Genomic DNA, 72089 nt, shown 5'->3' with positions numbered 1-72089 from the left:
TTCCTTCAGAGAGAAACTTCACTGGATTTAATAGAAATCCTATCCAGAATAGCTGAGGGAGCTGATCCTATATACAGTACAAACCCAATTTTCAATTCTAATGAATGACAAGATTTTTTGACTTCAGTTGAAATGACAGTTGATCTATAAAGACTTGTCATTCAGGGAGTGACAAGCACTGCATGGAGTTTAACCCTGAGTGTTGTAATCACAGGACCACTGAGGATGAAGAAGAAAATAAAATGACTATATTTACAGCCACCAGCACCACCATTTCCCTACACACATCCTCCCCATACACTTTACTCCCGATCTACTCTGACCAAAGACCTAAGGGGACAAAAATAAACAAAGTAGCATAATGTTGGTTATGGTACTTTTAGAGATGTTAAGGACAAAGACACAGCCCACACTCACAGGGAATTTACCTAGTAATAATTAGATCAATGATCAATCCATCAACTTGCAGTTATTAAGCATCTACTGTGTATCTGACACTGTGTTAAGCACCAGGGAAACAAAGTCCAAAGTGAGACAGTCTCTGCCTTCAAGGATTTTACAGTCGAACAGGAGAGACAGCATGCACATTTATAGTCAAAATACATACCAAAAAAAAATCCAAGGTAATCTTGAGAAGGAAGATAGTAGCATCCAGGGGAGACGTCCAAACAAAGGATGAAATGAGGAAAAATGACGATTTGTGACACAGCGACCTTAGGTCATTTTTATTCAATGCTCAGAACATGCCACAACACATATGCAATTCAAACAAGAGCTTGTTGACTCTCCCAAGACCAGTGACTGGCATGTACAATTTTGGAACGATGGGTATTGCATTGGGTTATACTCAGCAGTCAAATATAATGATGATGACAGTGATGATAAATAACAGAAATTCAGGAAGTGAGGTTAAGCAGCCCTTGGATACCTTTGAATACACAGATAATAAGGAAAGAAGATAAGGATGGATTCCTAGATTGTTATATTTCCTTTTGTTTATAAATTCATCAGTCATCTTGGGTTTTTCTGGGTATTCTTTCCTTCACCCTTTGTGGAAAAGGACACAATTGGAACAGACTTCCTCAGGAGTTTAATCATAAGTTGCTGCTTACCAACCTCATAACTATATTTTTTCATCATTCTAAGTCCATTAAGTGTTAGATATGGGAAGGAGACCAAATTTAAAATCTAACTTCCAGAAAATTTAAAACTCAGAAAGTAAGAGGGACCTTATGTGTATATGTGGTGACTTCACATATGGGCATATCCTGCTTCTCCCCCATGCCAATGGTAAAATATGATAGGAAATATCTTTTCATGACATTTCTATACTTTGTCCACCACAGAGTTCACAGCAAAATACTAAAGGTGGATCTGACCCTACTTCAGCCCCAGGATTGAAATGATCAAATCTTCATGGAACCTCTTCCCCCAATATTCCTAGTCCAACATCACCACTACCATCCATAGCCCACCATCAAGTGGGATGACCAATACTAAGCTGGTCAGATCCACTTAGGACCCTCTCCCAACATCTCCATTCCTATCCTCCCCCCCACCCCCGCAACCTGGCACCAGGTACTAGTGGGTAGAGCCAACTGGACCAGTACAGGAATCATACTCCACTAACCTCAGCCCATCTCCATGTCCCATTTGCCTAGATCCCAAAAGGATCTCTCATTCCCAACAGGCCCCCTGGATGGATATGGTTGCCCATACCCCTTCAGTGAACAGGGAGTCACTATAATCCTTCTGCCCACTATTATACCCTAAGGATATGTGCTTTCCATATATGAGATATTGGCATCTGCTTTGCTATTATACCTTAGGGATCCCTGGGACTTCATATAAACCAAGGAACACTGAGACATTCAATATGCCCTGTATCTGGACTCTTCTATAAGTGTTGCCTTCCCCAATTATAGTGTGAACTCTGATAATAAAGACCAAATCCATTTCCTTTGTATATATTCCTACACCTTGGCACAAACTGTTTAATTGGTTTTTTGTTTGTCTTTACTTTTCCATTCCATGTAGTCAGTAGTGACTAAAGGTAAGCATATTGGACAACCCTTATCCAAGACAGAGCCTCCTAGAGAAAGGAAGAAGCCTGGAAAAGAGAGAGAGCATGATCTATAGAAAATGAAAATCACAATTATCCCCTGATGACTATAGTTAACTGGTTTTGCTAAATCTTGACATTGACCAAAATAGCATTGAATCAGGTATATATTGAATCAGCTGATTCCATAAGAATGATCTTTATACCATGCAGTAAGTAAATAACAGAGTGTGGTTTACCTATGCTTATGAAACTCAAATCCTAGCTTGGTTGTTACCAAGCAGCCAATGTGAATCTCTATGACCGGCTGAATGATTTACAGGATTATCTTGTGAGTGAATGGTAGGGCTTGCTTATACTATCTCAGTAATATTGTTGTCTAGAACTGTTGTGAGAATAACACTTGGCAAAAATGGAAAGTGGTATGTACATAGAAGTTACAACAACTTAGTAATTGTGTGACACTGGGCAAGTTGCAATCTCTCAGAGTCTCAGTTCCTGTTTCAGTAAAATGGTGATAAATAATAATCTGATTCCTACCTTATAGGATTATTGTGGGGCTCAAAGAAGATAATATATGCAAATGACTTTGCTAGATTTAAAACATTATACACATAGCTGTTTTTGTTACTGTTCATATTTACATAGGATTTTACATTTTGTAAAGTCTATTCAACTTACTAGGTATAAATGTGAAAGGTGGGATTTGAACCCAGGTTTTCCTGAGTCCTAGTCCAAATCAGCATTTTATCTTCTACCTCTCAATAATATTGTTCTTAAGGCAGTTTTTAGAAGACATCAAAGTTACCGATAGTAGCATAAAATGCTCCAAATCACTACTAAGCAGAGAAATGTAGATTAAAACAACTCTGAGATACCTCAAACCTGTCAGATTGTCTAACATGATAGACATTTTAGCCAGAATTTTCTTTTCCTAATAATTCCCCTGTGTTTCCTTTCCTTATTTGGTGTTTACACATTTTAGGAATCAGCAGCTTTTATCATTTCCCCCCACACAGCTATTGCTTAGCCAGCCAGGTTTCCTGATTTGGTCCCTTTAATCTTCTCAGTCAGTCATTTCCAATCCTTCCATTCCTTTAATCATTTGACTTGCTCTTCTTTGAACTATCTCCAAATATCCAAGTACCAAGGTCCCCAAGAATAAATGCAGAAGTACAGGTGTGGTCTCACTATAGTAACACAGACAGGAAAATGAAAGGGCATGGGCATTTATAGACTATTTCCTAACCTGTCTTAATTTTCTTTCAAATATCTGGGCATGGCCTGCTTAATTCACAACCAATTTTTTTCCCCTTAAGAACAATCTTTAAAAAAAAAATTACATGTGAAGTTGTTGCATAAGAAAACAAAAGCAAAATAAAACAATAAAAATAAAGTTTTAAAATATGCTTTACTCTGGCTAAAAAGTCAAAATAACTTCTAAGAGAAAGTGTTCAAGTAGCAAACTGATTACTGACTAATGAAAGTGAAAGTTCTGTGAGATGGGACATTTCAAAACTGGCAGAATAAAAGTCAAGAAGGCATATGGTAATGAGTGATCAGTGTTTATTAAGACATCATGAGCTGGACAGCCTATTAAAACAACATCCCAATAATAGGGGTTAATAAAATTACATTTCTTTAATGAGGGAGAAAGCCCAGCTGGTTGTAATAGAAGAAAAAAGAAAAGGAAAGAGGGGAGGGGGAGAGGAGAGGAGAGGAGAGGAGAGGAGAGGAGAGGAGAGGAGAGGAGAGGAGAGGAGAGGAGAGGAGAGGAGAGGAGAGGAGAGGAGAGGAGAGGAGAGGAGAGGAGAGGAGAGGAGAGGAGAGGAGAGGAGAGGAGAGGAGAGGAGAGGAGAGGAGAGGAGAGGAGAGGAGAGGAGAGGAGAGGAGAGGAGAGGAGAGGAGAGGAGAGGAGAGGAGAGGAGAGGAGAGGAGAGGAGAGGAGAGGAGAGGAGAGGAGAGGAAATTCTCTTCAGTGATGATACACCTAAGAAAGTCACATAAAATGATAAACATCAACACAAATTATAACATTGAGGCCAAATGCATCTTGGTTATAGCATCTCAGCAGAGCTTAATGAAGTGAAGAACAACTGCAATGACTACTAATGAAAAATGAAAATATTTGAAAAAAGCATCTTCTAGCAAAAATTGGCTCCTGTAACAAGAACCCAGAGAGCTTTGAAGCTTTCAAGCCATTCTGACCATCCGAAAAATGATCACTTTGGCTTGAGGAAGTAATTTTTTATTTGTCCACCCCAAATTCTTGAGCTGACCTTGCTGATAAAATTGTGCTAAGTTTTCAGATAAATTCCCTCCTCATTTCAGATCTTAAGGACAGAGGTCGTTCCACACATTGAATAGAGAGAGATGGTTGAGATCTGACATAGACCGGCTGTCTGACCCTCGGAAAATCATTTAATCTCTCAGTGTTTTAGGCAAGTCTCTAAGGCCATGAGCTGCAGAGGTGTTAACCTTAATTGGTAGAGGGACTTTCCTCACTTGGGAGTTCCTGATGTGAAAGAAATAATAGGTACAGACCTCAGGGCAAATGTTCCAAGAAGCCTGAGTTTTAGAAAATCTCAGAAACAAAGACCAGAATATTTGGCCATTTCTAACTTTCTCTGACTTTAATTTTGAATTTTTTTTTTGTTTGGGAGAAATATTTCCTCTCTTGAGAAAGGGAAAGTTCATGAATAAAGTTCATCTCAGGAACTAGGAATGCATGTTACAGACCAGATTTGGATTCCAAACTCCAACTGTTTAAATCAAAGGAAGTGTACCTGGTCCCCGCCCCCCCCCCACTTCATCTGGACAACTGCAAACCATCCTTTCCTTCTCCATGGAGGCAAGAGGAGACAAGGGATGTTTTCAAATATACTACAATTCCTTATTTCTTGCTTTTAGACTCTTAAAGCTGATGAACCAAGATAACTTCTTACCCCCCTTCCTTAGAGCTGAGCAATTCTCCCAGTGAGTTGTTTCTCACTTTGGGGGAACTTTCTTTTTTCCTGTTCAAGCACAGCCAAGTTAGCTAAGTGGCAAGTTTTTTACAAGGGATCTCTGCCAGGTGCTGAAATGTTGTGCCTGATTTTATCTGGAGCTGCAAAGTCACATACTACAATAAATGCCCAGGAGATTTTCCTCAGTAGAATTCCATAATCTTTTTTTTTATTCATAAACACATGTATGGCTAATTTGGAGAGGGGATATCACCTTGGGCTCCCCCTAAAATAATTGGTTGCAAAAAGTTTCTGCACAAAAATAGAAACTACCTTCTAAAAATGTGATTAGGTTATCCATTTTTTAAAAACTTCCTAATTATCATTTTAAAAAATATATTTTAGGGGCAGCTAGGTGGGACACTGGATAAAGCACCAGCCCTGGATTCATGAGGACCTGAGCTCAAATCCAGCCTCAGACACTTGACACTTACTAGCTGTGTGACCCTGGGCAAGTCACTTAACCCTCATTGCCCCGAAACAAATAAACAAACAAAAACAAACAAACAAACAAACAAAAAACTATAAATAAATGTTTAGGAGCAGCTAGATGGCACAGTGGATAGAGCACTGGCCCTAGAGTCAGGAGTACCTGAGTTCAAATCTGACCTCAGACACTTACTAGCAGTGTGTCCCTGGGTAAGTCACTCAACCCCAATTGCCTCACTTTAGATAGATAGATAGATAGATAGATAGATAGATAGATAGATAGATAGATAGATAGATAGATAGATAGATAGATAGATAGATAGATAGATGAATAAATAAAATTTAAATAAATAAATATCCTATCTGCATAAAGTAGATTCTTTTTTTTTCCTTTCTTCCTCTCAATTAAATGACACAAGTTAATCACACAAATCCAAGCAATTAACTAGAAAGAAAAGTGTCTTTAGTGTCAAAAGACCTAGGTTTAAATTTTACCTCTTCTACTTACTAGCCCTGCCTCTTAACTAGAGAGAAGAAACCAGGACTTTGCTGTGCCCAAGGCACTGAAATTTAGAGGGTGTTAAATTCTCTTTCACTCCAGCAGCAAAGAAACAAAGGCGCTTAGCACCTAGTTAGCAAGGATAATCAGTTAAAATAACAAGCTAACAGATGGTGAGCTAAGGTGAGTTTTACCCCCACCTCAACTTTCTCTCCTCCCCAAAATCATGTAGCAGCTTCCCCTTCAGCAACCAGCACACCAGGCTTCTGTTTCCCCACTAATAAATAGCATCCCACCCCTCCCCTCATTTGAGGATATGTTTCACATGTATACATTATCTCACATGATTTTCCTGGGGAAAGTTTGTGGTATTTGCTTAGATAGAGAAATCCCTAGTTCCAGCTCTGTTCTGCTTGTTACTATGCACAGAGTATTCTCTGAACCTCAGTGTCTCTAGAGGTGAAATGGGAATAATAATACATGTGCTACCTAATGCAGGGTAATTGTGAGGAAATGCTTTAATAGTTAAGTACCCTAGAAATGTTATTTATTAAGATCAGTCCAGTTCTCTTCCTCTATTCCAGTCTATCTCTTGCAGGTTATAGCTTCATCTTTAAGTAAATAGCTGGTGTAGGAGACAAAAGAAATCTAAGACAAAGGGAAGCTTGAGAATCTGACTTGAGGTCGCTGTCTTTTAGAACTACAAATGGAAAGATGCCCAAAGATGAGTGTGATCAGATGTATTAGTGAGTAGTTTCAAAGATCATGCTCTCAGAATGGCCATCACTCATCACATAAAGAGGCACAGCAAGTGCTCATATATTCACATATGTCTTCTAAAGGGTCTTAGGTTACTCAGAAACATTTCCTTACCCTCCCCCTCCTTTTTTTTTGATGCTTCCCAAGGGAATATGTTTTTCATACATCATCCTTTTCCTGAAACACAGAGATTCGGGAATTTATCAATACATTAAATGCAACCTCTAACTTGCCTGAAAGTGCTTGTAGTCTGCTCAAGGTATTAAGTTGTGTATGTATGTCTGTGTGTGTGTGTGTTTTAAATCAGGTTTATGATATGCAGTATACCTTAACTTGTTTTTATTACCCTTAATTAGCTTAATAATCTTAACATTTCCTTGTTTGGGTAACTGCTAACTTAATGTGTTGCTATAATGCACTTTTAAATTACTGCCTTAAAAAATTCAGTGCTGATTTCCAGTTTCCGCACACTGTATTAATTATCTATAAATATGAGCAAGATTTCCTTCAGCAGATTTCCACAATCACCTTATTATCCTTATATAGACACTTTAAAGGGCTTCAGCTATTCCAGGTTCAACATCCCTGTAATTTACTCAGACCTTGTAATTGATATTTATAAGCTCAGCAAATCTAGAAGGGAAGAGAAATATTAGTGAGCCCCAATTTCAGTTCACAGACCTTTAATTTGGATATAAGTGCCAGGATCTTGTTTTCCTGAGACAAACAGGCCCGCCCTGCTTTGTTCTCCAGTATGCTTCTCTTAAGACATACAGTTTCTTTCTTTCTTTCTTTTTTAACAAGAACAGATTAGTTCTTGAAGCTCATTCATTCCTCAGCAAGACTTAATCTGTGCTTAATTTTTAAAGAGGGAAGTAGGCAAACCGGTTTGCAAACTTTAACTCAAAAGCATGGGAAGTTTCAATCTCTTCAAACTAAGAAAAAGTTGGGCAAATATGTGTGGGCTATCAGAATATCCCCCAGCTTATATCAGGAGTCCCATCAAACAATCTTGGCCTGTGTTCCCCCTCAGGAACCTAGAAAGAGAAAGTCAGGGCACAACAAAAGGGAAAATGTAAAGCTTTTCTTCTTTCAAGTGCTTTTTTAAGCTGAGGAATAAGTCACTCTTCTCAGGGAATGGATCAACCAGTAGAAGCAACATCACATGGTGGGGAAAGCATGGGCCCTATGATGGTCAAAAGGACTTAGGCTAAAGGCTGTATGACTCAGGACAAGTCACCCGACTCTTAGACTCAGTTTCCTCCTATATAAAATGTAGCAATCATGTCACCTACCTCACAGGATTTTGAGAAACAGATGAGATAAACCATGTACAATGTTCTGGAAATCTTAAATCATGTTATAAAGTTAACCGTTATTTAAAACATAGATGGATAGACAGACAGACAGACAGACAGACAGACAGACAGACAGACAGACAGACAGACAGATAGATAGATAGATAGATAGATAGATAGATAGATAGATAGATAGATAGATAGACAGATAGATAGACAGATAGATAGATAGAAAGACATACAACAGGCCCAAAGGAAGCCAAAAGTGACCATCCAAAGAGCCATCCCAAAAGAACTCTCTTTTTGATATGCCCTAGTCCCTGAGTGCTAGCACTTTCTCAGCCTGTGTAAAGGTGAGTCAGTCCTGCCATTGTACTGTTCTCTAGATGAGAAGCCATTTGTCCATCCTTTCTTGGTGGACCAAGGGGACAGCAAAGATGACAGCTGAGAGGAGGGTGGTTGAGCTGCCGGCTTTGTGAAAATTTTCCTTGCAATTTCCAGGAGTGGGACACTGTTACAGTGAAAATGATCCCTATGAATGCCATGTTTAATGGGAAGAGGCTAGTCATTAATTTAATAAAACATACAACAAGTGTCCATTAATCCATCTGGGAAGCGCTAAAGATTCTCTAGGCTCATTGCTCATTACTGGCATTGAATGCAGCAAAAAATGCCAGAAGCACATAATGAAATTATACTAATAAATCCACTTGCATTGAAAAAAAAAGCCTTGGGAAACCTTTGAGATGTTAAAATAAAAGCAAAGGAAACTGTGGCTCTTCTGAAAGGAGAGAATAAGAGGAGTAAGGAGCTTTCAGACATAACTTCATGAAGGATTACTCACAGATCTAAGGGAGAAAAGAGAAACCCTGTAGGGGGAATGGGAAGTAGAGACAGGAGCCAAGAAATTATACAGAGGCAGAAGGAATGATAAAGACAAAAAAAAAAAAAAAGGAAAATTGGGATTAGTTCATACCACAGGAAGGTTTGAGGGAACTAGGTTAAAAAAATGCCTTTTTTCTAAAGACATAAAAAGCATTAGTAGAGAGACTTTACAAATTCCTTATTAAGGCAAGCAGTCTCCAATTGTGTGGCAAAAGTAAGTTGGCTGAACTTAAAACCCATTTTCCCTTACAAACAATGTTCTAAGTGGTGTACTTAGCTCCCCTACCAATTGCAAAAGTCTATCTATTTAACCCCTAACATAACTGAAGTGAAATGCTCATTTTCCTATTGAAACACCAATGATCATACTGATTTTATAAAAGAATTTGATTCCAAGTTCTAATTTAGGAGAGCAGGGACAATGTTCTCCATCCCTGAGCAATAGAATAAGGAATTTGTTTTTCTCCCAAAGTGAGAATAGGAGCACCCAGTGTTGGGGTTAGGAGGGTGAAAGGCATGGTGAAATATTCCTCAGCACAAATATTTTATTTAGGTTGTCCATTTACATGGGAAAAAGTAACTCTTGGTTGGTCAATCTCTAGGTGTTCTGAATTGGAGAACAGAGTTGTTGTCTCTGGCTGAGAAGAAAAGGAAAGCAAATTAAAGAATTCTAGTGGTAGTACTTACCTGCTTCCCATTATACCTGTGGATCATGGAAACTTCCTGACCCTCAGTTTCCTCATCTGTAAAATGAGGGAGTTGGGCTAGATAGATTCCAAATTTTCTTCTAGTTCTAAATCTATGATGCTACAAATTTAACTTATACTATATCCATATGATCACAAAGATTTGGGGGGAGTGGAAAATTTCATGCATTCAGGGAATGAGTGACAGTGAGTTGATCGAAGAACTTAACCTAACTAAACTTTTCCTTTGTCCCCTGTATGTAAGTTCTTGGGTGCTCCCACAGCAGAAAGAGTTCTCTTGGAAAAATGGTTCATTGGTGTCTTGTGAAAACAGCTGGAATGGTGTGTTGGCCCAGGATTTTGCCCCCACTTGGGCACATAAACATACATGCTGAGGCAAGACTTGCCTGTCAGGTTAAACCTGTCAAGCAGAGCCCAGTATAATTGGGGCTAAAGAAAGCCGTTGGCAGGTCTCTCTGCTTCAGACAGTTTTGCCTAATAAGGCTGGGGTATATTTGTCTGCTGACTATCTAGGACTGAGCCCATCCAGAGGTAAGAGGGGCAGAAGGCCCTGCTTGGGTTTCAGAGTGTGAAGACCAGCCACCTGCCCCAAGTTCCCCAACGACAAAGGCGATTGATACCCATAAGAACAGAATGATCAAAGTAATCAGAGCCATGTGGGATAGAAGCTTTGGAGGCAGTTGTGAAGTGAAAAAGGAGTGTTTAACACAGACCAATGGAGGCTTACCTAGACTCAAAAATGATCAGTTCTATTCTTATCTATCCCCTTCTAAGTGATGAAGTTGTGCTGCTGTCTTTCAGAGCTGTTTGTTACCTATCATCATAACACCTTAAGTGATGGGATTTCAGGAACAAAACATATTTCTTGATAAAGTGTGAAAGTCTTCCATTTAGGGATAAGGCCCTCCATTCTACAATGAGAGTTAAAGCATAATTTTAAGGCCTCCAAAACAGGTAGTCCATTGACAAAAATTCATTCTGAAGTATAATTATTAACTCATTTCATGATAGCGTGTAAATTGAGGGGTAGCATGAGGTTATAGGTAGAGAGAGGGGGAGGGATGACTTGGAAAGGGAAAGAAATAAGCTTACATTGACAATCTATTTTACATATTTGGCATTCATTGATTCATTGCATTCTCACATTACTGTAAGATAAATAATTCAATTCAATGGATATCTATTAAGGTGCTACTGTGCCCTAGGCATTCTACTAGAAGTGGGGGCACAAAGATAGAAAGTAAACAGTCTTTCAAAAAGCTTACATTCTACTAAAAAAAACAGCCTATATTCAGATAAGAAAAGACAAGGTATTTATAAAATGATACAAAGTCATCTCAAGTGAGAGGAAGCTTTAAGAATCAGAGGGATCAGAGGGCAGAGCCAAGATGGTGGAATAAAGGCTGGAACTTGCCCGAACTCTCTCTCCCCTCCAAGAAACATGAAAATAATGCCTCAAAATAATTTCTGAAGCTGCAGAATGAAAAAAAGGACAAGGTGAAAAAAAATTTTCCAGCCCAAGACAACTTCAAAGGTTGACAGGAAAAATCTGCCTCATTGGAGTGAGAGTAGAAGGAAGTCCAGCACAGGAAATACCCTGGCATGCCATGGGGACAAGTGAGTCTATGGAGGTGGCTTCTAGAGCTCTTAGCACACAGATGGTGAGAGTCAGACACCTGGGCAGAAGGAGATTGCAGGGTTCGCTGCTGGTACTGGGAGTAGGATTCTGTTGCGCTACCCATACACTGTTCCAGGTTTCAGTCCCAGGGTGAGGAGGAGCAATAACACATCAGAGCTTGAAGTGGCAGGGAAGTGAGGATCATGGTCATAGTTCCAGGACAGAGAAGAATGCTTGTTGGCGCTCAAAGAGCAGAACATACGCCAGGAAAGTAGTAAACACACCTCTCCTTAGATCATACCACATTGAAAGAAGTGAAAACATACAGACATTCAGAACTAGTTCTAAGAACAGCTGCACAAAAATACCCTGAAGCTTGGGACAGTGTCCCCTTTACTCTAGGAACATAACCCAACTTTAACATAATGTTTCATGGGTTGAAAAATGAGGAAACAACAACAACAAAAGAACCTGAACATAGAAAGTAACCATGGTGACAGCGAAGATCAAAACATAAACTCAGAAAAAGGCAACAAAATAAAAACTGATACATCCAAAGTCTCAAAGAAAAATGTGAATTGGACTCAAATCTAAAAAGTTTTCCTAGAAAAGTTCCTAAAAAAGGAGCTTAGAAAATCCTAAAAAAGGATTTTAAAAGGCAAAGAACTAAGGTAGAGGAAAAACTGGGAAAAGAAAGTGTACTGATGCAAGAAGAACATTTAAAAAGAGTCAACGGCTTGGTAAAGGAGACAAACACACACACACACACACACACACACACACACCAGCAGCAGCACCACCACCAAAGTAAATAATACCTTAAAAAGCAGAATAAGCCAAATGGTAAAAGAGGTACAAAAATACAATCAAATGAAGAGCTTCTTAAAAAGCAGAAATGGCCAAATAGAAAAGGAAAAAGAAAAGCTCACTGAAGAAAATAATTTCTTAAAAAGTAGAACTGGGGCATCGAGATGGTGCAGTGGATAGAGCACAGGCTCTGGATTCAGGAGGACCTGAGTTCAAATCCAGCCTCAGACACAACACTTACTAGCTGTGTGACCCTGGGCAAGTCACTTAAGCCCAATTGCCCAGCAAACACACACACAAAATAGTAGAACTGGGCAAGTGGAAGCTAATGACTCCATCAGACATCTAGAAATAAAAAGGCAAAATCAAAAGAATGAGAAAATAGAATAAAATGGGCGATATCTCTTTGAAAAACAACTCTCCTGGAAAATAGATCAAGGAGAAATAATTTAAGAATTATTGGACTACCTAAAATTCATATAAAGTAAAAAAGCCTAGATATCATCTTTTAAGAAATTATCAAGTAAAACTGCCATGATATTCTAGTTTCAGAGAGCAAAATAGAAATTGAAAAATATCCACCAATCACCCCCTGAAAGAGATCTCAAAATTAAAAGTCCCAGGAGTGCTATAGCCAAATTCCAGAACTCTGAGGTTAAGGAGAAAATATTTCAAGCAGCCAGAAAGAAACAAATCAACTATCATGGCTCCACAGTCAGGATATGACAAAATTTAGCATCTTCTACATTAAAGGATTAGGGAAGTTGGAATGTGATATGCCAGAGAATAGAGGAGCTAGGACTACAACTAAGAGTCACTTGTCCATTAAAGCTGAGTACAAAATGTAAGAGGGAAAAGAGATATTCAGTGAAATGGAGGACTTTTGAACATTACTGATAAAAAGAGTTGAATAGAAAATTTGACTTTCAAGTATAAGACTCAAAAGAAGCATAAAATGATAGACAGGAAAGAGGGTTTCATTAAGGTTAAACTCTACATTCCTACCAGGGTGGATGATACTTGTAACTCCTAAGAACTCAAAGAATATACATAGACAGAGAACACAGGCACCAGTTACTATGATGGGTTATATCTAAAAAATAAAAATAAAAGGTGATGAAGAGGTATATATTGGAAGAAAGGGAAAGGGAAGGTAGAATGGGGGTAAATTATCTCACATAAAAAAGATGAAAAAGAGCTTTTACAGTGGAGGGGTAAATAGGAGTGGTTGGAAGAGACTTGAACCTTACTCATCACAATTGGCTCAAAGAGTAAGTAATATAAACAGTTAGGTATAGAAAACTATCTTACCCTATAGAGAAGTAGGAGAGTAAAAGGATAAAAGAAAGAGGTAGTGGCAGGGGGCAGAGTGGGATAGAAAGGAAGGCACATTAAGGGAAAGAGTGATCCTAAGCAAAACACTTTTGAGGAGAGGCAGGGGGAAAGTAGAAAAAGGGATAAACAAGGGGGAAATAGGATGGAGGGAAATACCCGGTGATAATAACTGTGAAATAATTTTTATAGAAAGATTCTCTCATAAGGGCCTCATTTTTTCATATATGTAGAGAACTGAATCAAATTTATAAGAATACAAGTCATTCCTCAATTGATAAATGATCATAGGATATGAACAGGAATTTTTTAGTTGAAGAAATCAAAGCTATCTATAGTTATATTAAAAATGGTCTAAATCACTATTGATTAGAGAAATGAAAATTAAAATAATTTTGAAGTACCACCTCACAAATATCATATTAACTAATATGACAGAAAAGGAAAATTACAAACATTGGAGGGGATACAGGAAAACTGGAATACTAAAACACTTAATTGGTGGAGTGGTGAACTAATTCAACCACTTTGGAGAACAATTTGGAATGATGTCCAAAGGGCTATAAAAGCTGTATACCCTTTGATCCAGCAAAACACTACTAGTTCTGTATCCCTAAAAATTTTTTTAAAGGAAGGAGGGATGGAAGGAAGGAAGGGAGGGAGGGAGGGAAGAGGGAAAAAAGGAAAAGGAATTATATGTTAAAAATATTTATATTCATTTTTTTTTGTGGGCAGCAAAAATTGGAAATTGAGGGGATGCCTATCAATTGGGGAATGGCTGAAAAAATGTGATGAGATACTTATGTGATATAAGTAATGATGAGTATACCTATTTCAGAAAAACCTGGAAACACTTAAATGAACTGATGCAAAGTAAAATAAGCAGAGCCATGAGAATACTGCATACAATATGAGCAATATTGTACCATGATTTACTGTTAATGACTCAGCTCTTCTCAGCAATACAAAGATCTAAGACAATTCCAAAGGACTTATGATGAAAAATGCTATCCATCTCTAGAAGAAGGATTGATGGGGCCTAAATGTAGATTGAAGCACTTTAAAAAAAATATTTCTTTATTTTGCTTAGGTTTGTTTTTGGTACCGTGTTTTCTTTTACAAGATGACTAATATAGAACTATATTTTGTATAACTGCACATGTTAGGTTGATTGCCTTCTCATTGAGGGGTGGGGACAAAAGAACATGCATAAAGGAAGGTAATGTAAAAGGAATAGGAATTGTGATTGAAGTCATACTGTGGATACCTTTGAGTTCCAGGCCAAGGATCTTGTATATTACCTTAAGGGAAATAAAGAGCCTCTGAAGAATATTGAACTGGCCAGGGACCTGCTCAGTTTGGTATTCTAAGAAAATAAGTTTGTCAATTGTTAGAAAGATGGATTGGACAGATAAGGAGGAAGCCTTGCAGGGCAGAGCCAAGATAGTAGAGGAAAGACAGTGAGCTCTCGAACTCATGAAACAATAGCTCCAAAAAACATCCAAATAATGCCATAGGAAAATGCCTGGAGCAGCAAAACTCACAGAAGTATGTGCTGAAATCATCTTCTAACCAAGAACTGCTTGGAAGATCAGAAGGAGGGAGCTGCTGTGCTGATACAGGAGTCGAGCCCAACCCCACAGTCACCCTGAAACAGATCCAGTCCCAGAAAGGAGCCCCCCCAGAGCCTCTGAATCACCTGAAGTACCAGTGTCATCTAGAACTAAGCTCACAGTCTGTTGAGGGGGCTGAGCCCTGGGCAGACCGAGACTACAGGGGTCTATGTTGGTGCTGAGGCACAACTTGTGTTTTTCATCCCTGCTGAGAAACAGAAGGTAGGCTTGATTAGCAGTGGCCCAGGTGGGGGAGGGGCACAGGCTAACAGGTTGAGCTAACAACCACAACACACAAAGCTTTTTGATTAGCAAGTTGGCCTGGGGTCATCTACAGACCAGGGAACAGGCCAGGCAAGTGAAGAACCTGATCCTCCTTAAATCATACCACCTGGGACTTATTAAGTTTGGGATGCTGCAGCCTGGAAACAGTGCCCCACTTTAAGGAGCTAAAAGGCAAGTAAAAGAAAGGCAAGATGAGCAGATAGAGAAAGGTGAGGACCATAGAAAGTTTCTTCAGTAACAAGGAAGACCGAGGTGCACCCTCAGAGGAAGAAGTCAACAACTGGAACCCTATATCTAAAGCTTCCAAGAAAAATATGAATTGGTCTCAGGTCACAGAGGTGCTCAAAAAGGACTTTGAACATAAGGTTAGAGAGGTAGAGGAAAAAATGGAAAGAGAAACGATGCAGGAAAGACATGAGAAAAAAGTCAACAGCTTGAAAAGCCAAATGGAAAAGCTCTCTGATGAAAATAATTGCCTAAGAATTAGGTTTGAACAAATGGAAGCCAGTGACTTTTTGAGAAACCAAGATACAATAAAGCAAATCCAAATGAATAAAAAAAATAGAGGGCAATGTGAAATATCTTCTGGGGAAAACTGCTGACCTGGAAAATAGGTCCAGTAGAGATAATTTGAATATTATTGGTCTGCCTGAAAACCACGATCAAGGAAAGACCTTAGACATCATCTTCCAAGATGTTCTCAGGGAAAATTGCCCTGAAATTCTAGAAGAAGAAGCTAAAATAGAAATTGAAAAAAAATCCACTGATCACCTCCAGAAAGAGATCCCAAAAAGAAAACTTCTAGGAATTTTATAGCCAAATTTCAGATCTCTCAGGTCAAGAAGAAAATATTGCAAGCTGCCAAAAAGAAAGAATTCAAGTACTGTGGATCCCCAGTCAGGATAGCACAAGATCTAGCAGCTTATACATTAAAGGACCAGAGGGCATGGAATAGGATATTCCAGAGGACAAAGCAACTGGGATTACAACCAAGAATCACCTACCCAGCAAAACTGTGCATAATCTTTCAGAGGAAAAAATGGGGCTTTAATGAAAAAGAGGACTTTCAGCTATATGTGATGAAAAGACCTGAACTGAATGGCAAATTTGACTTTCAAATACAAGACCCTAGAGAACCATAAAAAATTGGAGTTGGGGGACATGCCTGGGGTCATACAGTGAATGACTGTCTTGTGTCTGAGGCCAGGTTTTGGCTGGGATCCCCCTGGGTCCAGGGGTGGTGCTTTTTCCACTGTGTCACATAGCTGCCCCATGATGACATCTTTAGGGTTAAATTGAGGGGTGAGGGGAATGCATTGGGAGAGGGAGAAGGGCAGAGGTGAAATCCTACATGAAAGAAACAGCAAAAGGCTTATGGAGTGGGGGAAGAGATGGGGGAAGGGCAGGCCATTCAATGAATTTTACACTCATCAGAAAAGGCTCAAAGACCTTAAACTCATCAGAGCTGCCTCAAGGAGGGACTAACAGACACACCCAACTGGGTGGAGTAATCTATTTAATCTGGGCAGTAAATGAGCCTAAAATTCATCAGAATTGGCTCAAAGACCTCAATCTCATTAGAATTGGCTCAAGGAGGGAATAATGTACACACTCAATTGGGTGGAGTAAAGTCTCTAACCCTGCAGGAAAATAGGAGGGGAAGGGGATAAAGAGAGAGGGGCACTTAAAGAAGGAAGGGCAGAGTGGGTGAGGGGATAGACAGAAGCAAATCCCTTTTGAAGAGTGATAGGATGAAAGAAGATGGATAATAGAATAAATATCATGGGGAAGGGAATAGGATAGAAAGGAAACAGTTAAAAATAGTAATCATGAAAAAGAGAAAAAGGGGGGAAGTTGTACAAAAAATATTTATAGCAACTCTTGGTGGAGGCTAAGAATTGAGAATCAAGGGAATGGGGGCAGCTAGGTGGTACAGTGGATAGAGCACTGGCCCTGGAGTCAGGAGTACCTGAGTTCAAATTCGGCCTCAGACACTTAACACTTAACTAGCTGTGTGACCCTGGGCAAGTCACTTAACCCCAATTGTCTCACTAAAAAAAAAAAAAAAACTGCTTCTGAGAATCAAAGGAATGTCCATCAATTGAGGAATGATGAAAGAAGCTGTGCTATATGATTGTGGTGCAATGGTCTTGTGCTATAGGAAATGACAAGCAGGATGATCCCAGAAAAAACTGGAAAGACTAATGAACATCGATGTATAGTGAAGTGAGCAGAGCTGGGAGGACATTGTGCATAGTGACAGCAGTATTGTTCAATGAGCAATTGTGAATGACTTGACTACTCTCAGCAGTGTGATGATCCAAGACAATCCCAAGGAACTAATGAGGAAGCTTACTATGCACCCCTATAGAAAGAATTGATAAAAAGAACACTTGTGGATTGTACATCTATCTATCTATCTATCTATCTATCTATCTATCTATCTATCTATCTATCTATCTATCTATCTATCTATATCTATATATATATATATAGGGTTGAGGGGAATATATATAGATATATACATGCAAAGACACAAATTAGGAGACTATTTCAACAGTCATAGACAGGTGATTAAGGCTTAAATTATAGTAAACACAGTCTAAGTGGAAAGGAATAGAGAAAAGTATTGTAGAGTTAGAGTCACGAATATCAATAATTACTTGGATATGAGTTTGAGGGGTGAGAGAAATGGTACAGACAAGGTTGACCCTGAGTTGGTAAACATGAGTACCTGGAAGAAAGATGGTGGTGCTCTTAATGTAAATGCATAAATTGGAAGAATAACAGTTGGGAGCATATAATGTCTTCCCATTTGGTGGCTATTAAGTTTGAGATCCTTTTGAAACATCTCAATACAAATGATAATCTTCATTTTATAGAGAAAGAAGCAGACTCCTAGAGGTTAATCAACTTGTCGATTCTAACATAGCTTATAGCTTGCAAAACAAGAATTTAAACCCACTTCTTCCAATGATAAATCCAACACCCTTTATACAGTGGTTGAGCAGCTCAAAGATAAATTCTTCTTGCTTCAGAAATTTACCAATGATTGGACTCACTGGCCCCCATACATGAAAAGGATGCTGTTTCACTGCCAATTAAATAAGTCCTATCAACTCTAGGTTGATTGGAATACATTCAGGAATACCAGCAGTCAGCCATTATGGAAAGAACTTGGGTATGATCTTTTCCCTAACAGTGCTGCCAACATCATGCCTTCTCCTCTTCTGGTAACCTTTCATTTGATTATTATGTGAGCCGTGACTCAAAACAGAAAGGGTAAAGAGAAGAGAACAAAGACAAGTTCAGTTTTCAAAAGAAAAGCGATTCTATCTCCCTCTGCCTAACATAGAGGACTGCAATGCCCCCAAAACTCATGAAGCAAACAACAAGAAAAGAAGTCTAAAAGGACAAAACCAAGGACTAAAGGAAACATGAGTTTATTAAATAAATAAATAACAAATCATGCCAGACAACCTAATTAGCGCTTTGATGATGTTATGACAGGATAGCAGTTGGTGGTAATATCCTGCATATTTCCTTTAATGAATCATTTGATAGCATCTCATGAAATTTTTACTCACTGTTATCACTGTGGAGTTTGTTGCAATTTGCTCAGTGCTTTCCAATAAACACAGAGAAAAGCAAGCCCGCCACCCCAGGGAGCTTACCATCAGCAAGCAATGAAAGGTAGGGAGTGGTTTCCCACATGAGGAAAAAAACACACACGCAGCTTTAGCCCCCATGTTACCATTCCCCAAATTAGTACCTACTGGGCTATCTCATCAGTCATCAACTAAGACTTATTAAATGCTTCTATGCAGGTGGTACCTGGCTAGGTACTAACTAGAGCAAGAAAGAGGAACAGATCTGTTTATAGGTTCACAGGATTTACATTTAGTAAGGTGCTTTGAAATCACCTAGTTCAATATCCTCAGGTTACATTTTAGAAACCTGGTGTATGCCCACCATTTTCAATCTAGACAGTGATGGGCAAAATCCAGGGATGAGTTGCTTCCTAAACCCTCCCATAATCCCTTCTGTGTTTTCCCCTAGCCACTGGTGTCCCATTTCAGAGGGAACTGTCCTCACTGAATTACTGTCTGGCTTCTCATGTGAGATGCAATCATTTGACAGAGATGATTTTTTTTCCCTTGCTCACCAGGGAGCACATGTGCTGCTGATCTTTTCAGCGTCTGGGATTTTTCTGGTCCCAGAGAAGGTGGGTTTGCTCTTTGATTAGTCTCCTCTTCAAGTCCCAAGTATTTCTACATATGACGAGGCTGCACTTTTTAAACATTTTTCATTTGGACTCTAACTTAATTTTTAACACATGTTTTCTTCTGTTCTGATCATTGTTCAAGGGCTGTTCCATGAGGAAAATCTGTGGTTACAGGACCATTTTCCATATATTACATGAAGCCTTAATATGTCATTATTTTGAACTTTTAAAAAAAGGTTTCCTTTTATCCTTGATGGAGGGGCTTGCCTGGTTGGGGGGGGGGGCAACACTTGTGTCCTTATGGAATGTACCAGGTCCTGAACCATGGCTCTGTAACCCAAAAGAAATTCAAGAAGTACCATATGTAAAAAATAACTCAGGAGTTTTAGTTACTCTCTAGGAGGTGGAGGGGGGTGGGAGAGAGTGAAAGAGGGAGAGAGAGAAGAGACAGACAGAGACAGAGAGACAGAAAGACAGAGAGAGACAGAAAGTTAGAGAGAGAGAGAGACAAAGACAGAGAGACAGAGAGGGAGGGGGGGGAGGGGAGGGGAGGGGAGGAGAGGACAGGAGAGGAGAACCAATATCCTATCAAGACAGACCCCTGGAAGCCAGAGGAAAGTCCCTATTTAATGCCTTCCTTGAGACAATAAACACATGATAGAAGAGCTAACCAGGCCAACGAGGAATAGACGACTTGCAGCTAAAGAGTTAGGTGGATTCTATGCTATCCAAGTAAGCATCTGCCTCTCTCCATGCAACCTGGGTGCTTGGGGCTTTTTCTTATGGCCACAACCTTGAAAGCATGACCTCCTTGTCAGGACGGGCTTTTGATCACCAAGGATCCCTCAGCACTAAGAGGCAACATGAACTTCCTTTCCCCCACCTCATCCAGCTCTACACCTTGATTTTAAAAGGTAGGCAGAAGCACTTCATGAGGGTCAAGGAAATGAGACCTTCCCACATGCATTCTCCATTATTTCCCTCTTTCTCCTGACTTGTGTGAATGCTGTAGATGGTCAGTCTCCATTCTGAATAATGTATGGTTTTGAATTGGGGCATGCCTGTGGAACCTCCTAGGTCCTTGTCTAATGCCAACAGATTCCAATGGATGTCAGCTTTGTTCACCTTTTATCTCACAAGTTTTAGTCATAATTATTATTACAATAAAACATTTATAGCTAACATAGCTAATAGCTTGCAAAACAAGAATTTAAACCCACTTCTTCCAATGATAAATCCAACATCCTTTATACAGTGGTTGAGCAGCTCAAAGATAAATTCTTCTTGCTTCAGAAATTTATTTATAGAGTATTTACTATGTGCCAGGCACTGTACTAAGCATTTTACAATTATTATCTCACATGATCCTCACAATAACCCTGAGATGTAGGTGCTATTTTAATCCTCATTTTACAAATGAGGAAACAGGTTAAATGACTTGCCCAGGGTTACATAGTAAGTGTCAGAGGCTGAATTTGAATTGGAGTCTTCCTGATTCCACCTGGATGCCCAATAGGCCTTTACCTCACAATGGACCATTCTTAAGGTAATCTTCCAGAATATAATATAAATTACTTAATAAATTACCTAATAAAGAGGTAGTCAAATACTGATTTTTTTCCATTTTGACCAAATCTGTGATTTCCTTCATATAATAAGAATTTTAGATAAAGAAGTGCCCTCTGCCAATGTAAGTTAGCACTTTCCCTGAAAAATTTAGTCTTAGAGAGCTACCTATGTCACTGAGACAATAAATACTTGTCCAGGATCACATGGCCAGTATGTGATCAGAGACAAGATTTGAAACCAGGTCCTCCAGGTATATGTATGTGTATACATGTATGTATGCACATATATGTATGTGTATACACCTATATAAACACATATATATGTAAAACTTTAAGACTTGCAAACAATTTTACATATTTATCTCATTTGATGCTCACAATAACCTTGTGCTATCATTATCCCCATTTTATGGATAAGGAAACTGATTCTGAGATGGGTTAAGCAACTTGCCCAGGGTTCACAAATAATAAGTGTCTAAAGCAGTAGCTCCCAGTGTTTTCTGTTCTACAAACTCCTTTCAAGAACAACTACAAAAATGGTGTGACTCCCCCAAATTATTTAAGATATTCTTCATAATTTTAAAAGCTTTATTCATTAAGGAGTTACAATAACCATAATGATAACTTATGCCTATGATGCTTCAAACATGCACAGACTTGTCACAAAGGGAAAAAATTGAAACATAATTAGATAATTATTTGCTGCTTAAGGTGTAATTAAGGAATTTTTAGTGTGAATTCACTTTGCTATCATTGCAAACCCCCAAGGGGTTCAATTACCACAAAATAGGAACCACTCGTTCAAGGCAATGATTTGAACTCAAATCTTCTTGACTGCAGGTCCAGGGTGCTGTCTACTATATCAGCCAGCTCTCTCTGTGATGCCTGCCCAAAGGCCTTGAGTGACACATAAAGGGTTGATAGAAATTCTATAGGCAGAGGGCAGAAGAGGAAGAATTCAAGAAGTAGGATCAATGTAGGCAAAGTCATAGAGGATACACTTTCCAGACAAAGAACAGTCCCAGTTGCCTCGAGCTCAAAGTACATCAAGGAGAGTGATAGTAGGAGATAAAGCTAGATGGGAAGTATGGCATCAGTTCACAGAGGGTCACTTAAATGTGAGGAAAAAGAGTTCGAACTTTACTCAGAAGGCAATAGGAGGCCATTGAAGTTCTTTGAGCCCTCGCTCAAAGACTGGCATGACCATATCTGTACAGGAGGAAAGCAAGTCAGGAAGGAGGGTAGTAAGTTTGGAGTGGAGAGAGAATGAAGAAAGAGACCCAACAGAGAGACCATAGTTGTCCCTGAAGGTCTGTACCAATGTTGAGGCAGCAAGAGGAGAAATGACACAAATGTGAAGATGAGCTAAAAAGGATTGCTACAGTGGAAAGACCAAGACCGATAGATAACTGATAAGTTGGGAAGGATGAGAGGATAATAAGAGTCAACAATAACCCTCAAGTTCAAATATGGAGACTGGGTAGATGGCAATGTCATATATGCAATCAGTGGAGCTGTAAGAGATAGCTGATTTAGGTACATAAATCATGAGCTAAGTTTCCGGGAACATTGGATTTGAGTTGCCATAAAAGATGTCTTGTATACAGGTGGAAATTGAGGATTGGAGCCCAGGAGAGAGGTCAAGTCTGGATATGAGTGGTAGAAGCCATCTGTGAAGAGGTAATAGTTGGCAGCCATGGGACTGACTGGTTATTGAACTCATGAAGTTACAAATGGAGCAATAATATACAGAAAGGATAGAAGAAGACCAAGGGGAACCTGACCCATTTGCTCTATTCACACAGCTACCACCTTAGTTCAAGATCTTGTCACCTCTCCCCTACATTATTCCAACAGTCTCCTAATTAGTCTCTCTGTTTCAACTCCGCCCCCCACTCTCCATCCACCATACTGCTGCCAAAGTGATTGTCCTTAATCACAGCTCTGGCAATGTCACTCCTGATTCAACAAACTCCACTAGCTTCTTATTTCTTCTAGGATCAAATGTAAACTCCTCTGTTGGACTTAGAGCTTTTCACAAACTGACTCCAACTCATCTTTCTAGCCTCATTTTATACGGCTGTGCGCCCCACACTTTGGGATCAAGCCAAATTTACCTTTTTCTGTATCCCTCAAACTTGATACTCTATTCCCCAACTCCATGCTTTTGTATGGATATTAGGGACTCCCTCCTCGCCTGTATCTCAGAGAATTTATCTCTTCCTTCCAAACACAATCCAACATGAAGATGTGCCTGATCCTTCCAACTACTAGAACCTTCCCACTCAAAATATCCAACACTTAGTTACTTTGTATTTCTTCTCTTTTGATTTCTTCTCTGGCACATGGTTAATGCTCACCAAATGTTGACTTGACTGTATGTACTTATCTATTGTTCTTCTTGTCTCTCTCTCTCCCCCATTAGGATAGAAATTCCTTGTAAACAGAGATTGCTTAATTTATCACATTTCTATCACCCAGTACCTGGCACTGTGCTTGCCAACTAATAGATAGATGCTTTATAAATACTTGCTGGTTGATTGGCTGAATAAGAGGAAAAGAAATCAGTGAGGGAGATAGAGAAGGAACAGTTAATAAAGAAGAGAACCAGGAAACAAAGTTTCAATAAAGCCAAAAGATAAAGGCATGACCCTCCATGTTATGTGATGCAAAGAATGCATAAATGATGAATGAATGACCATATGCCATGCCCATGATGTACATGAACTTATAATGTAATAGAATATCACATGTAAAAGGGAGATTGGGGAGGGGGGCAGCTAGGTGGCACAGTAGATAAAACACCAGCCCTGGATTCAGGAAAACCTAACTTCAAATGCGGCCTCAGAAACTTGACACTTACTAGCTGTGTGACCATGTGACTTGGCAAGTCACTTAAGCCTCATTGTCCCACCCAAAACAATTTAAAAATTATTAATATTTTTTTAAATGGAGCTTTAACTTGAAGGAGGGGAAGCTGTATCACCCAGTGGGTAGAGTGCCCAGACTAGAGTCAGGAAGAGTCATATTCCTAAGTTCAAATCTGCCCTCAGACACATACTGGGCAAGTCCATTAACCCTGTTTGCCTCAGTTTCCTCATCGATAAAATGGGCTGGAGAAGGAAGTGGCAAATCGCTCTACCATATTTGCCAAGCAATCCCCAAATGGGGTCATGAAAAGTCAGACACAATGGAATACAACTGAACAAAAACTAGAAGGATGGGGAGGGGAGGAAGAGAAGTACCTAGGGAAGCTTTCAAAGTATGGTAAAATCTGTGGTAAGCTGGAAAATTTTTTTTAAAAAGGTAAAATTTTACCTATCGGGGGACAAGGGACTTGGGGACAAAGATGGTGAGCACTGAAGAGGGATGATTGTATCTTGTGACTTTTGAGAAAGGCCCTTCATTAGAGGCATGGGAAGCAAGCTGGATTACAAGGCATTAAGGAGAGAAAAGGGAAAAGGAAGACAGGGCTATTTGGGTCAACCCCCAAAATGGTGGATCTGGACCAGGGTGATGGGGCAGAGCAGTAGTGGCCAAAGGTAGATTCTGAAGAACTATCTTAGAAAAGTCATCCAGTCCAGAGATATTCAGGAAAAAGAGCTTAGGAAAACATGACCCAACTTTCACCTGTAAGACTGAGTCATGAAGTTGAGAAACACACACTTCCTCATTTTGATTTTTTCCCCTTAGGTTGTTTTAAAGTATAATTCCTAATTCTAAAATGCATGGGATACCCTTAAATTAAGTTAATTGTCAGGATCAGTGGAAATATTTCACAATCTCTTCCAATTGTATTGTAGTACTGGGGGGCGATTAAAGCAGTTAATAGTTCCAGAAAATAATATATTATCAGTGGAAAAAAATGAATCAATGATATTGCTCTAATACTATTTCAGGAGCAGCTAGAATGGTTGAATTAATAACATCCTATTATTTTATTATTGCATAAGGATTTATAGTTGTGCTGACACTGTGGCTGGGCTAATTCTTTCCTTTATTGGCCTTTATTAGACCTTGTAAGGCAAGGCATTCTCTGGGGTCCCCAGTGAATTCCTACTGTGATCCAGCAAGGTCACTGCCTTGACCCATCACCCACCCTCTCTTGTTTCTCTAGGTTCACCCAAAGTTCATACATAAAAATACCTGTGGAAACCAAAGGTGGGCAGATCAGCAGTGTGGGCATTTATATGCCACAACTTTCAATCAGTCGTGTGCTTAATAAGGAATGGATGATGGGTTTTCTCTCAGCCACCAGTGTGCTTTGTTTGCTCTACAAACACACACGTGCATACGCACATGCACACACACACATGCCTTGTCTTCTACATTTCTATTGCCAGAATGATCAAAGCCTGAGTCTTTGACCTATGGGCCCAAATCATCCTGCAGCAGCTATGAACAGGGGAGAAAGGTCTTCCAGAAAGTTACAAGGAGGAAGAAAGTACAGCACATACATATATACATGTACATGCATGTATACACATACACATGTACATGTTTGTGGATATGTGTATGTAGATAGAGATAGATAGAGAAATAGAGAAATAGGGAGACAAGGAGAGAGAGAGGGAGAGAGAGAGAAAGAGAGAGAGAGAGAGAGAGAGAGAGAGAGAGAGAGAGAGAGAGAGAGAGAGAGAGAGAGAGAGAGAATATGGGCCAGCTAGCTGGCACAGTAGATAGTAGATAGAGTACTGGACCTGGAGTCAGGAAGACTCAACTTCCTGAATTCAAATCTGGCCTCAGACACTCACAACCCCTGTGACCCTGGACAAATCACTTAACTTTGCCTCCAAGTTTTCTTAACCTTTTTTTTCTTGTAGTTGCCATACTTAACCCTTTAACAGAGAGGTAAAGGCTATAGACCTTTTCTCTGAATAATGCCATTAAGTGTATATAAAATACATGGAAATATAAAAGGAAACCAATTATATTGAAATTCAATTATGAAAAAGGGTTTTTTTTTAAGTTCATGAAACCAAGGTCAAATATTCCTGTTATTCATCTCTAAAAAAGTTCCTCAAATGTTTTTGAAAGTTGTCCAAATCTATATTTAGAAAGTTCCTTTACTAATATAACTGTACACCTGCTCTTCAAATTCTAGTCTTAGAGAGTTACTTTGGGGCATTAAGAGGCTAAGCCTTTTGTTCATGGTCACAAGGCTACAGAGAACTTGAATCCTGCACTGACTTCAAATCTACTTTACTACATTGTCTCAACACTAGAGCATTATAGGCAGATTTCTGCATCATGTGATGGACTAGTGGAAGTCCTGACATTTTCTCTGTTCTTCAGAATCTATCAAGTCTCTACAAATTAAGAGGTATATCCAAGAAGAAAAACTATTTCAGCTGTATCTGCAGCCTAAACACCAAGAACTATAAGGTGATAAAAATCTGATTAATTAACTTCAGAGAAGGCTAAATCATAATCCCTAATGAACTCATTCAGCACCCCCACCTCCCATGCTAGTCCCCATGCTCTAGAAGGGCTACAAAAGGGAAACTCACAGACTTGTACTTTGGGATCCACTCAGTACAGGGTTAGCTAGATGGTGCAGTGGATAAAGCACCAGCCCTGGATTCAGGAAGACCTGATTTCAAATCTGGTCTCAGACACTTGACACTTATTAGCTGTGTGACCCTGGGCAAGTCATTTAACCCCTGTTACTGTGCCAAAAAGAAAGAAAGAAAGAAAGAAAGAAAGAAAGAAAGAAAGAAAGAAAGAAAGAAAGAAAGAAAGAAAGAAAGAAAGAAAGAAAGAAAGAAAGAAAGAAAGAAAGAAAGAAAGAGAAAAGAAAAAAAGGGATCCACTCAGTAATTCCCTTGTTATTCCTATTGTCTCTGCTAAAGCATTTCCTTTCTACTGCTCTTACCCCAGTATTCTGTGATAATAAGCAGTAGAACCCAGTTCTGCCCTCCTCCTAGACCCTATGAGGAGTTGGTAGAGGTATAAGAAAGGAGGAAATGCACTATCTTTGGGATGGCAATACATGCTTTGCTCTGCAGCAACTATTTGAGAGGAAACTAAAGAATAGAGGGAATTGGGGCAGGTACTAATGTGTACAGGGGGTTCTACCAGGCCTAAAGGAAAAGAGACTGGCATCCAGTTGAAGTGAGTTCTACCCAGTCCCCTAAAGTCATTTTGTGTAGAGACTGAAGCTGGTGAAAAATGAATTCTCCAGCAAAGGAGTAGACTGAGACATCATAAAGGCCCAGCTTTGGGGAATCTGCCATAAAAGAGGAAGGAATCAGAAAATGAACAAGAGGGGACTTTAAGGCAGAAAAACTGAAATTATCAAAGATCTCAGGAAGAAGAAAACCTTAAGCACAAACAGATAAACTAACAGCAAAGATAATAAGAGAAGAAAAATGGCTTCAAGGACACCTAAACAACTCCAAACATTTCTGAACTATTACAATAAAAGGGAAAATAAATCAATAGATGATGAGGCAGGGGACTCTGTGGATTACCAAGAAAACATGGAACTGTAGCAGAATGTTCCTGAATTGTTCAAGAGAGAAATAAGAATGATGAAATAAGAATTTATGGCCCTCACAAAAGAACTAATTGGCAATATATTAAAACTTGACTCCACAGTGACAAGTCTCACCATTGAAGCAAAAAGAGAAAAACTGATTGGGAGAACAAATACAATCTGGAAGAAGAGGAGAAAGAAATAATAGCACTAAATGAAAACAGAATCTCTGTACAAGTTAAACACATTGATCTCAAAGATAGTACTCATAGAAATAACTTAAGGATCCTAGATCTCCCAGAAGAACGCGTTAAATCAAAACACATAAAGACCGTAATATAAAAAATAATACAAGAAAACTGCGTGAACACAGAAAACAAAATGTCAATTGAAAAAATCCACAGATTGCTTCCAGAAAACTACTAAACAAACAAAACCCTATGGTCCAATCTATAACCAGTGATAAAAAGAAATGACAATGCGTAAGGACATATTTGAAAGTAAATGTTTTCTGTAATAGTCAAACCTACCCTAGAATCTAACATTTGACACATTCTTCATTTTATGTGTTTTTCTATAAAATTCAACCTAACCCCCAGATACCTTTGGAGCCTCTTCAATAAAACACTGATCTATAGGACACTCAAAATAATTATTACTTAAATGTATTTACTTTATTTCACATATAGTCCCTTTGTCTCATCCGAAAAACCAATTGTTGATATTTATCCTAATTCTTTCTCAGAGCCTTGAGGAGGAATCTTCGACCTGGCAGACAGGCAGAAAGCACCTATGGTCCCAAATGAAAATCTTTCAAACATTGGGGAACATTGGGAAACTGACAATTGAGGTGAAATCTTAATGTCATTCAATCACTTTGATAAACCTGGCACTTCACAGTCAAGAGATGTCATAGCTTTTGTCTCCTTATGTATGCCTTCATTTCCTGGACTGGATAAAATAACATCCTTGCTCTGAATGAGTGGTTATTTTAAAAATATTTTCCCCAAGTCATTTTTCAAGATTAGTTCTTCATCTAAACCTGCTTTCCATTGATAATTCCTAAATACAAAGCATCTAGGCCCACAGACACCATAATTAGGGGGATTTCAATTACCTATGTAAGGCAGGTAATTGACAATCTAATTAGACTCATTTCAATTACCATTTTCCTCTTCATTAGAGCACTTAGTTATAAAATGGATGTCAGTAAGATATTCCAAGAAAGTAGTTCGGTTTTTTTTTTCCCACTCTAAGATTAAGGTCAAGTCTTTCCATTGACCAACAAAGGGAAGGAAAAAGCACACTCAGGTCCAAGGTTGATACAGTGACAAAAGCAGCAGATTTAGAGTCAGGAAACCTGCCACATACTATGCAACAAGTAATTTAACCTCTCTGGTGCTTTATTTCCCTCCTCTTTAGACTGAGGGTTTGGGACTCAATGACCTCAAATGTCTCTTCCAACTTTAAATCTATGATTCCAGGACTGATGAGAGGGAGCCCCTAGATCAGCTCATTAAAAACTAATCAGCTCAGAGTGATTTCTAATCACATTCCTTTGAGTGGATGCTGAAGGACAAGTCAAATGAAATCATGTATGCAAAGCACTTTACAAAAGGGAAAGCATGGTATTGATGGGAGTTGTTATTACTGTTACTACTATTGCTAGTCAAGGTCTTGATCATTAAAGAAAATATAGTTGAAAAAGTTCCATTTTGGTTGCCTTAAACTGAGTTTTCCTTTTACCCTATCCTATATAGACATATATATAGAGAGAAGTATAAGTATAGATCTAGATATACACCTATGTATAGGGCAGCTAGGTGGTACAGTGCATAGAGTGCTGGACCTAGAGTCAGGAATACTCATAGTTGTGAATTCAAATACAGTATCAGACACTTAATAGCTGCGTGACCCTGGACAAGTCACTTAATCCTGTTTGGCTCAGTTTCCTCATCCATAAAATGAGCTGGAGAAAGAAATGGCAAACCACTCCAGTATCTTTCTTTGTCAAGAAAACTCCAAATGGGGGTAATGAAAAGTCAGACATGACTGAAACAACCAAACAACATACAAATATGTGGGTATATTATGTATTAATATGTTATACAAGTGTATTATTTGCATAAGTATATACTATATACTTGTCCCAGACTCTAATTTCATCACGGTAGGGAACTTCAGCAAATATTCTACAACTTACAGACTCAGAAAGCTACTGAGAAGATAAATGAATAGCCCAAAGTCACACAACAGACAGGGCAGGGTATGCCAGAGCCAGCTCATATCAATGGTCAAATGTTCAGCATGGGCATTTACCGCTCAGAAATGAGCAAATGATACAAAACTGGGGATTGATTTATTGCTTTGTTGATCACATAGACCTAAGAAAATTATGGAGAAAAATGTTAAAAATGCATATCAAACTTAAAAGTAGGTAATGTATACATTTCTTTTCAGGGGCTCATTGTTAAGCATTTATCAGCATACCCCTGTCTGCTGACTCTAGGAGAGAGGCATGACAGAGTTGAGGAAAAGGTTAGAGGAGGTTGAGAATGTGGGCAAAGTAATGGATGAAGAGTTTGCATATATGATGGGAAGGAAATAAACATTGGTTAAGTTTGTAACATGTGCCAGACACTGTGCTAAGTGCTTTACAAATAACATCTCATAATGAATTTTGAAGTACTCAATAACTGATCAACACAGTGACCAACCACAACTCCAGAGTACTCATGATGAAACAAGCTATCTACCTTTATATGTAAGCTGATGGACCCAGAGTGCAAATTGTCTTTTCTTTCCTTTTCTCTTCCCTTTTCCAAAAGACTGAAAAAATAGAAGAAAATGTGAAATATGTCATTGGAAAGACAACTCACCTGGAAAATAGATCCAGGAGAGATAATCTAAGAAATTTTCTTCACTTCTCTTCTCTCCTTTCCTTTCCTTTCCTTTGTTTCTATTCTTCCTTCCTTTCTTTCTTTCCTCCTGTCTTCCTTCCTTCCATCCTTTCTTCCTTCCTTTCTGACATAGCTAACGTGAGAATTTTTTACATAATTATACATAATTGTAATGACTCTAGGACCAATGCTGTATTCACAACTATCCTTAGATTCCTCTGGTGGGAGCAAACAGGAGTTTAGGAGTACTATATTTTCCTTAGTATTTCTCCATACTGAGAGCTCTCTTTCTTTCTCTTAATGAAACAAGTATAACCTCACGACCATTCTCAGATATGTCTAGCTAGATGTCTATGGGTCATTACCCTGCTAGAGACCTGGCATTCTCATCATTGACTAATGGCCCACACCAACTATCTCCATCCTAGGCCCAGATACATAAACCAACCACATGACCCAGGAAGTCTCAAAATAAGAGATCCTCTTCACCACTGGGACACAAAAGATAAGACTTTTCTCCCCTAGGCCAGCACTTGAGGCCTACCAATATAAGGTATGCATTTATACAATAGAACAAGATTGGGTCAACAACCAGACTGTACAGAAGAAAAGTTCCTCAATATGGCAGGTCCTATACAAGTTCACTTGTGGTAACTAGGCACAGAGGGAAAAACCTCTCAATATGCCCCTCCTCTCCTCCTCAGTGAAGTTAGAAAAAGTCAGTCAGAACACTAGCATTGGGAAATACAAGCTAGTTGGTTTAGTGGATAGAGCACTGGGTCTGGAATCAGGAAGCCTTGACTTCAAATTTGAGTTCAGACACCTACCAACTGTGAAACTTCAGGCAAGTCACTTAACTTCTGTCTGCCTCAGTTTCTTCAACCACAAAGCAAGCATAATAATAGCACATTCCTCCCAAGGTTGCTTTGGGGATCAAATGAGATAGTATTTATAAATTACATCACTGTGCCTGGCACATAGTGGGTAGTATACAAATACCAGCTATTGTCATGATTATTACACCTGATACTGAATTCTATCATATGAACCTTTTTGAAATAGGATATGTATTTTCTTTCAAAAATGATGGAACAAGAGACATGTTTCCCCTCTTAGAAACACTTCAAAAGGGGTGAAACAAGAAAAGTGACTTCTTTCTCACCAGTGAAAGGCAACAGTTCCGTTAACCTTGCTCCTTTCATGTGCTCTGGGCTTCCTAAGTTCATAAGCTGTCATAAATCTTCCTTCTCAAAACCTAAAAGCTTGCTTGAAGGTTCAGAGGTTGAGATTGATCTACCTCCAAGAAAAGAGCATTGCTAAGCTCTGCAGTGGAGAATTCCGGACACTTTTGCATGCTGTTTCTCAGCTGGGCTAGTTTGTCTCACAACTGAGCAGTGAAATAAGTCCCACAGCTCTGGAAGAGCCTGAAGGAGGATGGTTTGGTTGTGTCTTAGTCTATGGCACATCAAAGCCTAACAAACACCTACCCCAATCAATCCATCACTAAAAACCTTCTGCAAAACATTAACTTCCCCAAGCAAGAAAAAGAAAAAGGACAGTTGCATGACTCACCCAGCTTTCTTTCCCTTCAGGTAAAGAAAAGCAGTGCACACACAAAAAAAGCAGTGCACAGTTTGAAGGTAGTTCAAATTATTTTCAGGTGGCAAGTGCACTGTCATTTATTATTGCTTGAATACAGTCTTAGATCAGCTTTTGGTTGAGTTTTCCTATTTTGGGGGGCTACGAGCCTGGATGGACCAACCACAGTAAGAATAGCTTTTAAAAACCCACATCTGACTGTGTTCAGTGCCAGCAGGTGCATAACTTCTAAGGTTCATATTATCAGAGTTCACATATTTTTTACATAAAACACAAGCATCTTTTAATCAATTCATTTCTACTTTTACTTTTCCTTCTGCAGAATATGAGAAAAAGTCATCTTCATGACAATAAAGAAGACAACCCGAACCACTCCGCATGGTTTCAAGTAATGAAAAGTTTCTTTCCATCAACATTTTGAGACCCGTGGAAGTCAAAGGAAAATCATGTGTCCACATGAAAGTCATTCTCTTGATTTTTCCCATAGTTACATTTGGAAACTGGAATATTGCCTTTCCTCTCCCTCCCCTGTCTGCTCTTAAAAGAGTTCTTTTTCCTGACTGTCCCTCTTTGGTTAGATGAAGAAGAGCTGTTGTTTTGGGAGCAACTAAAGAAACCTAGCAATTTGGTTACAACTGATAACCACACAATGGATTAGATTGCTCTGTTTTGATAGCTGAAATAAAGGGCTAGAGTGTGGTCAATCAATAATATTCCTTCAACCACCTTAGCAACCATGCTTCAATTGTATAGCAATTACAATGATCACCCCTGGGAAGGATTGGGGGAAGGGAAACAGAGCTCTGATGAAATTATTGAACCAGCAGGATTATGTTCAATTCTATTTAATCAACAAATATTTCTATTCAACAAATATTTAATAAGGACCTACTATGTGCTTGGCACTGTGGTAGTTTCTCGAAATCCAAAGACAAAATCAAAATAGTTACTACTATCGAGGACTGAATAGACCAAGCTAAGTCTTCATTTTTTGCAACTATGAAATAAGAGTCCAAGAGCCAGATAATTGCACTTCATGGAGCACATTTGGGGTGGTGCCAAATTCCATAGTTTTGAGAGTTTATTGTAATCATTTCCCATTTCCTCTGTGCTGATATGAATAAAAGGTGATATTCATCTAGTGATTTGAGCCTGGCAGAGGGCTTTTTGAGAATTAGCTCATGTGATCTTAAAAAATATTCTTAGAAGCAGGCATAGTTATTATCTCCAGATAAGGAAGTTGAAGCTCAGCAAGGTTAAAATATCTCTCCATGGTCATACAACAGGATTTAAACCCAGGGCTTTTACCAGCTGACTTCAGTTACAAGATAAGATCTACCACACCACCCCCTGCCAACTTCCATCTTCCAACACTCTCTCAGGCCAAATCCAGCTCATTTAAAGGACCCACCTCATGACTGCTATGAGAAGAGGTAGCTCTAGACACCACCACCACCAACAACAACACTTTCCCTCTGAATTATTTCCCAGAATCCCTGCATCATAACTCCTACTGCTTCTGCCTACTATAATGACCCTCAGGGTCCTCACATGACACAATACCATGTAAGATCCAAAGTTCTTGAGGGACAGCCTTGGACCCACATCCCTCAAACTATCCCTTTTTATGCACTGGTACTCTGCCTTGACCTATTCTTCAGTGGTTAGCATGCTCCTACACTATGATACTCTCTGCATCTCAGCAATTCTGAATCCCTGACAACCAATGGACATGCCCCATTCCCCAGCCCCAGATGTTTGCTCCTTATTCCCATTTACCTCAACTCTACCTCCTCAGTGTTTTGTTCCATGTCTTCCTGACCCTTTCACCTTATGTAAAAAGACCCTTTTCCTTTTGTGTTCCATCTATCTTTTGGTACTCAACTATGACTCCACTATGCTCTTTTCTTGGACATGCTTTCTAGGACTGGCTATGCTTTCTCTCATACCTGCAAGCCATCAGTCATTTAAGGAAAGTCGTAAGTTTCTTTGATCTCTATTGCCACATTGAGATCAAATTTATCACCCAGTTCTGATTCTGGTGGTATCTACCTGACCCCTCAAGACCCTCCCTCTTTTATGAGTTCAGTGCCAGAATTACAGTCTTTTTCCCCACTCCAACCTATAATTTCAACTTCAGCACATATACAAGGAAACCACTTAAAATTCTCTAACTTCCCACTCCTTCAATCTATTCAATTCCCATGACCTCCATTCCACCTAAGCTACAGAGAGATGATCATGCTTTTGATTTGCCATCACATTCAAATATTCTGAAATGTGTCCCAAATTCTTTATCTAATCATAATCTTTTATTTCATTCCCTCTTTCCCTATGCCTTTTGATTCCCTAATATTGTTTGTTCTTTGGCCTCATTATAAGCTTCAATCCATCTAATTCTCAAGATTTCCCCAAGCCATCACTCCCATACTGGCTACACTCACTGTGCTTCCCATTCTTAACAGCCTAGTGAACCAGTTAAATTCTGTACTATCCTATGTTCTGAAGTAACCTCACATATAACATAAAATTATCCTTTCTGAATGGGTTTATCTTGGTACTGTTGTCTTTGAAACACAAAAAATTGTAGGGAAAGCAAGAAAAAACAATGAAGATTTCTATGGTCTAGTTCCTAAGTGTTTTATGCAATCACTAAGGCCAGATCTTTATCAGGTATTTGATAAATTCAATTTATAGAATTATATATTTAGAATTGGAAAGTGCATCTAGTTCATATAGAGCTGTGGTTCTCAAAGTGTGGTCTAAATACCCTTAGGTATCCCTGCGACCATCTCAAGAGGATCTGCAAGGTCAAAATTGTTTTCATAATAATATAAAACATTATCTGCCTATTAAATTTTTTCTCCCTTCTCCAACTAGATATCTGTGTGAAGCCAGGTTTTCTTCATATGCTTCAACCAAAACAACATATCACAAGAGATTGAATGCAGAAGCAGACATGAGACTCCAGCTGTCTTCTATTAAGCCAGTCATTAAATACATTTGCAGAAATATGTAAGACAATGACAATCTTCTCTATGGTTTTTTTTTTGTTTTGCAAAGTAGGTACTTTTCATTAAAATGATGTTTATGTTAGCATGTGGTAAATTTGTAATTTTTAATGAATTAGTAAATAAATACATATTTTTAATTGATCAGTTTTAATGCATAATACAGTAAATATTAACAGATATCATCTTCACAGAGAAGCTCTTAATGGTCCTCAATATTTTTTAAGAGTGTGGCAAGGTCCTAAGATGAAAAAATTTGAGATCATAGCTTGTCCAACCTTGTCATTTTACAGATAAGGGAAATCAAGGACCAGGTAAGTGGTGTCATTCCCATAGTTACGGGAATCCAAATCAGCAATCTTTATACTGTTCTGTGCTACCTCCTGAGTAAATTGCTGAAATTACTATTAGTAATTCATTGGAATAATACTATGATTATTATAGTATTTGGCAATTATGGAAGAACGAATAGTGTCCATTCCTCACCTACCACAGATTGAATTAGGGTACTGTAGCAGGTTAAGGCTTATTCAACTTTGTGTAACCCTACTCATAAGGTGAATAAGAGATTTGGAAATTGTCATTAGCATATGTTTTCTGACTTCAAAGTTATGCTACCAATTCAACTACTATGAACTTTATCACAAGATGACCAGATGTGAAGTATACTTCAGCTAGGGGTAGAGATAGGAGATTTCTAAAGTCTTTTCCTATTCATGAAACCTAATTATATTGAGGCAGCTAGGTGGCGCAGTGGATAGAGCATCGGGCCGGGATTCAGGAGAACCTGAGTTCAATTCCAATATCAGACACTTGACACTTACTAGCTGTGTGACCCTGGGCAAGTCACTTAACCCCAATTGCCCCATCAAAAAACAAAACAAACAAACAAAAAGAAACCTAATTATATTATCTGTGGTCCTTGAGATAGTAATATATAAGTTTTTGTATGATGGTAACTGTACATTCTTACCAGACATGCATGAACAATATGCAAAAATGATAGTTTGCATATTCAGTGCCATACCAATCAGACTACCTAAAAATTATTTTATACAGCTAGAAAAAATAATAACAAAATTCATCTGGAAAAACAAAAAATCAAGAATATCCAGGGAAATAATGAAAAAAAATTCACAGGAAGGTGGGTTAGCGGTACCAAACCTGGAGCTTTACTATAAAGCGGCAGTCATCAAAACTATCTGGTACTGGCTAAAAAATAGAGTGGTAGATCAATGGAATAGGCTAGGCTCAGGAAATGCAGTAGTAAATGACACTAGTAATGTAGTGTTTGATAAACCCAAAGACTCCAGCTTCTGGAATAGGAACTCAGTATTTGACAAAAACTGCTGGGAAAACTGGAAGATAGTATGGCAGAAATTAGGCATAGACCAACATCTTACACCTTATACTAAAATAAGGTCAAAATGGATACATGATTTAGACATAAGAGGTGATACCATAGGTAAATTAGAAGAGAAAAGAATAGTGTACCTATCAGATCTTTGGAAAGGAAAACAGTTTTTGACCAAACAAGAGATAGAGTATATTATAAAATGCAAAATGGATGATTTTGATTATATTAAATTAAAAAATTTTTGTACAAACAGAAGCGATGCATCCAAAATTGGAAGGGAGGCAGAAAGCTGGGAAACAATTTTTGAGGCCAGTGCTTCTGATAAAGGCCTCATCTCTAAAATATATAGGGAATTAAATCAAATTTATAAGAATCCAAGTCATTCCCCAATTGAGAAATGGTCAAAGGATATGAACAGGCAGTTTTCTGATGAAGAAACCAAAGCTATCTATTCCCATATGAAAAAATGCTCTAAATCTCTAATGATTAGAAAGATGCAAATTAAAACAACTCTGAGGTACCACCTGACACCTATCAGATTGGCTAAAATGACAAAAAAGGAAGATAATAAATGTTGGAGAGGTTGTGGGAAAATTGGAACACTAATGCATTGTTGGTGGAGCTGTGAGCTGATCCAACCATTCTGGAGAGCAATTTGAATTATGCCCAAAGGGCAATAAAGCTGTGCATACCCTTTGACCCAGCAATCCCACTTTTAGGTCTTTTGCCCAAAGAAATCATGGAAGGGGGAAAGGGACCCACATGTACAAAAATATTTATAGCTGCTCTTTACGTGGTAGCAAGGAATTGGAAGTTGAAGGGATGCCCATCAATTGGGGAATGGCTGGACAAGTTGTGGTATATGAATACAATGGAATACTATTGTGCTGTAAGAAATGATGAGCAGGAAGAGTTCAGAGAAACCTGGAGGGTCTTACGTGAGCTGATGATGAGTGAGATGAGCAGAACCAGAAGAACATTGTACACAGTATCATCAACATTGAGTGTTGACCTACTGTGATGGACTATATTCTTCTCACCAATGCAATGGTACAGAAGAGTTCCAGGGAACTCATGATAGAAAAGGATCTCCAAATCCAAGAAAAAAAAGAAAGAAAGAACTGTGGAGTATAGATGCTGATTGAACCATATTATTTCTTTTGTTTTGGGTGCTGTTGGTTTTTTTTTTTCTTTCTATTTTGAGGTTTTGCATCACTGCTCTGATTCTTTCTCTTGTAACAGGATTAATGCAGAAATAGGATTAATGTTATTATGTGTATATATATGTGTGTGTGTATATATATATATCTATATGTATATGTATAGAGATATATAGATATAACCTATATCAGATTACCTGCTGTCTAGGGGAGGGGGGAGGGAGGGGTGGGAGGGAGAAAAATCTGAAATTGTAAAGCATGTATAAACAAAAGTTGAGAACTATCTTTACATGTAATGGAAAAAATAAAATACCTCATACATTAAAAAAAAAATGATAGTTTGCATAGAGAGCCAGCATGAAGTGGAAAGAATACTACACTTGGGAATTACATGACCTGGATCAGCTTTACCAGTACTTTTAAAATTTTTGATTCAAGATTTCCTTCCTTCTTTCCTTCCTTCCTTTCCTCCCTCCCTTCTTTCCTTCCTTCCTTCCCTCCTTCCCTCTTTCCTTTATTTCATTCTTTCATGGAAAAATAATTTATTAAGCACTTATTATGTTCCAGGCACCATGCTAAACACTGAATACACTAATTAAAAAGTCAGTATGGTCTCTGTCTTCAATAAATTTACATTCTAATAGGGAAAAATAACAGATTTGGTAAGGAGAACAGAAGGAAGATGGCTTGGTTTGAAAATTATAAGAAAATACATAGTAGCCTGGTTCCAGAAAAAATAAGGAAAAGATTCACCTATTGGAGTCAGGCATCACAAAAGAAGAGTCCATCTTTTGGAGGGAGGAGGAGAGGGAGAGCCAGACTGGAGAAAGCATGATAGTCATTTCCAAGAATGTTCCACCCAACACCTTCCCAACCGCCTAAACACCAGTAGATCCCTCCTTTACAATAAAGAGGTTCAGTGAAGGAACTCAGCGGCTTATGACTTTGAACAAGTCATTTAACTTCTCTGAACCTCAGTTTCCTAAGCTGTTAAATAAGCATGATAATATGTAATTGAGGTGAAAGCCCTTTGCCAATAATAAAGTGCAAACTATATAGTTAAATTATTATTATCATTGTATTGATTATCAAAGTAATCATAGTACTGTGACTGGTCAATAGCCAGGAAGGAAAGAATTAAAAATAACCTACACTAAGGAAAACCCCATACATACATACTAGACAGTTATTCACCAATAAGACAGACTTGAAAGTGATCATTAGGTGAATGAATGAATGAACAAGCAGGCATTAAGCACTTATTTCATTCTTTGTTTCCATATCTCTAGTCTCTGGCATATTAGTAAACACTAAATAAATGCTTGTCAATTGATTGTTTCAGAGGTACTGTGTTCACTTTGAGGATACAATTCAAGTCAGCTATACCATCCCTGTACTCAAGGATTTTACATTCTAATAGAGGAAGATATATTTAGAGAGGAGTGATGGCCAGGGAAGATTGTTTTGAAAATGGAAATTTGATTAATATTTTCAAAACCAGAGTTAGAAGACATGGGACATGGGGATGGGGGTGGGGTGTAAGGTGGGGAGGGAGGTTCTCATGTAGTGACAGGGCACATAGATGGCTAGGGAGTAGATAAGTAGGTAAGTTTAAATCTAGAAATGGTGAATGTTCACCAGTCAGAAGCCCAGAGTCTGAGAGCAAGGGTTTAGAATAATGTCTTGAAGGAAGAGGCTGGAAAACAGGAGCAGGAGCAGGAAGCCCAATTAAATGAATTCTATTAGCTACTCTATATAGAAAATGGAATCAGTAAAGACCAATAAGTTCTTCAGGGGGCTGGCCTACAGACCATGGTGTTGATGTGCAATTAAGTTCCCCAGCCAGATTGAAGATCTCTCTCTAAGAAGTAGAGCATACAATTGTCAAAATCCCCTAGGACCATGAGGCAGACAGATAGATGCCCCATCACCTCTGTCTGGCATTGTGAGTAGTTTCATTTGTGTCATCTTTAAGTCACAGAATATTGAATAACAAGAAAATCTCAAAGAAGACTTTAAATCAAATTTACCTAGAATGAAGGGCTGACAGAAATTAACTCATCCAGAATGAATTTATAGTAGGGATGGTTGGTAGCAAGATATTCCAATGAGTATCTATTATAAGGATGACTAGGGTTTGCCTTCCAGTGGTTCAGGAAGCAGGCAAAATCTCTATTCAGTACCCTTCATCTACCTTTTTATAATTCCCTCTTACATCTGTAGGGTCTTCCTTCATCCCTCCTCTCATCCAGATTCCTCAGGATGCTCTTTTTCCTGTTCTGAGTCTGCCACTACAAGATCCCATCTACATTTTATCTCAAAGTTACCCCATATTTCCAAATGATTGTTCCTTCTTTCATTAATAAGGGCATTTTCTCTCAATTTAGTAATCCTATCTAGTGTAATTAGGAAAAACTAATTCATACTAAGGTGTCAGTGACTGATGGTCCCTGCCAGAATGACAGGAGTCTCACAATATTCACATTTTTTTAAAAGTAGATTAGTCAATCCAAAGGAATTAAATGGTCAAGTTTCAGAAAGTGTAATAAAAAGAATTTAAGAATTTGGGGCAATGAGTGGCAAAAGATACTTTGGCTTAAAATCCTGCCTGCATAAAATCTTACTCCAACACTTCATCACGCAGGTATGGATGTGATTGTGGTTTCTCAAAGTCAATGGCAGGGGAGTGCCGACTCTTTCAGGTCCTGCCAAGCCAGAAAGGCTGTGAATTTGCAGTGGTGACAGTAGCAGCAATTCATGATCAATTGTTTTAAAAAGGCCCAAAAGAGATCTTGGGTTATAAAGAGAGTAGAAACTAGAGCCAAGAAATGACATCTTTGGGTTATCTCAGTCATTCTGTGGTTGATATAAATCTATGTTTTACTTTGTGAAATATGTCTACTTGGTAAATTCAGTGGGTTTCTATCTTGATGCAATAAATTAACATTTCTTTAGGCTGCATATTAGTCTTTGAAAGTTAGGACCCCAGTCCTCCAAATCTGAGGTTTGCCCATCATTTGAACTCCCTCACGATATGGTCCTTCCCTCTATAGCCATTGTTTTATTAAAGTCACTGCAGAACAGGACTCCTATTTGTCAGTTACACTTCATAGATATAAGGGAGTAGAGATAAAATCTATTAGGCCAGTATGGCACCCATTAATGTTCCAGTGGCAGTAATTAAATCCTGATGGAAAATCACTACAAATATTTCTCCAAAACTGAACCAGATGTTTTGGCAGCTGGATGAAGAAGGAAACCTGAAAAACTCCACATGCCGCGGGAGAAGACACTTCAGAGGATAACCTGTTTTAAGACTCTGATTGTTCACTGTCGCAGTTGGCTGGCAACATTAAATAAGAAAATAATTTATTTCCTTCTGGCCTACTGCAGCCCATCAGATGGCACACAGTAACAACTGAAGAACAGTGTGTCAAACAACAACAGTTTTCAAAACCCCTTTAATAATGAGGCAAAAAAGACTAATGTATTTTGTTGTATTTCAATGTAAGAAGCCGAAATAAATTTACAGAGTCGTTCTAACTTAGTCACGCCTCATATATCATATCTTTACATGGCTTACAGGGGATATAATTCTCAAATTAATAGCCAGTGAAAATATTAATTACTGCTGTATTCATTAAGTGTTCAATTAACAAATGAAAACATAAAACACATTTCTGTAGCTGCCCAGCTGTGACCCAAGTTTTAATCTAGAGCATTCATTTATCCCCATCTTTGAGCTTGCTACTATTTCCTCCATCTTCCCTCTCCCCAAGATCTCCCCTGGCCTATTTTCTTCCCAGTACATTATTTAAATACCTTGACAAAATACTTTACAATGGAGCAGAGCTCACTCTAGTCTGGGCATGGAGATCTACCATGAAGCTGTCATGATATCTTGTCAATGAAATGAGAAGAGAAGAGTTATTTGATCCGTGTAGACATAAATTAATAATGGAGGCACCATTTTCCATCAGAAGGGATGGCAGCAGTGGGTGAGTATAACTCTCAATCAGCTGGGCACCAATCCAGGATGGTACTGACTGTGCATTAAGAAAGCAGGAATAGCCAACTCACTAGGTGTTGGGCCATGTCAGGCCCACATGGGAACTGAGAAGTACGGCACAATGACACCAGCTACCATTCCCTTCAGCTAACACATTTCATTATGTCAAGGCAATTGCTACCCCAGTACCTATCTGATTAGTGCTAATTTATTTTCAGTGTTAAGGAGGTTAACTACACTGTTATTTTCTCAGCTACTGAGCTTTACTGCATGTCTGGAGGACAATATTCAGGGTAACCTCATCGGGGAAGGAATCACACAGAGGACATGGCTGAACAATAAATAACCTTAAAAATAATGTGTCCTTCAGACAGAGGAAATAAAGCAATATAATATTAATTGTGGCAAGCAGGGAGGAAACACATATTTCACAGACTGAAAGAGACAGCATAATGGCTACACATTCCTCAAAATACAATATCATACGAAACCAAATAGAAAGGGCTGGCAAAAACACTAAAACTTCAAATGACGTCTGGGAGTTCAAGTTGAAATGTATTTGGAGAATAGCTCCAGATATTATCGAGTTAACCCATGAAGCTAGCTGAGCTTTCTTTTTCAATAAGATACCACTTTACAAGCCTGATCTTACCATTGTGAAGAGAATAGTTTTATGAGATTCAATCATTTAACTTTTCTTAGGATGACGAGGCCATGTTTAACCAAAGAAAACATTTCTACATCATTCTGCTGGTACCACTCATCCCAGAAAACAAAATTAAATAAATTAAAAACAGAAAGTAAAATGGAGACCTCACTGGGGATAGATGACAGATAGACAGACAGAGACAGAGACAGAGAGACAGAGACAGAGATGATAGATACATAGATAGATAGATGATACATAGATACATAGATGATAGCTGATAAATAGAAAGAGATAAAGATGAAAGATAGATGATGATAGATAATAGATATATGATAGATATAGATACACATATATAGATATATGAGTATACATGTATAAGATATATACATATACATACACACATGCATATGATGTTGGGAGAATAAGATGAGGCTTTCATTTTTCAAGAAAATTATCTTTTCTATAGCATAATGATATGGAATATAGTGGGTCGAGAGCCAAGCTTGAAGCCAAGCAGACCTCTCACATATACTAGTTGTATGACACTTTGCAAGCCATTTAAACACTCAATGCTTGTATTAATCAAAGTTCTTAGATCTTTCAAGGTTGTTCCCTTTGTGTGCATTTTTCTACCACTTTTTTCATTTACTTTATTCACTGAATCATTTCATACAAGTCCTCCCAGGTTTCTCTGAAATCATCCCTTTTGTTGTAATTTCTTTTTTTTTTCTTTTTTTCTTTTTTTGGGTGAGGCAGTTGGGGTTAAGTGACTTGCCCAGGGTCACACAGCTAGTAACTATCAAGTGGCTGAGGCTGAATTTGAACTCAGGTCCTCCTGAATCCAGGGCCAGCGTTCTATCCACTGCACCACCTTGCTGCCCCCTGTTGTAATTTCTTATGGCACAACATTATGGCATGACATTCATTCAGATTCCATAACTTGTTCAGTCACTCTCAAATGCAATGGCAACCCCAATTCCAGGAGATCAATGATGAAGCATGCCATTTGCCTTCTGGCAGAATGATGTGGTGCTCCAGATGCAGAATGAAATGCATATTTTGGATATGTTTTGCTTGACTATGCATGTTTGTTACAAGGGTTTGGGGTTCCCCCGCCTCCCGCCAAGGGTGAGGAAGAGGGAAAGAAAATAAATGGTTGTTACTTGAAAATATAAAACTGAAAAGAAAATTTCAAACCTTCTCACTGCTCTAGGTACCTCTCCAAGATTATAAGTTTCACAGAAAGAACCAAGTTGCCTTCATTGGTAGAGGGAAATTCTGCACATGGAAATTCTCAATGTCAATAAAATTATACTGATTCTGGGGGCAGCTAGGTGGTGCAGTGGATAAAGCACCAGCCCTGGATTCAGGAGGACCTGAGTTCAAATGTTACCTCAGACACGTGACACTAGCTGTGTCACCCTGGGCAAGTCACTTAACCCTCATTTCCCTGCCCCAAAACAAAATCACACTGATTCTACCAGTCCCAATGATAGAACCTGTGAATATTTTCAAGAAACTAGTTCTAGCAGGGCAGAGCTGCTTGTTTGTTTGTTGTTTTGTTTTTTTTAAACTAACACCTATGCCTGTATGCTTTAACATTGGCTGTCATGGTAACATAAACATCAAAACAAAAACATAATCCCTCATGTTCCCATGGAGTTTCTGTAGGATCACCTTAGATGGTGCTTAAGGCCACTCCCTTACATTAAGAAGATTTTGTCTGGTATTTGTTTTGCATATGTTTTCCTACTATTTTTGCCAGTACCACTATAAGATAGATATTAGCAAGATAACCCTCACAGCTAGCTGAGCTTTCTTTTTCAATAAGATAATTCTTGGGGGCAGCTAGGTGGCATAGTGGATAAAGCACGGGCCCTGGATTCAGGAAGACCTGAGTTCAAATCCAACTTCAGACACTTGACGCTAGCTGTGTGATCCTGGGCAAGTCACTTAACCCTCACTGCCCCATTCCCCCCCCCAAAAAAAAAGATAATTCTTTAACCTGATTTGACCATTGACCATTGTGAAGAAAATACTCTGAGAAATAATCATTTTACTTTCTTCAGGACCAAGAGGTCTTGTTTAATCAAAGGACACCTGATATAAAACCAAGAACTTTTCTAAAATACTTCTTCTCTTGGGAATATGGACTACAAATTGAAGTGACCAATTTCAAATTGTATTTTAAAATGGCCACAGAGAGAGTGATTCAGTGATTCTAAAATATTGTTCTCATACAGGACAACTTTATGCTTTCTTTTGATAAATGGCTCAGTCCAATATCATATACAGATAGGTCCATATTTATATCAACACCTTTACTCTAAAGATTCTGTACCTTTGTCATTAAAATGCAAACCTACCTGCAGTGCAGAAGTGTCTCTAAGTTACTATGCTCATCAACCCCTGACCCTAGAAACTTTTCCATAATTTTTCTACTAAACAATTGCTTTAGCGCCCCTTTAAAACTCCACCAATGGTCTGTTGGCTCCAATAAGTTTTCCCAAATTTGCTTTACCTGGTACAAATCAGTCATTAAGTCAGTCAACAAGCATTTATTAAGTGCTTACTCTGTATCAGACACTGCACACTACTCTAATTGCTTTCTCCTACCTCTCCCCTATGTGTTTCCTATCTCTGGAAATATGTATTATGTATGAGAAGATCATTATTATTGCTTATGTATTTAGTTCTGACCTCATGCCTTCCTCAGCTTTGAGGAGTCGTGTTTATATATGAATGAGAAGAGGGAATGAGAATAGAGGGAAAGACAGGGGGAAAGAGTCACAGATAAACAGATAAATGATAGGACAGAGAGGGAGAAGAAGAAATGAAAGGAAGGAAAAGAAAAGAGACAATGTTCAAGTGCAATGTTCCATTTGGTCATGAGTACCTGCAAGAGTTGGATTCTCTTCTCTAAGTAAATCTATCAAATAGAATATGCTTTAGTTTGGGGTTCTGATATAGACTGTATGTTTGTTCTTCAGAGGACTAGCCTAGGTAGTCCAGAGAAGCCCATGACCAAATGACTGGCTATAAGCTAATAAAACTGGGGGAGGGAGGGGGCAAAAAAATTAATAAATATCTAAGCTCCTTACTAAGATATAGATGAGTGATGAGCTATATTGCTCTATATGAAGTACCTACTTACTCCCTGCTCTCCTACACAGAGCAATCAATAATTTATTATTGATCAACAATCATTTATTAAGTTCCTACCATATTCCAGGCATGTATGTCTCAGAAGATGGGCTAAAACAGGTTGAGGTAAACAACAAACCTCACACCTATCAGTGAGTTAGAAGGATGCCTACCCCAACGATGTGAAGACTTCCCACACTGGAATAGGTGGATGAGAATAATTTGTTCCTATGGCCGTGAAGGCAGCTGAAGCAAGAACCATGGAGTATTTAGAGATTGGACAGATATCAAAGATACAAAGGTCATTCACTACATCCTGAGCCATCACGAGTTGTCTTGACATCTGTCTTACCACTGGACTTACTGACTCTGAAAGAGAGAGTGAGGCTGACGACTTTGTGCAAGTATGCCTCACTTAAATCAATTTCACATGCAAGTCAAGACATCATCCCATAATGTCACTGGTCCACTTTGAAAACAAATGGCAAACAACAATTAGAAGCATTAAATTTCAAAAACAAAAATGAAACAGTCCTTCAACTCAAGGAAATTACATTCTAATAGGGGAAATAAAACAGTACAATATGTCTATACAAAATAAAAACAAATTCATGGAGCATTAGGATCTGGGGAGGTGGTCTGAATAACCAGTATGTAGAAAGGTGGAACTAAATCTGAGTTTGGAAGGTGAAGAGTCAGGGCATTTTAAGCATAGCATACAACCACTGCAAAGGGATGGAGAAGAGAGATGGAGAGTCATGTGTGAGGAAAGTCAAGAAGGCTATTTTGGCTAGACTATAAAGGAAATGAAGTCATGAATAATAAAGCTGGAAAGGTAGATTAGAGCCAGGTTGTGAAGGGCTTTATAGGCTAAACCAAATAGTCTATACTTGATTCTAGAAAAAATAAGGAGCCCCTAGAGTTTATTGATTCCACATCCACTGTTATTTCTACTATATCAAAATGCTTCCCATGTGTGTATGTGTGAATGTATGTGTGAATGTATGTATATGTATGTGTGAATGTATGTATGTATGTGTGTATATATGTATGTGTATGTATATATGTGTATGTGTATGTATTTTGTTTTCCAAAATATCTTCACCAAGGATTCTATAAGTCTTTCATTTCCCCAGTAACTTCCCTCCATACTAAGTATAGTGGTCTGTGGCAGCTGAGAAAATTCAATAAAAATGGACATAATGATTGCAAAGGAGTCACAGAACTGGAGCAATTTCCAACTTTATGAGAATTACTTTGTCTCACACCAGGAGGGGAAACAAAGGAAAACCCATAAAAGTCAACATTTGGTCAGCCCTCAACTAATTGCTTCTTTCTGAGTGTTGGTCATTAGTACTGGGCACCTGAAGCTCTCTGCTTTCTTGTGTTTCAAGCTCCCTTCATGAGGTCTTTGTATCATTACTGTAAATTTGATATTCAAAGACTGTTCTAATCATACCAACCAATATCTCCTTTACTGTATGTTCTCTGCTACTAAATATCACAAGAAATGTGCATTAGGAAGACTATTGCATTCTGTTAGCTTTCACTGCTTAAGAAGTAGTTGTTTGTTTTAATAAGGATGGTTGCAATTTATGACTCATTATATTCCAGAACACACACACACACACACAATGAATAAAATGGTTTTTAAAAATGGGACAGATAGGTGGCTCAGTGGATAAAGCACTGGTCCTGGATTCAGGAGGACCTGGGTTCAAATCCGACCTCAGACACTTAACACTTACTACCTGTGTGACCCTGGGCAAGTCACTTAACCCTCACTGCCCCCCCACACACAAAAAGAATAAAATGGTCTTATATTCAAGAATATTCAGATATCCAACTTAAAGCTATAAACCTAGTTTCATTTTCAATTAATATTTTTCCTAAATTATGACAACTCAGGCAACTCATATGAAATAATAAAGAAACTTTTCACAGAATCCAGTCTGTATCTATTCTTTTAATTAGAGCAATATGGCAATGTGAAACTTCATGCTTTTGTGACTATTCGGTCAGGAGATTTAAATGGCAAATAGAGAACTTTATCTTTTATTCTTGAGTCAATAGGCTGCCACTGGAATTCACTAAGTAGTGGAAGGGAGGAAGTTCATGGTCCTAAACATTAGGAAAATCACTTTTTTGTCTATTTGAAAAATAGATTAGAGACAGAGAAACCAATTAGGCCACTGTAATAGTCCAGACTGAGGTGATGAAGGCCTGATCCTAATGTTGGCTATGTGATATACTATCACATAATATAAGAGATATTGTGAAAGTAAAAACAACAAGATTTGGAAAGATTTTGGAAAGGGGGATGAATGAAAGTGAAGAAACAAGATGACATTGAGGTTATAAACATGAGTAACCTTTAACAAAAATAGGAAAGTTTGGAAAAGGACTGGGTTTGATGCCAAAGATGATATAATAAATCAGTGCAGTAAATATTGAAACTCAATTACGCCTTCTCAACCTGTACAACTCATTCTATCTAACTCCAAAGGGAAAAGAGGTAGGTCATTTATTCACTGGTCACTGACCCAAAATACAGAGTTTGTTTTTCAAGGAGTGACTTCACATAGTACTGGGAAGAAGGGGTAGAGAAGTGAAGTAGGGAACAGATTTTCCTAATAGCATCTATGGTTATTTGTTTTGAGATAATGTCACAATTATCCTGAGGGACCAGCATCAGATGCAAAAAGGGAAAGGTTGGAATTTTGCCCTGTGGTAGAAGATAGAGTTGGGAGAGTGCTGGGCCAATAATAGGTGAACTATAAGTGTGGTTGTGTTGGAGTCAAGTACCCATGATTGATTAGCATAGGAGAGGGGAGGGGGCAGCTAGGTGGCACAGTAGATAAAGCACTGGCCCTGGATTCAGGATGACCTGACACTTGACACTTACTAGGTGTGCGACCCTGGGCAAGTCACTTAATTCTCATTGCCCCGCACCCCCCCAAAAAAACCCATATATACACACACACACACACACACACACACACACATACATGTATATGCATATGTATATATGTATGTGTGCATGTGTATGTATATATGTATGTGTGTGTATATATATATGTATATATATATATATATATCAGTGTAATAGGAGAGATGCTGCCCATCTTTCAGTCCTCTGATTAGTTGCTCAAATGCTAGAAGATCATGCCACACAGTGCTTCTCCAAGAGAATGAGACTTGAACTTTGGGAGTCCACCACATTAGAAAGTTGTTAAACAGAGGTCTATATAAGATTTGAGAGGGAAGGTCATTGAAAACCAAAGCATGTTCCTACTTCTGATTTCACTTATTTTTCTGTCATTGGCACCACAATTCATACATTATCTTCACTCTTTACTAAAGCTATCTTTGCCTCTCCTAATCAGTTACTAATACCTGTTGATCCTACCCAGTCACATGTCTTGAATCCACCTCCTCCTTACTATTCCTACAAAGCAATAGGTTTCATCATTTCCAATGGGAAATGACAGGATACCTGTCCTTTTCTTCTTTGAACCCTAAAGATCTAGTACAGTGAGTCCCTAATAGATGTAATCTTTGTTAACATCTCTCTTCATGCATTTTAATAATTACTGAAAATTTACAAATTCAATTCAACAGTCATAACCAAGATGGCAGAGAAAAGGCAGGGACCCATCTGAGCTCTCCCAAATTCCCCTCCAAACAACGTTAAATAAAACATCAGAAAGAATTCTGGGGTAGCAGAACCCACAAAAGGATGGGGTGAAACAATTTTCCAGTCTAATAAAATTAAGAAGGTTGAAAGGAAAGGTTTGCTACCCTGTGGTGAGAATGGAGTATAGTCTAGTGCAAGCAATGCCCCAGCAATCTAGCAGCAAGTCTTGGAGGCAAGTGAATCTGCCACAGTGGGTTCCAGAGCTTTCAGCCCACTGATGGTAAGGGAGACAGACAACTGGTCATAAAAAGATTACAGGGGTCCCTTTGTTGGAATTCTGTGAAGGACTCTGTTGAATTACCAAACACAGAATCCTGACTCATTGTCCTGGGTTGCAGTCCCAGAGTTAGGAGGAGCACTAACACACTAGAGCTTACAGTGACAGAGGAGAGGGGATCATGGTGACACTATCAGAGCAGAGAAGAGTAATTGTACTTGCTCTTACACCAAAGCACATGCCAGGCAAGTAGAAAACACTCCTTAGATCATAACACCTTAAAAGAATTAAAAATTTACAGACCTTAAGAACTATCTATGAAATCAGCTGCACAAAACACTCAAGACTTGGGACAGTGCATTTCCACACTGAAAGCAAAGCCCAACTTTAATATAAAGTTAAAAGTTAAGAAATAGACTGAAAAATGAGAACATAATAGTAAAAAAAAAAGTGACAGGGAAGATAAATACAGCAGAGGACAAGAAAGTCAAAACTGATATATCGAAGCCTTAAAGGAAAATGTGAATTGATGTCAGGCCTAAACGGAATTCCTGGAAAATTTCAAAATAGAATTTTAAAAAGGAGACAACAGAGTTAGAGAAAAAATGGGGAAAGAAATTAGACTGATGCAAGAAAATAATGAAAAACGAGCTAACAGCTTGGTAAAGAAGGCACAAAAATACTGAAGACCAAAACACTTTAAAAAATAGAATATGCAAAATCATAAAAGAGGCACAAAAATCCAATCAAGAGAAGAAATCCTTAAAAAGCAGAATTAGTCAAGTGGAAAAGGAGATACAAAAGCTCACTGAAGAAAATAATTCCTTAAAAAGTAGAATTGGGAAAATGGAAGCTAAGAACTCCATCAGACATCAAGAAATATGAAACAACATCAAAAGAATGAAAAATATAAGAAAATAGGAAAGATCTCATTAGAGAAAAAAACCAACCTAGAAAATATATTAAAGAAAAATTATTTAAGAAGTATTAGACTACCTGAAAGCCATGATCAAAACAAACCAAGAAGTAATCTTTTTTAAAAATTATAAAGGAAAACTGTCCTGATATTCTAGTTCCAGAGGGTAAAACAGAAATTGGAAAAAACACTAATCACCACCTAAAAGAGATCCCAAAACTAAAAGTTCCAGGAATATTAGAGAAAAATTCCACAACTCTCAGATCAAGGAGGAACTATTGAAAGCAGACAGAAAGAAATAATTCAAATATCATGAATCCATATCCAGGAAAACACAAGACTTAGCAACTTCTACACTGAAGGACTGGAGGGCTTGAAATAAGATATATTCTGGAAAGGAAATAGTTAGGATAGCAACAAATAATCACCTACCCATTAAAACTGAGTGTAATCCTTGGGGGGGCGGGGGAGATGCCATAGATATTTTTTTTTTAGTGAGGCAATTGGGGTTAAGTGACTTGCCCAGGGTCACACAGCTAGTAAGTGTTAAGTGTCTGAGGCCAGAGTTGAACTCAGGTACTCCTGACTCCAGGGCTGGTGCTCTATCCACTGTACCATCTAGCTGCCCCTGATGCCATAGATATTTAATGAAAGAGAGACCTTTCAAGCATTCCTAATGAAAACGCCAGAGCTGCATAGAAAAATTTCCTTTCAAAGACAAGATTCAAGAGAAATAAAAAAGTTAAAGAGGAAAGGGAAATCAAGGGATTCAGTAAGGTTAGACTATTTGTTTTCCTATATGGGAGGGTGATGCTTGCAACTCCTAAGAACTTTCTCATTATTAGGATAATTTGAAGGAGTATACGTAGACAGAGGGCACAGGTGTGAGTTGAATATTGTGGTATGATATCTAAAAAATAAAAAAGGGGTAAGAAAGAGGAATTTACTGGAAGAAAGAGAAAGGACATGGTAGAATCAGGTAAATTATCACACATAAAAGAGGCACAAAAGAGCTTTTACAGAGGAGGAAAAGACAGGGAAGTCAGGAGTAGTGCTTGAGATTACTTTCACCAGAGTTGGCTCACAGAGCAAATAGCATATATATCCAGTTGACTATACAAATCTATCTTACCCTACAGGAAAATAGGAGAAGGAAAAATAAGAGAAGGAAGGGCAGTGACCATAGGGTGGGTAGATTGGGGGAGGTGGAAGTCAAAAACAAAACACTTTTGAGAAAGGACAGGGTGAAGAGAAAGAAAGAGAGTGGAATAAGCAGGGAGAGAATAAGAGGGAGGGAAATATATAGTTATAAATCATAAAAAATCACAGCAAGTTTCTCTGAAAAAGGCCTCGTTTTTCAAATATATAGAGAACTGAATGAAATTTATAAAAATAAAAGCAATTCCCCACCTGATAAATGATCAAGGGATATGAATAGGTAGTTTTCAAACAAAGTAATCAAAGTTTTCTATAGTCATATGAAAAATATTCTAAATCATTATTAATTCTAAAGAAATACATATTTAAACAATTCTGAGATACCACCTCACACCTATGAGATTGGCTAATATGACAGAAAAGGAAAATTACAAATATTGGAGGGGAATGGGAAAATTGAGACACTGATGCATTGTTGGTGGGATTTTGAACTGATTTAATAATTCTGGAGACTCAGAACTATGCCCAAAGGGCTATAAAACTGACCTTGTCCTTTGACCTAGCAATACCACTACTATGTTTATATCCAAAAAGAGATTAAAAAAAGGAAAATAACCCACTTGTCCAAAAATATCTATAGCAGTTCTTTTTTGTGGTGGCAAAGAATTGGAAATGGAGGGGATGCCCATTAATTGGAGAATGGCTAAAAAGCTGTGGTATGTGATTGTAATGGAATGTTCTTGTGTTGTAAGAAATGATGAGCAAGATGCTCTCAAAAAACCCTGAAAAGACTTATATGAACTGATACAAAGTGAAATGAGCAGAAACAGAATAACATTGTACACAGTAATGGCAATGGTGTATGATGAGCAATTATGAATGACTTAGCTATTCTCAGCAATTCAATGATCCAAGCAAGTTTCAAAGGACCCATGATGAAAAATGCTATCCAACTTTAGAGAAAGAACTGATGGATTCTGAATGTAGATAAAAGCATACTTTTTAAAAAACTTTCTTCTTGTTTTTTTTTTTTTTTGGTGGGGTGGCTATGTTTTCTTTCACAAAATAACTAATATGGAAATATTTTCCATGACTGTAAATGTATAACCTATATCAAATTGCTTGCCTTCTCAATGATAGGGGAGGACAGAAAGGAAGGGAAAGAATTTAGAACTCAAAATTTTCAAAATTAATGTTGGGCAGCTAGATGGCGCAGTGGATAGAGCACCGGCCCTGGAGTCAGGAGTACCTGAGTTAAAATCCAGCCTCAGACACTTAACACTTACTAGCTGTGTGACCCTGGGCAAGTCACTTAACCCCAATTGCCTCACTAAAAAAAAAAAATTAATGTTTACAATAGTTGTACATGTAATTGAAAAAAATATATGTGTGTAACAAATATATGTATGTACATCTGTGTGTATGCATATATAGTATATATATACAAATATGTATAACAAATATAACAATATGTGTGTATATATGTATGTATATATTATATATGTATATATAACAAATTCAATTCAGTATAAAAATTTAGTACATCTTATATGGAAGATACTATATTAGACTCTGGGAAGGAAACCATGAAGAAAGAGATCTATGCCTACCCTCAGAAAATTTATAATCTAACAGGGGATACTAAGGCATGCTATGACCATAATATAAGGCAGAAATAGAAGACTTTCAAGCATTCCTGATGAAAAGACCAGAGCTCAGTAGAAAATCTGACTTTCAAATACAAGACTCAGGAGAAGCCTAAAAAGGCATGCCTCTAGACATTGATTTGACTGAACTAACTCATGCTGTGGAGCTTTGTGCTCAGGCCTACAATTGAGAACTCCTGCTCTTTGAAAACTCAGAAAATCTCCCTTCAGACTCTGGATTGCTATGCATCACAACTAGAACTTTGTTTTAATGTTTATGTTTTATGCTTGCTGTCCTGGATTTCTCTTACTATTGTTTGGATTTTGTTCAATTGGAAGAAGACTGAGGCTTGAATTTCCTACCAACCAGGATAGCTAGGATTAGCTTTGCCTTAGTTGCTTGCCATTTGGTATTGGAATTGCTAATGATTTCATTAACTGAATCTTCCATCCAGAGTAATGAATGTGTGTGTGAAATCAGGCTATGATTCACTCTGCAATCCGCGTACAAAGAGCCCTCAATGCAATGACCACTGCTTAGCAAGAATTCCCAGAAATTGTTAAGGTGACACTCAAGTTCTCTTCTTACAGAGCAACAACATTACCAAAACCTCCAATGAGCTCCAGCAGCTTTTCAACTTGACAGAAGTGGATTTTTCGCAGAAGATTCTCACAAATACATGGGAAGTGGGGTGGGCCAATCTCAGTGAGTTCACTACCTTCCATTTGGAGGAAAATCAGATCACAAAGATAAATGACTATTGTCTTCAGGACCTCAGCAACCTGCAAGAATTCTACACAAACCATAACCAAATCATCAGTATTTCTGCTAATGCCTTTTCAGGTCTGGAAGAGTCTTCTGAAAATCGACCTCAATTCTAACAAATTGAAAGTGATTAATAGTTGCTGCTTTGATTCTACACCGAACCTGGAAATTCTGATGATTGGAGAAAATCCAGGGATTGGCATCTTGGATATTCATTTTAAGCCTCTTTCTTTCATTTTTTTTGGTGAGGCATTTGGGGTTAAGTGACTTGCCCAGGGTCACACAGCTAGCAAGTGTCAAGTGTATGAGGTCAGATTTGAACTCAGGTCCTCCTGGATCCAGAGCCGGTGCTTTATCCACTGTGCCACCTAGCTGCCCCACTCAAAGCCACTTATAATCCCAAGTTGTCTTTTATTCACCACTTAGCTTTTTGCAACATCCCCACTCTTGAAAGCCTAATGCTCAAAAGAAATGCCTTGAATGTCAGTCAGTATAAGACAGTGGAATTTTTACCTTACCTGTGTCAGATTAGTATTCTCATCAATCCTCTGAAATTTAACTGTGTTATCTACTGGGTTAACTCCAACAAAACCAATATCTTGGAGCCTCTGCCCAAGTTTCTGCCATGCCACATGAATATATAAGGCAGCAGGTAAAGGAAGTTTTAATTCAGGACTCAAATGAGCAGTGCCTCCCTATGAATTCTCATGAAATATTTCCAAATTATTTGAACATGGATATTGGCATGATGGTACTCCTAGATTGTTGAGCTATGGCAGAACCTGAGCCCAAAATTTACTGGGTAACACTGCTTAGAAATAAAATAATAGTAGAGATTTTATGCAAGTATAAATTGAACTATGAAGGCACTTTGTAAAGCACTAGTATACAGATAGAATACCCAGGAAGATATACTTGTGGTACTCAAAATATAGAAGGGACAGATACATAAGTAGCTACAATAAGGCTCAATGGAACCCTTTGGGATAGTCCTTAGGTGCTGAAAATCTGTCAAACAAACAGAATCTCATTGCAATGTCATGACTTCAAACTTAAAATGGTCATCTTCCACCATGAAAATCAATAACCCCCATATCACATGCACTACCAGAGTCCCAGTTGATGTTCATGTATACAACTTGACTAACCTTCACCCATCCACTGATTATTGTGTCTCAGTTTCCAACATCCAATGAAAGATTGAAAAGTCATGTGTTGGAGGCAGCTAGATGGCCCTGGATTCAGGACCTGAGCTTGAATCTGGCCTCAGACACTTGACACTTACTAGCTTTGTAACCTTGGGCAAATCACTTAACCCTCATTGCCCTGCAAAAAAAAGAGAGAAAAAAAGAAAGAAAAAGAAAAAAAATGTCATGTTTTAACATCACCACAAAGAATACCACTTTTGAGCTTGATATTTTGGATCAGGAAATTAGCACTGCCTGGCAGAAATCATGAGGTCAGTGTATGACGTGATTAGCCTGGTGTCCATTGGACTTTATATAGCGAAAAGGTTTAAAAGAAAGGAAAAAAAACTACTACAATTGATTTAAATATATGTATATGTGTATGTATGTGTATATGTATTATATATACATATATATATAATCTTTAATTCTACTGAATGATTTTTATCATACGTGGAATGATGACAGTGAAAAAGACAAAGATGGTTCAGCAGAAACCAAACCAATTTAAATTGACACATCCAGAAACTATTACTTGTGGTAACTCAGGGGATATTTTGCTTCTTTGCAAGGAGCACAAAAACATTTTTGCTTTATTCAGCAAAAGTAACAAAGTTTGGAGACTTGTATTTTTTACTTTTCTAACCTGTGGCAAAGTGATGAGGATGAATGAATATTTCAAAAAATTATTATAAAATGGTTTGACACATGTGGCAGCTTCTTCAAGCTTCTATTTTGTATTGGGTTCTTATTCTTATTATCATTCTTATGTTATTATTACTCTTATTTTGTTTTAGTTGTGCTAAACTTGATAATAGTTTTGTTATAACTACAGTGCTCAGTAAAATTATACATGATAGGTCAGGGTTCCCTTTTGATTCAGTAGAGAGTACAGTGTATTGCAAAAGTGAACATATGACTTTGAAGTAGATTTTCTTCTATCAAATAGCCAAGAATAGAGTTGCTACTTATATAAAGTGACTCAATTGGCTGTACTGAAATGTTGGATCAGCTGAACTTTGAAAGATATGATTTTGAACAATACCTTTTATTCTCTCTCTTGTTGGGGGAGGGGAGATAGTTTAAGAAGCTCAGGTTAAATTAACAAGCAACAGAAATAGACACAAACATACATACATACAAACATACATAAAACGTGTTTGTGTACATATATGTATAGGTCAAATTTTAATGTAAGAAACTACCTGCTAATTCTTATCTTATAATTGCCTAGATTAAAAGAAGAGGAAATCAAATACTTAAAGAATCATATAATAGAAAAAAAATTGAACAAGCCATAAATTAGCTCCCTAAGAAAAAAAATTCCCAAGATCAGATGGAATCAAAAGTGAATACTAGGGGCAGCTAGGTGGCGCAGTGGATAGAGCACCGGCCCTGGAGTCAGGAGTACCTGAGTTCAAATCCGGCCTCAGACACTTAACACTTACTAGCTGTGTGACCCTGGGCAAGTCACTTAACCCCAATTGCCTCACTAAAAAAAAAAAAAGTGAATACTAGCAAACATTGAAAGAATAATTATTTCCAACTATATAAAATATTGGGGTAAATAGGTGGGGTCCTACCAAATTACTTTTATGACACAATCATGATGCTGATACCTGAAGCAAGTAGAGAAAAAACAAAGGGGAAAAAAACTATAGATCAATTCCCCTAATGAATATTGATTCAAAAAGCTAAATTAAGTACTAGCAAGAAGACTGTAGTACTATATTACAGATCAAACACTATGGTCAGGTGGAATGTATACTAGGAATGCAGGGCAGGTTCAATATTAAGAAAACTATTGGTGTAATTGAACATATCAATAATAAAACCAACAAAAATCATATGGTTATCTCAGATGCAGAAAAAGCTTCTGAAAAAAACACAACACATTCCTATTAAAACACTAGAAAACACAGAAACAAATTGAGTTTCCCTTAAAATAATAACTAGTATCTATCTAAGACCACCAGTGAGCATTATCTATAATAAGGATAAGCTAGAAACCTTTTCAGTAAGGTCAGTAGTGAAACAAGGATAGCCATTATCACCATGATTAGTCAATATTTTTCTACTAATGTGAACTATACTAATAAGACAGGAAAAAGAAGTTGGAGGAATTAGACTAGGCAATGAGGAAACTAAAAAAAAGCCACTTTTTGCAGATGATACGATGATATACCTAGAGAATCAACAAAGAAAAAACTAAATGAACTGATTAACAACTTCTGCCAACCTGCACAATATAAAATAAACCTATATAAATCATAAGCATTTCTACATATTACCAAGAAAGTCCAATAGGAAAAAAATAGAAATAGAAATAGCATTTAAAATAACTTCAGACAAGTTTATAAGAATGAATCCTCTCTCAATTAATAGATGGTCAAAGGATATGAACAGGCAGTTTTCAGACAAAGAAACCAAAGCTATCTATAGTTATATGAAAAAAATATTACAAATCACTATTGATTAGAGAAGTGTAAATTAAAAGAACCCTGGGGCAGCTAGGTGGCGCAGTGGTTAGAGCACCGGCCCTGGAGTCGGGAGTACCTGAGTTCGAATCCGGCCTCAGACACTTAACACTAGCTGTGTGACCCTGGGCAAGTCACTTAACCCCAATTGCCTCACTAAAAAAAAAAAAAAAAAAAAAAAAAGAACCCTGAGGTACCACCTAACACCTATCAGAATATGACAGAAAAGGAAAATGACAGATATCAGAGGGGATGTTGGAAAATTGGTGGACTAGGGAACTGATCAAACCATTTTGGAGAACAATTTGGAACTATGTTCAAAGGACTATAAAACTATGTATACCCTTTGATCCAATAATACCACTACTAGGTCTGATTCTCAAAGAGATCAAAAAAAAAAGAAAAAGGATCTACTTGCACAAATATATTTCTAGCATCTCTTTTTGTGGAAGTAAAGACTTGGAAATTGTGGAGATGTCTATCAATTGGGAAGTGACTGAAAGAATCATGGTATATGATTGTGATGAATTCTATTGTTATCTAAGAAATTGAGGGAGGTAGTTTCAGAAAAACCTGAAAAGTTTAACATGAACAAAGCAAAATAAGCAGAACCAGAAGAACATTGTACACAGGAATTACAATATTATATGATAATCAAATTAAAAATTTAGCTATTCTGGGCAATGCAATGACCCAAGACAATTCTGAAGGACTTGTGATGAAAAAGTTTATCCATTTCCAGAGGCTGTTAGAATCTGAATACAGATTGAAACATATTTTTTAAATTTTATGATGATTGGATTGTTGTTTTTTGTCTGTTTTCTTTTGCAACATGACTAAAATGGAAATGTTTTGTATAATCTATATCAAATTGCTTGTGTTCAAAAAAATTTTAAAAAAATTGATTGCCTTCTCAAAGAGGAAAGAGGGGAGGGAGAGAGTCTGGGAGAGAATTTGGAACTCAAATTTTTTTAAATGAATGTTAATTTTTTTGTTTATATGTAATTGAGAAAAATAAATAAAAATATTATTTTTATTATATTTAATAAATACCTTTAAAAGAAAAACACAAGGTTGTATAAGAAAGTGAAATTAAAAACAAAGGGACTTTTCCACAATTATGGCTATTTCTTTTTAATAAAGTAGTTTGTTATTCCATGCCATGATGGGTTATTACCAATTACTCTATTTCAGAAACATGCTTACTTCTTAAGACTCCACTAAAGTCCTACTCCAATATGTCATCATGGTGCAACAAAGACCCTGAGCTCACTAAGGCTTTGCCAATAGAACAAAAACACTGGTAGGTTGTACCAAATTAAAAAGGATCTTTGTACAAGCTAGGTAAATATTGCCCTACATCTATTGCATTGAGTAAATTAGGTAAATTCATAGAGGCTCATTATGAAAAACAAGGCCACCCAGTGATGAATTGGGGAGGGGCAAGGGAGCACAATAATACATTACAATAATTTAGTAAGTTATAACCCCTCTGTAACCTTGACTGGTAGAGAAAAGATAACCCTGGATCAAATCACGCATCATCAAATTCTTATACTATTTATCAAAAAGGGTTCTAGAACCTACATGTACAAAACTATAGCTGGTCTTTTTGTGGTGGCAAAGAATTGGAAACTGAGGAGATGTCCATCAATTGGGGAATGACTGAACCAGTTGTGGTACATGAATGTAATGGAATACTATTGTGCTATAAGAAATGATAAGCAGGAGGATTTCAGAAAAATCTAGAGACTTACATCAACTGATACTAAGTGAAATGAACAGAACTAAGATATCATTGTACACAGTAACAGCAACATTGTACAATTATCAGCAATAATAGACTTGGCTCTTCTCAGCAATACAACAATCCAAAATAATTCTAAAACACTCATGATGGAAAATGCTATCTATATCCAGATAAAGAACTCTGGAGTCTAAATGCAGATCGAAATATACTGTTTCTGCTTTCTTTTGGAGGGAAGAGGTTGTGTGGTTTTAATCTTTTGTTCAGTTTCTTTCACAACATGACTAATGTGGAAATATGTTTAACATGATTGCACATGTATTACCTATATAAAATTGCTTACCATCTCAGGTGGGAGGAAGAGAAAGAAAAATTTGGAACCCAAAATCTATAAAAAATGAAAGTTGAAAACTATCTTGACATCTAATTGGAAAAAATAAAATACTATTAACAAAAAAGGGGAGTCCTAGAATTTCCAGGGTGCTTCCATAGTTTCAACAGATTTCTTCCAGAGACTCCTACTTTCTGTTGTACACTGACTGGAGGTCATATTCAAAGGGGAAAATTCCATTTAAAATATGGAAGTAGGCCCAGAGATATTCATTTAAATGCAAAAAGGATCCTAAGCAGGAAGCACTTGGGAACCACTGTTTAAAAGGATGGTTCTTTTATGTTGTTTTTATGATGTTGGTTATTTCTGTTTATTGTGCTGTCCCTGAAGGACTTAGATGTGGGTGTTTAATTGTCAGTGTAGTACCATGCTATCATTTTCTGTCGATGTGTTCATTGTCTTGATTTAATCATGGAACTGCTTGTTACATTTCCCAATAGAATAATAAAGCCCTTTCCCTCTCTCTTTCTTGGTGGAAATGTACTTTTTCTCCTTGAGAAGGAGACCCTTTGTGTCCTTTGTAACTGGAACTGGTGCCTAAACTTGATAAGTTAGCCAAAATTATTATAGTCATACACCCATTGGATATCCAAAGCATCGTGAATAGAGGAATATATTTACTTAGCAAATTATTCATTTGAAATATTTCATGTTTGAGGTAACTACTTTTGGAAATCTTTCTTGTTTATTTAGATTGGCAATCCGAAGGACCAGAACTCCAGGTCCTCATTCGCCCATATCTATAATCAACTCGAGACAAATAGGACTTTGCCTTTGGATTCTGACATCAAAAGGGGACACGCTTCCTCCCTTGGAGGGTGTGTTGCTGCCTCAGAGTGCTCCATTAACCTCTTCGGCCATCCATGTAGCACTGCTGAACCTGGAAATTCAACCCCACAATGAGTACACTTTGATACCCCTCTTCCAGGATATCTTTCCCCCCCAACCTCCACAGGGGCGAGGGTGAAACCACCACCTGCCTCTCAGAGTATAACTATGCCAGACTCAAATAATCCTTTGAGCTGCAATTGTTTACACCTCAAATGAAAAAAAAAAACCAACCCATAGTTATGAATACATATTCTTGCCCTCAAATCCCTCATGATGCCCAAAATTGTCAAGAAGAGGACCAAGAAGTTCTGCCAGCAGTCAGATAAATATGTCAAGATCAAGAGAAACTGGCATAAACCAAGAGACATAGACAACAGAGTGCAAAGACAATTCGAGGGCCAGAACTTGATGCCCAATATTGGTTATGGAAGCAATAAGAAGACAAAACACATTACCAAGTGGACTCGGGAAGTTTTTGGTTCACAACATCAAAGAGTTAGAAGTGCTGCCGATGTGCAACGAATCTTAATACGCTAAAATTGCTCACAATGTTTTATCAAAGAATTGTAAAGTCATAGTTGAAAGAGCAGTTCAGCTAGCCATCAAGATCACCACTCCAAATGCTAGACTGAGGAGTGAAGAAAATGAATAAAAATTTGAGCATTTTTATTTGTGGTAAATAAACTGTGGACAACGAAAACAAAAGAACAAACAAAAAAAGAAATCAGGCGTCCATTACTATGCTCTGTAACATTAAGTTCCCAGGATATAGACCAAGATCTCATGATTTTTCCTGATATATATCATATTGTTGGTTCATATACTTGGTAAGAGGCACTTTGAACAGAGGATTACAGGTTAGCATGCTGAGGTGCTGCCATGATTCTAGCACCTTCTTATTGCTAAGGCTACAATGAATGTCATTTATTTTTTTACCTCAGTTGTTAAGGTTTTGTTGTTCTTGTTGTATTGTTTTGTTTTTAGTGAGAATAAGATGCTATCAAGAAGTACTTGCATTAATGCCTGTGCTGAATCTTCCAGCATTCAGACAGATATTATATAGTAAAATTCTCATAAAAGAAAACCTGAAAAACTCATTAAAATATATATTAAACTATATGTCATCAAACTACTCACATTATGATCCCCTGCTATATGCTTGTACTGTTTAACACTAGCCATTGTGAGTCATAAGGATAAAGGAGTAGAACGAGCTGAAGAGAAAAAGACGGAAAATAAAGACCATAAAATACAGTCTCCCTTTAAAATTCAATCTTCCCTTATATTAGGGGGCACCAACCTTTTTATGAGAGGCCTAAAGTAATCAGAGCAATAAAGTGGTCATAACAATACTTAGAATTAGAATATAAATTTGAAGGTCCCACCTTGTGCAGCCTTTGTCATTTTGAAAAGTTTGTATGCCTTGATTAACAGAATTGTTTTTATTATTATTTATTAAATATTTAGATATATTATTTATAATTTTTATTATTACATTATTAACAGAATTAACAGTAATTTACTTAGAGTTAATAGCAACCTGTGGAAGGGGGAAAACATTTTGGAATCTATATCTGCTCTTGTTATTTCCCTCCTTTTAAAAAATATTTTGGGTAAAATAGTACTAATGGAAAGACTACCTATATGTTTGTGAGAGGGAGTGAGGGAGAGGTCTATGATTGACTTAAATGTGCTGTATCCACTCAGGATGTCATTTCCTTTCAAGTCTCAGGTTTGAGATTGAGGCATTTTGGAATCAGAAAGCTCCTGCAAACCTGTTTCCATCTCTTTGGTAAACCTTAAAGCACTATAAAAATGTGAGTTGCAATTCACAGGATTGGAGAACACTGAAGTACTGAGAGTCTTCTAACACAGAACTGCAGAAGCTAAGAGTTGGAAGACATGTTGGTGGCTATCAAGTCCAACCAATATATCTGAGTAGTAGGCATGTAGATAGAGGATAAAAACAATAAGAGATGAGAGTGAGAGAACTAGCTATTATGTTGTCTATTTCAAAGACCACTAAAAAAATTGTAAGGATGGGAAATTATAACAATCAACTTGACTTTCTCAAACTCTGTGTCCAGAGTTTAATACAGTGCTGGGCACACATTAGGCACTTAATAAATGTTTATTGATTGGTTGATTGTTAGAGAAAGGGAGGAACAGGGTAGAAAGAAAGTAATAATATTGCTTTTTTTACCAGGGTTCAGATATTATAGAGAATGGGCCCCTCTAATCAGTCATGATTCATATTCTTCCTAATCTCTATTATTTTTTTCCATTTTGCAAATATTCTAATGCTATGAACCTAGTGCCCAGAGGTAGCATCGATTAGTGAGTGGATAGAGAGATGAACTCAAAGCTGGGAAGTCTTGCCTCTGACACATATTGATTGAGTGACTCTGGGAAAATCACTAAACCTCTGTTAATGCTCTAGGAAACTCTCTAAGATTTTATGTTGTAGAGAAGGTGCCAACCTGCATTGATAGAGGCAGTTTCTCATGAAGGTGTTACCAAGACCAATGAAATCACAACTCTAGTCCATTCAGTCAACCCCATAGGGCTAAATCATATTAATCCTCATAATGAGGTAGTGCTATGTAAACCAAGACTCTCAAGACCAAGGTCTCTTTAAGTTACTTGCAGTCAGGGCAGCTAGGTGGAGCAGTGGGTAGAGCACTGGCCCTGGATTCAGGAGGACCTGAGTTCAAATCCAGCCTCAGACACTTAACACTTACTAGCTATGTGACCCTGGGCAAGTCACTTAACCCCAATTGCCTCACCAAAAAAAAAAAAAAGTTACTTGCAGTCCCTTCAGTCATATTATGACCATTTCTAATGGAATTTACAAGTCCTCAAAAAGAACAATTATCTGGAGCATAAATAGATGAGCTATTATAAACTGAATCCAAAATTTGAAATTGAGACCACCACCATAATAGTTCCTAGGGTTTCTGGGGATAGAAATATGGGTACATATCTGGTGGCTTGTTCCTATAGCTTCCCTATTGAAGGAGTTCTAAAATTTTGAGTCAATCAATCCCTGAGATATTCTTATGATGGTGGGCTATGGGCATGATTGGGGTGGGGGGATTTCAATTTCCTTACCTATAAAATGGAGCATTGTGCCAGATCTTCAAGAGTGTTTTTCCAGCTCAAAACCCTATGATCCACAGTTTTCTAGTGTAGTGCAGAGTTGACTTGAGTTGTTTATAGAGCCATCACAGTGACTTCTTCATCTAGATTCCTTTGTCTCAGAGAATGAGAATAGCTCTACCAAGTCTTAGTCTCAAAGTGGGTTGTGAGAGCTGTACATATCTAGCCTGGCTCAGACCCGCCACAATGCTTTCTGGACATCCTTATACCAAGCCATTAAGTAAGTGTTTAATCTCTCTTCTCCATGACAGTTCCAAGCCAACACTCCAATCCCTGCTTCCAACTCTGCCTTGGAGAGCAGTAATCAAATCAACACCACCATTCACAAAATGTTTTAATTATTTCCCCTTTATATTTATCATCTCTGAATTCTCAGGCCAAAACTCTCCTTCCATCAACCATTCCCCTATATGTAATCTCCATGTGATCAGGGGCCACTTTGACTTTTGTGTTTGTATTTCCAGTGCCTGAAACAGTACCTGACACATAGTAAGGATTTAACTGATGTTTCATTTAGCCATTAGAATAATCCAGAGCTCTAGTTTCTTTTAAGATCCTAGGAAATGTTGGACTGAGAAACTACATGTTTGGAAACCAACCCTGACAAGTCCTGGAGTTTCCTAGGTAATCCTTTTGGCTTGTATATTATGTGTGTAATCTTCTGACAGATTTATGAATTCCCAACATTACCTTCCCATGAGACAATGGTAGGTCCAAAGTCCTGAACTTGGATTTAGATGGTGCCTTTATCTAAAATCTGAAGTCCTTTCATTCCTTTAATTTTGAGATCTACACAGAGGCATTCCTGTGATGTTAATTGTGAAAGATAGTCCTACACAGATCATCACAGTCAGAATACTTCCTACCTCCAACCTTACCATTCAACAGCATCACCTCCTAATGTTACCTTATGGTCTGAGAAATAAAACCAGGATGGAAAAGGGAGGTAGCTTTCTTTTTTTTTTTTCCTGTAAACAGCAGAGATATTTCCTGGTTTTTGTTGCTTATTGAGTGGCAAATTCTTGAAAAGGAATTAGATTCTTTTCCTCCTTGTGGCTGCTTTTTGTCCTGAATTTGGATGCAACTGGATTGAACCCTTTTGTGTCCCCATAGGGAAGGAAATGGCCATCTGTGGGTAGCATCGCCAACTTCTTCCAGGGGCAAGTGCCAGTTTTCTGCCACAGGGGGTGCCTTGTCTGTTCCAATGTAGGGTATTTTTTTTGTTAATCTGGCTGAACATGAATAAGCTGTGATGGAGGAATATCCATTTCCAGGGTGCTACTTTCCAGGAAAATAAACCTTTTCATCTAAGTTCAATGGTTACATTTTAAATTTACAGAGTCTCAGTGGCTTCAAGAGCTCATAATCATGGGATGTACTGGGTTTTGAAACAGACTTTTTCATCTTCTTCCACAACCTATTTCATGTCAACTGTAGGCAACCACAGGAAATAAAAAAGGAAAAAAAAATGCCAAATCAAATATGGTTTAAAGGATACATATTTATGGAGCAAAAGGAATAAAAGCCTTGGTTTAACAATCACTTTTATTCTCTAATGAATGCCAAGTGGAGGATTGAAGAGCTAGTGGAGAGACTTGGCAGAAGCCAGACAACACACACAAAAATGATTTATTCTTTACAAAATAATCATCTCTGTAACTAGGTAAATTAAGCTATTTATTTCTTTGCATTCTAGCAGAAATAAGATCATAGAATCATAGCTTTAGAGATGGAGGAGATCTCAAAGGTGACCTAGTCCAACTTCCCTTTTTTGTGTTTTGGGGTTTTTTGTGAGGAAACCAAGTCATTGAGAGATTAAGTGATGTTGTCCAAAGTGGAAGAACTATAATTTAAACTATATCCTCTGATTCCAAACCAGTATTTTTTTTTTTTTTTTTAGTGAGGCAATTGGGGTTAAGTGACTTGCCCAGGGTCACACAGCTAGTAAGTGTTAAGTGTCTGAGGCCGGATTTGAACTCAGGTACTCCTGACTCCAGGGCCGGTGCTCTATCCACTGCGCCACCTAGCTGCCCCTCAAACCAGTATTTCTTATGAAGGTTTTATTCTTATACTGGAAGAAATGTGGTACACTAGATAGAGCATTTGAACCAAAGTCAGGAAGACCTAGCTTCATATCTTGCTCCTCACAATCACTCCCTTCCTAACCCTAACTTCTTTCATTTCTTTAAACTTCATTTCCTCATCTTCAAGATGGGAACCTGCAACATCTGACTTACTGAGTTTCTGTGTGACTCAAATTAGGTAATATGTGTATAAAGCACGTTGTCAATTTTGTTGAAATGTCAGTCATTAGTAGTATACTTTCTGTTTGGCCATACTCAAAACTAAATCACCATGAATTCACAGAAATTGATGAGGTGAATAATTTTTGAGTTAAAGCTGAGCCCCAAATTCACCACTTTTCACATTCTGAAGCTAACAAAAACCAACCAAAAGATTCAATTTTCCTGTCAAAATTTTAACATCAATTTCTCTTGTTTTTGTACATTATACTTTCCTTGGCCAAGCATTAAGGATTTGAGTCCAGCTTTACTTTCTCTTAAAATTCCTGTAACTTTTTTGTAGCTTTTTATAAGAATTTGAAATGTTCTCCCCAAAGCCTCTCTTCCTTCCCAAGATCCCCAAGCAATACAGTAAATGCTTAATTTTTGGAATGGTAACATTTGGGCACAGTAGAAACTCAGCATATTCTGGCCATGTCTCAGTCTAAGAAGAGAATTTCTTGAAGGATCCCTGGCCAAATAATCTCTTAATTAATTAGCTATTTCAGTCAAATGAATTTTGGACCCCTAGTAGGGTCTAGAGATACTTTAGTCAAAACTCCTTATTTTATACATGATGTAATTGAGGACTAGAAAAGCTTAACCAAAGAGAATATTAAGAAAAGAACCCAGGTCTCATGTTATCCAGTCATAGACCATTTCCCCTACACCACTCTATCTGAATTTTCCAGACATTTTTCTAAGTCCCCGTCTTCATTTTGTGGATGTACTGTAGAGCAAGGTTCTGCATCTGCTTTGAATCTAAAAGCAAAACTGTCAGTCTTTTTGCATTAAATGAGAATAAGCCTTGTGTTCTTACAAAGGACAGAGCTCAGACTGGTCAGTATCCCTCGGTGAAGCAGCTGCTGTCCTCTTCGCTTTCCCTAAATCAAAGAAAAGGACAAACACAACAGCCTAGATGTTCTACTACAAAAATTAGCAGTGGGTGTAAAATTGATTATTTGAAAGTAATGCACTATGAAACCAAGAGCCTTCTGACAAGACTGGTCAACATGGTTTATTTCAACAGAAGTTTCACACTCCTGAACTCTAACTGATCCTGTTTCTAAGACTCCTGTTACCATTTCTCTGTGCTCCTGCTTAAACTGGACATCGGATATGGGACATGAATCTGTCCATTAAGGACACCATTCCTGTAATCAAATACTAAGACAATATTATCTCAAAGTGTACATAGGGTATCGCTTTCTTGGTCTCCTTATGTATTCATAGCTAAATGATTTATGTGCACACAAATGCATATAATGCTCCATAATATATAGCATGACTAATATTTAATGTGGTTTTTAACTTTGCTGAATAAAATCCTCAAAAATACTTTTAGCAAATGCTCATTAATAATGTCTTTTGTCAACTACGCTCAGAGTTCTAATAATCAGGGCCCAGAATTTACAGCTCAATGCTGGTGACCATAAATTTGAAGCTGTGGACTGAACTCAATAAAATAGCCCTGTCACCAGGGCCCTAGTCTGAGAAAGAATACCTTTGTTCACACGTCTTGGATTCTAGGCCAATGTCTGTGGCATGAACAGAAATACTCCCTTTTGGGCACCCTGTTTTAAAATGCATCTCTGTGCTATGTGAGAGCTATTCTGAACCTCCTATATCATAGAGCTGAGAGGGATCTGAGAGACAATCTAACCCACACCCACACCCACCCCCATTTTATAATTGAGGAAACTGAGGCTAGAGATGTTAAGTCATTTTCCCAATGTCATACAAGTGTAAGTAGTAGAGGCAGGATTCAAATCTATCTTGTCTGAATCCAAATCCAATATTTTTTTTCCCCACAGAGCCATGTGACCTGAATGATACATATCTATGACAAGCCCCAATTTTTATTTGAGTCTGTGGATTTTTATTAGCTATAATCTGTGAACAGGTATAACTAACTGAGGCAGAGATCACATTGTAATGAATATTGGAGATGATTACTGAAGCAGAGGGAAAAGGGATAGAGATAAATAGATGTAGAGATAGAAAGAGAAACTCTTTTTAATTATTTCATAATGATCTTACACTATTAGTCTGCTGCATCTTTGAAAAACCATAAATGCATTCTCAGATGAAGGCAAGAGGTCTAGTTTTTTTAAAAAAGCAACATGAAGGTTGGTCCTTTCTGAAAAGCCTTTGGTCCTCTATTTTCATTGAATCATTGATCTCACAAACTGGTAGGCAAAAACCAGACCTTGGGAGACTGCTGTCTTGTACAAAGGAGATTAGGTCTAATACTATAGAAAGCTGAATTTTTAAAAATAGAGACCGCTAATACTACTGCCTCCTGTGTCCATACCTCTATAAAGGCTATGTTCCATGCCTCGAATGCTGACTCTTCACTGCCAGCCAGCTTGAGGAACTCCTATCTCCCTTCAAGTCTCAACTTAAGTACAACTTCCAACAAAGGGATTTTTATGATTTCCCTTCAGTTGTTAGCTCCTCCCCCAATTATTTTGTATTTATCTTATTTATCTTTTAAAACAGAAAATCAAATTTTTACTATGAATTTACATATCAACAAACATGAATATTCCCATCTACAAAGAAGACCGGAAAGAGGATTATATAGGATATCCCGAAAGCCTTAGCATAATTTTAACCTATTAAATTTTCCTAAAATTTTTGGGATACTCTCCATAGCAAATTGATTTTTTAACATTTTAACATTTTACATTTTTAAAGCCTATATTAAATTAAATGATAGTAACAAAACTGTCTTGTTTTTCTATGTCCCCTTCTGAATTAAGTTCTAATTATTATCTCTGTCATTTTTTTCAATTTCCAAGAATTTTTATTCTCCCTTTTACATTCCCCCACTGAAAACAAAAAAGCAAAGCTGTTTTAACATATACATATACATATACATATACACACATATCTGTGTATATATCTATATATATATAGAGAGAGAGTTAAAGGTAGAGACAGAGGTAGATACAGATACAGGTACACGTACAGATACAGATGATATACAGATAGAGATAAAATAAACCAAAAAAATTCCTATGTTGACCATTGTCCAGAAAATTTATGTCCACACTCCAGGGGAAAAAGGAAAGATTGTATCATATATTCTTAGTCAAGCAAAACAAATGGCCACATCCAAAAATGTGCATCTCAGTCTGCATATTAGTCCATTCTCCATCTGTCATGATGTGAGCAGTGTTCTTCATCATTGGTCGTTTGTAATCATTTTGATCACTGACTTGATCCAAGTTCTTAAGACTTTCAGAATTGTTTGTTTTTGCAATGATGTTATGGTATAAATTATCCTCCTGGTTCTTCTCACTTAACTTTGCATCAATTCATACAATTCTTTCCAGGCCTTTCTGAAGGTACCTCCCCTTCTTCATTTCTTACAGCATAATAGCCTTCCATTACATTAATATACCATAATTTGTTCCATCATTCCCCAACTGTTGGCTTTCATTTCTTTGACACTACAAAAAAGAAGTGCTATAAATGTTTTTGTCCATATAGGACCTTTTCCCCCTTTCTTTGATCTCTTTGGATTATAGGCCTAGTAGTGGGTCAAAGAGGATGTACAGTTTATTAACTCAGAGGAATAATTCCAATTGGTTTCCAAAATTTTTGTACCCATTCATATATCCACCAACAATGTATCAGTGCGCCTATTTCTAATAGTCCCTCCAACTTTGGTCATTTTCCATTTTTGTCATCCTTACCAGTATAATAAGTCTAAGAGAAAATCTCAGAATTGAATTTTCTCTATTATTAGAGATTTGGAACATTTTTTTTCATATGTTTACAGATGGCCCTAGAGAACTGCCTACTTGTATCCTTCGACTATCAATTTGGGAATGGTTCTTATTCAGATAAATTGGAATTCATTTATTATGTATTTTAAAAATTAATCCTTTGTCAAAGAAATTTGCTGCAAAGATTTTTCCAAGTTATTTCCTCTTTAATGTTAGTTTTGTTGTATTTTATTGCATTTGTGCTAAAATATCTTTTAATATTTTATGTAATTCACATTATCTATTTTGTCTTCTGGGATTCTCTCTCTCTGTTGTAACATCATGAACTCATCACCTATCCAGGAATCTGAGAAGTGATTTCTTCATTGTTCCTCATTTGTTTGTGATGTGATGTGATCTTTTCTAATCTAGTCCAAGTATATATTTGAATCATATCTTGGTATATTTTCTCTTCACTTTCCTGAGCAGCTGTTATTCCCAACTCTCCCTCACCATATCCCTGTGTAAGCCCCTTGAAGGCAGGGACTGTTTCATGTTTAGGTCACTAGCCACGGTCCTTGATACATAGTTTCTCCAGAGGGCATTGAGAAATATTTTCTGAATTGAATTATATTGGATAACTATAAAGCATTTCAAATATACCAAAAATAAAAGACTCCAGTTCTGATATTCCAACAACATCCATGTAAGAGAAACATTGACAGGGAGAGTAAGGAGAGGGTAAATAATCTGTTGTTGTTGTTGTTGTTGTTATTTGTTGTTGTTGTTTCAATCACATCCAACTCTCTGTGACCCCATTTGGGGTTTTCTTGGGAAAGATACTGGAGTGGTTTGCCATTTCCTTCTCCAGCTTATTTTGCAGATGGGGAAACTAAGGAAAACAGAGTTGGATGACATGCCCAGCGTCACAAAGCTAGTAAATGTCTGAGGGCAGATTTGAGCTCAGGAAGATGAGTCTTCCTGACTGAAGGCTTGGAATTTTATCCCCTACAACACCCACCTCACCACTGCACCATCTAGCCCACAACATTCCCAAACCACATTAAAATGTGATTGATAAATATTTAACATAATAAATTAAAATGTGATAAAATACAGATAACCTTACATTTTAAATCTAAGTCATATACCCCACAGGGATCCTTATGTATACATTAGTAACCCCCATTTCTATTTGATTTTGACACTACTGCCCTATGATATACCCAAGGAGTGGTCGTCTAGTCTTTGCTTAAAGACCAGATCCAGGAAGGAGAGAGCTGTGATCACCTGAGGCAGTCCTGCTCATGTTTGTACTTTGGGCTGGTTCAAGAGTAAGAAACAATACAGGGCACTTTAGAGGCCTGCTTTCCATCTGAAGATGTCCAAGTATATTAAATCAAAGAAAAGCAGCATAAGGAGGCAGAGTTTTGCCATGATTAGGGGAGCAAACTAGGTTACAGAGACCCTGAAACCTTTCTTTTAAATCAGAATCAAGGATTTGGGGTGAGCTGGCAGTGATGCCAGAGTTGGGGAGTGGGGGGAGGGAAGGGGTAAGTAAAAGGCACACATTCACATATATGTATATATGTATATGTGTGTATACTTGTGTAGGGAAAGAGACACAGGGGCGGGGGGTTGCAGAGGAGGGAGAGAGAGAGAGAGAAAAAAACCCCCAGAGAGAGACAGAAAAATCTAGAAACAGAAAGACCCAGAAATAAAGACAGAAAGACCCAGAAACAAAGACACAGAAACACAAAAAGAGACAAAGACAGAGAAAGACACAGACACAGACACAGAAACAGAGATAGAGAAAAAGAAACAGAGAGAAGAAAGACAGAGAGAAAGTGTGTGTGTGTATGTGTGTGTGTGTATATACATACACACACAATAATATATGCATACATACACATATACACACATTCACACATACATATGTATATATATACATGCATGTATTTCATAAGGCTGTACTGCATATACACATACACATATATGTGTACACATGCCCTTGATTCCTAAAAGACCTAGGGTCAAGTGCCGGCTTTGACTTGAGGACAGAGGGAGACAGATACAAAGACAGAGAGATGACAGATAATTGCCTCATATTCCTCTTCTGTAAAATGAGGGGATTTAACTAGATGTCTTTTAAGATCCCATCTCCAAATCTAAGGTTCAATGATAGTATGATATATTCTAGTACGCTATATAAGATCATGTCAAGTTTCTTTCTTTACCCCTCCCCTTAAAAACCATACTGTCAACTCAAACACAATGATAATACTGACTCCTGAAATTCTCTCTCCAATCTTGACTCTCTGCATTTCTTTCCTCACCCTCACCCTCACTTTTCAGTTCCTTTTATGTATTGTCTTCCTTCATTAGAACATATGCTCTAGGGGCAGCTAGGTGGTGCAATGGATAAAGCACTGGCCCTGGATTCAGGAGGACCTGAGTTCAAACCTGGCCTCAGACACTTGACACTAGCTGTGTGACCCTG

General features: G+C 37.8%; 1 pseudogene; it reads left to right on the top strand.

Moving 5' to 3' along the window:
• The first annotated feature begins 40871 nt into the window (after window positions 1-40871).
• Window positions 40872-55530, top strand: LOC122747148 (annotated as a pseudogene).
• The last annotated feature ends 16559 nt before the right edge of the window (window positions 55531-72089 follow it).

The sequence above is a fragment of the Dromiciops gliroides genome, chromosome 3 (genome assembly GCF_019393635.1).
Source record: "Dromiciops gliroides isolate mDroGli1 chromosome 3, mDroGli1.pri, whole genome shotgun sequence".
In the NCBI taxonomy this organism is placed as follows: Eukaryota; Metazoa; Chordata; class Mammalia; order Microbiotheria; family Microbiotheriidae; genus Dromiciops; species Dromiciops gliroides.
The sequence above is the reverse complement of the archived record's forward strand: the minus strand, read 5'-3'. Positions and strand labels throughout refer to the sequence as shown.